Below are 72,089 nucleotides of genomic sequence, written 5' to 3'. Positions count from 1 at the left end.
TCCACTAGCTTTGTTCGTAGTGATGCTTTCTAAGACCCACTTGACGTCACCTTCCAGAATGTCTGGCTCTAGATGAGTGATCACACCATCGTGATTATCTGGGTCATGAAGGTCTTTTTTGTACAGTTCTTCTGTGTATTCTTGCCACCTCTTCTTAATATCTTCTGCTTCTGTTAGGTCCATACCATTTCTGTCCTTTATTGAGCCCATCTTTGCATGAAATGTTCCCTTGATATCTCCAATTTTCTTGAAGAGATCTCTAGTCTTTCACATTCTGTTGTTTTCCTCTGTTTCTTTGCATTGATCACGGAGGAAGGCTTTCTTATCTCTCCTGGCTATTCTTTGGAACTCTGCATTCACATGGGTATATCTTTCCTTTTCTCCTTTGCTTTTCGCTTCTCTTCTTTTCACAGCTATTTGTAAGGCCTCTTTAGACAATCATTTTGCCTTTTTGCATTTCTTTTTCTCGGAGATGGTCTTGATTCCCGTCTCCTGTACAATGTCATGAACCTCCATCCATAGTTCACCAGGCACTCTGTCTATCAGATCTAGTCCCTTAAATCTACTTCTCACTTCCACTGTATAGTCATAAGGGATTTGATTTAGGTCATACCTGAATGGTCTAGTGGTTTGTTAGTTTTACATAAATATGTGCATGACTTTCCACCACAGAGGTTTTCAATGAAATCTTAAAATAAGGCACGGCTCAGGTGTTGCCTGTAGGGTTAACCCAGGACGTGTGGCCACGTGGGGACAGCAGTCAGCCCTCTGGCCCCTAGGATCATACCCCTGGGTGCATCTTCCAGGGCTCACAGAGCAGACAGACACACCCTTGTTCACACAGCCTCATCGAGAGCCTGGAAGACATTTACGTGATTCTGCTTGGTGTTTTCTGGCTCAATGAGGAAAATTGCAGGTAAGCGGCTCCCATCAGCAGATGTCACAGTTAATTAATCTTCAATTATTGGGCAAAACCAGTGAAAGATGGCCTCCACCAGGAGGACCGCATGCAGCATTTATCAGCTTGCTCATCTCTGTGACCCATGCACACGGTAAATGAAATGCTCATGCCCAGAGCAAATAATTAAACTGTCCATAAAGGCAGGGGAGCCATAACAGGGTTAATGTGTGTGTGGATCGGGAAGGGGGGATCCGTGGGGCCTGTGAGAAAGTCCCGCCTTAACCACCCACCCACCCTGCCGGACAGCGCCAGGCAGAGGCCGAGCCCCCAGAGGTGGACCCCATGCAGACGGTCAGCCTAAGGCCACCCGTGAGCTTGAGCTTGTGGACACAGGAAGAGAATCAAGGCGACTGTGATTACTGCCCAACCATGCCCCCCAACCTCCACGACGAATCTTGACCTTTTCCCCCGGTCCCTGGTCCCCCCATCCCAGGGAGCCTGCGGGTCGGGCCCCTCTTTGTCCCTCCACACCCTGGGGCACTGCGGCTCCTCACGAAATGCCAGGATTGCAAGCCACCCACTGGGAGGTGACCTCTAACCCCTCAGACTCTGGGCTCCCTGAGAGGGGCAGACGGGGGCCCGGGGGAGCGTGGACCACCTCTCCATCCGTTTGTGCTGGGGCAGCTGTCCTGGTCAGGAGCTCGGGGAGGGTGGGGATGAGAGGCCTGCAGCTGCTGTAACAGGTCACCCCCGACTCAGTGGCTTAGACAGCTCCCCTTATTGTCCACTCTGCGGGTCACAGGTCATGGGAGCAGCCTTGGGGCGGAGAACAGCGTCGGCCCCCACACCAGAATTTCAGTAGAAGAGGGGAACCAGCACGTCAGGGCGGTGGTGGAAGGAGATTTTGTTTTTCTATGAAATTATTCCTGTAATTTTATGAAGTGATAGCCATGCCCTCCTCCAGGGGACCTTCCTGACCCAGGGATCAAAACCAGCCTCCCACACTACAGAGTCTTTACCGTCTGAGCCACCAGGGAAGCCGAATCGGTTGCAGAGCACATCATCACATCATTACAATGTCCTGGCTGTGCCGAACCCAAGCGTGGGCCGGCGTTCACATACGACTTGGGTTTTCTTGCTCTGTTTCCCATAAAACTATGGCACTGGGGAAACTCCTAATGATATTTTCAAAAAATCATGTTTCATCCAAGCACTGAGTTCGTGGTCGAAGCTGGATGAAGATGTGGGTGAAAATGATGGGTAGACAAGTGGCAGTCAGACTAGCAGTCCCAGAGCCGTTCCCTGCCCGCCCTGGACCCTGAGGGTCACGTGGCAGAGGGCAGGAGGCTGCTAACGCCACCAGCCAACATTAAGACCAGGGGTTGTACTGGGTCACCTTCAGGGCCGCGGTCAGGGGGCGTCCTTCTGGGTCACCTTCAGGGCTGCAGTCACAGGACGTTCTGGGTCATCTTCAGGGCCGCGGTCATGGGACGTCCTCCTGGGTCATCTTCAGGGCTGCAGTCACAGGACGTTCTGGGTCATCTTCAGGGCCACGGTCACGGGACGTCCTCCTGGGTCACCTTCAGGGCCGCGGTCATGGGACGTCCTCCTGGGTCATTTTCAGGGCTGCAGTCACAGGACGTTCTGGGTCATCTTCAGGGCCACGGTCACGGGATGTCCTTCTGGGTCACCTTCAGGGCTGCAGTCATGGGACGTCCTGGGTCATCTTCAGGGCCGCGGTCACGGGATGTCCTGGGTCATCTTTAGAGCCGCAGTCACCATGGGAGATGAGAGAGGCCTCAGGCAGCGAGCGGTGGGAGGTGCCAGCCTGCATCTTTCCTTCTGGAAGCGCAGGGGCATTGGAGTAGGGGGTGCGAGAGGGACACCAGCCTGAGGAGGCCTGAGCTGAACTTCATCACAGGCTGAAGAAGAGGGGCCAGTGGACCTCAGGGGAGAAGATTCTGGAAAGAGAAGCACAGGTGGGCGTCCAGGACCCAGAAGGAGGGCGGGGAGACCAGGTGAGGAGAAGATCACACGGTGGAGGGGTTGGGAAACTTACAAACCCCGGGGGGCTCCACGAGAAGGCACAGGGGTCCAGCCCATATGGATGATGACCCTCGGCAGCCGCCATCACACTCTCCCAGCCTCTTTGCCTCTGAAGGTGCTGGAGCCCACCCATCCCTCCCGCCCCTGCCCTGGGGTGACGGATAACTGGTTGAATAATGTGCTTTGACTTTATATTCATGAGCCCTGGGGTTTCGTGCCTTTGATCAAAGCACTCAAGGATATTTCAGGTGGATTGGTTTCAACAGAAGCGTCACACCCACCCAGTGAGCCAGGGCGCCCAGATGCTCTGGTGAGGACCTGCCATCTGCCGCCCTGGAGCTCCTTTCAGCTTGTGATTGGCTGGACACGGCCCTGCAGGTGCCAGGCACGCGGCTGTGTCCCGGGAGCCGGCCCGCCTGTCCGGGCAGGGAGGGTGGCATCTCGGGGTGATTGAGTGTGACGCGCCCTGCATCCACGCAGGTACAGACGGGCAGTGGAGACTGGAGGCTCCCAGTCATCTGTCAGGGATACAGCCAGAGCCCGTTCCTGAGTGACAGATTCAAAAGAATCATCATAACAGCTTGAACAGGGCTAAACCCACACACGGGAACTCAGGCCCTGTAGCACGTAGCTTTGTTATTGTGATGAGATACACGGAGTGCAAAACGGAGCGTCAGGACGCCCGGTGCACTCATGGTGTTGTGTGACCACAGCCGCATCTGATGTCACTGCAGAGGGAGCCCCACACATGCCAGCCGTCACCCCCATCCCCCACTGCCCCCCACGAGGCCACCAAGGCGCCTTCTGTCCTCGGAGCTGACCTGTCCTGGACATTTCGTGCAGCTGGACTCCACGACATGTGTTCGCTGTGACTGTCTGCGCTGAGCTTGGCGCTCTCTGGGTTCAGCCGTGTTCCAGCCGGTGTCTGGGCGTTCCTCCTAGTTATGGCTGAATCGTGTTCCATCGAGTTCAAACACTAACCACGACAGTCAAACGGTGGAAACAGCCCAGGTGTCCATCAACAGGTGAAGGGTCAATAAGATGGGTCAGAGCAGGGCTGAGGTCAGAGCAGGTCAGGGGTCAGAGCAGGGCTGAGGTCAGAGCAGGTCAGGGGTCAGAGCAGGGCAGGGGTCAGAGCAGGGCTGAGGTCAGAGCAGGTCAGGGGTCAGAGCAGGGCAGGGGTCAGACCAGGTCAGGGGTCAGAGCAGAGCAGGGCAGGGCTCAGATCAGGGCTGGGGGTGATCCAGTGTCTGTCTCCTGGACACTCGGGGAAGTCCATGGGTCAAGAGAGTGGCAGGAACAGCAGGGCGGGAGCAGGACAGGCATCGAACGCAGGAAGAGTGGGGGTGTGGCTGCAGCTGCCCCCACGGGGATCCCCACTTCCAGAAAGTAGGGGGGGCCCTGCCCCTGGCTCTGGCACAGTGACCCGGGGCTGCCCTGGGCTGGGTGTGGGCATGGGCGGGAGAGTCGGGCCGAGCTGGTGCCGTCTGCTCAGGAGGCCCCGAGGGAGCAGTGCCCAGGCACACGCTTCGGGCATCTGTCTCCAGCTCCTCCCCACTGACCACACTGCCTCATAATTCAAGTCAACTGGACGTCCACCTCCCTCTAAACTCAAGCTCAATAGCACTTCATTATTGTGCTGGGGATGGAGCCCTTTCTTCTTTGTGGCAAGTTTATTTCGGCCTAAATTATTAAGCAGACTGTTCAATAATGCAAGCCTCACATTGTGGATGGAGAAGCAGATGCCGTGTTTCAAAGCATATTGTTTCCAGAGAGCAGCGGGCGACCCGGGTGCCTCCCTCTGATCTGGCAGCACAGGATCAGCTGCTCCTCCGGACAGAGCGGCTTCTTCTCGGTTCATGAACGAGGCTGGGCCCTGTCACTCGCCCCAAGATGGCAACGGGCGCCTGGCCATTCATTCTAATTCACTGATGGCTTTTGCATGTGACGAGGCCCCTGGGCTAAATCCTGGCCATCAGGGTGACTTCTGTGCTATCACTCACCTGTCCAGAAGCGGTGCTGACCCTCACCTGTCCAGAGGTGGTCCTGTCCCCACCTGTCCAGAGGCGGTGCTGACCCTCACCTGTCCAGAGGCGGTGCTGACCCTCACCTGTCCAGAGGCGGTGCTGACCCTCACCTGTCCAGAGGTGGTCCTGTCCCTCAGCTGAGCCCAGCAGCTTCCTCTCCCTGGGGCCTGGTGGGGCCTCTCAGAAGACAGACTCAGGGCTGATTAGTGAGTTTCTCTGGGTGCACCGCTTGGTCTGGGCTGGATCAGCTGCTGCAGGGGACTCACCCGGGGAGCTGACGGCGGCTGGACGGGGACGGGGACAGGACTGTCCCCTCTGCCCCAGGAAGGGCCAGCCCGTGGAGGCCCCGGGTAAACCTGTCTGCTGATTTCCAGTTTCCTTCTGGATCTGGATGCACTAAGAGCTTCCCCGCAGCTCTGAAGCAGGCATGGCCCGTGTCACCAGCTGCTGCGGTAGGGGTTAAGGTGGTGAGGGCAGCCCCGGCAAGGAGCGCTCACGCTCCCCTGCAGCAGGGAGCCGAGAGACTTGGGGCTAGAATGTCATCAGCTCTTCCCGGTGCAGGGGACCGAGCAGCCTGGGAGGCCAGTGAGCCTGGATGGGTCCACCCCACGACCTTCTGGCGCTGTTCGTTACCACAGCTTAACACACACTGACCAGACAAACGGAAAGCGAGAAAACGCAAGGAAAGGGGGAAAATCCCAAGTGCTTCTCTAAACTGAGTCAACAACTATTCACTAAAAAACAAGAGAACGGAACCCGCCGAGGGGTGTGCCTGAGCACCGTTTAACCTTCACAGGGACACGGGCAGCTGCGAGGGGTCACAGGCTGGGGCCACGGGGTCTGTGACGCCCCGGAGTCTCAGGGGTCATCCGAGTGCACCTTCAATTCGGTCTTTATTTGACATTTCATTCACTCCTTTGCTCTTATTGATTTATTTTTAAATTGTAGATCATTGTCATTCATTTTGATCCACTCAGCAAGTAACAGCATAAAGAACTACTGTTATCAGCCTCATAATAACAACAGAAGCTAGCATCTGTGCCACCTAGACCTTGTCAGGTCTTGCTACAAGTGCAGTAAGTACACTAACTAATTTAATTACCAACAACTCAACGCCCCATTTAAGAAAAACAATTCATTGCAACTTAACATATCAAGCATGTTCCATTCCATTTTCTCAATTTGGTGAATATAAAATGAGATTTCATATTACTCTGATTCAATAATTGTCATGAAATTACATATCTTTTCTTACAAATTCATTGTTATTGACATTAAGAGCAGTAAAAGAAGTGCAATCAGTGAAAAAAAGCAGAAGAGAAAACGATGCAGAGAAGGTGTCCAGCTTCACGCGTGAGTGTGCCCACTTCCAGAATGAGATGCTATTTAACAATTCTTTCCTGAGAGATGGAATTATTTTGGACTTTTACTTCCATCTGGGACCTGACCTGGCACCTCCCCCACACAGCAGACCCATATTCCCACATTCCCATATTCCACAATTAGTGCCTGTGAATTGTTTTTACAAAATGTGCACACAATGAATAACTTTAAATCTCTTCAGTGCAAAGTAAAGTTTACATAATTCGAACTGTAAAACGTAGAATTCTCCCCTCCCTTGTCCCCTCTACTCCTTCCGAAGCCCAAGAAGATGAAGCATCAGAAGTAGCCGCGGGGCCCAGCGGCCTGGAGGTCACCCCGAAACAGAAGTCCCCGGGGGGTGGTGGGGGGACGGAATGAGGTCAGTCAGGCAGACACGGGGTGGCTCAGAGGCGTGAGAAGAGCAAAGACAGCTCCCAGACACCCGGGGAGAGACGCCTGGCGGTGCCCACTGCGGCAGAGGAGGGCTCCTCACCCTTTATCTCCTGATCTGGTTTTCACTACCGTGGTGGGGAAACGGTGTGGTGACAAATACCAGGGAGACGAGGAGGGGATGGAGAGTGTCCCAGAGGACAGAGGGAACGTGCAGACGTGCCCCAGGACTGGGGGCACGGGAGGGCAGAGGGTGCCCACCAGGGCGGCAGATGGTGGGGAAGGGACCAGAGAAGCGGCGAAGGCTCGGAGTCCCATCGTGGGAAGCGGAGAAGGCAGATCTGAGAGGCACCTGCTGCGGGGGAGACCCTGCTCATCACTGTCCTGCCAGCACTGGGTCTTTGTGTGTGTTTAGTCGCTAAGTCGTGTCCGGCTCTTTGTGACCCCATAGACTGTAGTCCACCAGACTCCTCTGTCCATGGAATTTCCAGGCAAGAATACTGGAGTGGGTTATTGTTTCCTTCTCCAGAGGAGACTGAACCTGGGTCCCCTGCTTGGCAGGGGGCTTCCTCACCGCTGAACCACCTGAGAAGCCCTTCACACTGGATAACGTTGTCGTTTCTTCAGCAGCTTCAGAAGATGACCCAGTAACACCCAACGTGAAGATACAACTGGGGGAGCATGTCATAGCCCACGACCTCGGGGGAGGCACACCAGTGCAGGCGTGGGCGTGGGCTCCACGGGGAGAGGACCCGGATGGGGAGATGCAGAGGCCATTGGAGGGGACATTCTGGGAATGACAGAGATGTCCCTAAAGCCAGGAGGGAAAGGCTTCTAAGATTTCCCTTTGGGGCGGGAGGTGGCAGCTGATACACAAGATGCAGGAAAAGACGGTGGATGCCATGAGGATGATGACACTTGAGTCCTGTGTGCCACCTCCAGACGCCATCAGACAGAGAGTTCCAGAGAGTGGTCCAGCCTGGATGCCGCCCTCTGACTTGCCAACACCAGGACTGAAGCCAGTGAACGTGAGACCACAGGGTGTGAGGGCCACCGTGCCCCCCACCCTTCAGCCACACCCTCCTTCCAGAAACATAAACCCAGCGGCCTTCCTTGCAGATGATCTGGAACTCAATTACAGAAGTCAGTGTGTGCAGACCCTGTTCCTACTCAGACTTTCCACATCCATGTGACTTTTCCTGAGAGCAGCAGAGACAGAAAGGAGAACAGAGTGGACACTCTGGAAGCAGAGGGCTTGGGAGATGGGCAGAGTCAAAGCAGGAAAACACTCCAAGGGACAAGCAGCGGGAAGAGGGAGACAGAGAAGAGGCGGCAAAGGATCATTGCACAGAAGCAGCCGGAGCAGAGCGCTTACAGAGGGAGCCTGGGATTTGACCGCAGGACAAGGGGGTTGGTGTCTCCAGCACAATCCCAGTGATGCCATCCAGCTTCCGAGGGGCTGAAGCGAGATTGATGGGGATGGAGCAGATGTTTGGCTGAGAAAGGAGGGACCCGGCAGCTCCTGAAGTCTTCAGCTTGGTTGACCAGTTGGATGAGCAAAATCTCAGGGAACACTATCCTTGAAAAGTGTCATCCACTTTAAGTCTGATCAGAGAAAAACGCCAGGTGCTGGATGGGTTCCCTCGACACCTAAAAGAAACGAAGTGGAAACACGTGTCTGATGGCTGAATTCAGTACTGTTTGGGCATCTTATTGGGTATTACCAGGTGTGTCTCTCCCTGGTCTTCCCCCAGTTACAGGACAGGATTCCAGCTCCAGGCCAGGTACTTGGGGAATGATGCCAGGTCCCGCGTCCTCCTCTCCTCTCTCATGGTTAGTTCACGCATCCACCACAGCTTCAGAGACCCCAGTCTGAGCCGCGCACGGGGGTGGGGTCTCCACGGGGGAGGATCCAGCCCAATTTGTTGATGAGTTGGTGCACCACGTCCTCGGTCTCTACCAACCACCAACACGAGTCTTGCAATTTGCTCCCGCTCTGCCTACCCATCTCAGAGTAGGAGGCCTTGAAATATTTAAAAGCATCGGTTCTGTATCCCCCCAACATTATTAACAGGGAACAAAAACTTATTTCACACCCTCATTGTGTCAGCTGCCAAAAGGCCTCGGGGGACCTAGAGAATTTCATAGTAGGGCATTTGCAATATAACAGACTGCAAATCCTTTCAACACTTTCAGCTAAACAATCTGCTAAATAATTGAGTACGTGTAATAGCAACCACTTAAAAGCCAGTCTCGAGCCTGGGGAGCAGAGACGCTCCCGCCGACACATGTCCCCACCAAAGTACCACACGGAGTACGGATGTGGCCCCCGACAGAGCTGTTGGCTGATTCTCTGAGACTATGAGGAGCAGAATGAGGCTGAAAGTGAAGGGGTCAGGCACTGGGAAGGCAGGACAGTTCTCAAAATCACAACTTTGATCTCCTTGAAGACCAGGACCTTTGGGGTTTCAACAGTCCAAATTCTCAGTTACAACAGCAGAATGCAGTCTCAGATCACAGACACAAAAGCAGAGAGATCTGACCAAGGACCACTCCTCTTGAGTCACCTCCACTTGGGGTGTGTGACTGATGCACCTCCCAACACAAAGTGGCTGCCATCCTCCACACATCAATACTCCTCCTGAGTTTCCCACCCAGGGACAGGGACAACCAGCTCTGCCGGCCCCACGCTGCACCCAGATCCAGGCCCCACCTCACTGCATGCTGGTCACACCTCCACCTGGCGTGTCATGCAGACCTCCAGCTCCACAGGCACAGGGTGCAATCCGCTCTCATCCCTCTCAAATATGCCGCTCATCTTCTCAACCTCTGTGAAAGCCCATTGCGTGTTGAGGAGTCTGTGAGTCATCCTCGACCCCCATCACCCCTACTCCCTCCTGCCTGGAGTCAGGCCGGGACCCACCAGCCCGCCCGGAATGCTCGTAGCCACTTCAGTTCAGTTCAGTTCAGTGGCTCAGTCATGTCCAACTGTTTGCAACCCCCTGCAGCACGCCAGGCCTCCCAGTCCATCAACCACTCCCAGAGTTTACCCAAACTCATGGCCATTGAGTCGGTGATGCCATCCAACCATCTCATCTTCTGTTGTCCCCTTCTCCTCCTGACTTCAATCTTTCCCAACATCAGAGTCTTTTCAAATGAGTCAGCTCTTCGCATCAGGTGGCCAAAGGATTGGAGTTTCAGCTTCAGCATCAGTCCCCCAGTGAACACCCAGGACTGATCTTCTTTAGCATAGACTGGTTGGATATCCTTGCAGCCCAAGGGACTCTCAAGAATCTTCTCCAACACCACAGTTCAAAAACATCAATTCTCCAGCACTCAGCTTTCTTTATAGTCCAACTCTCATATCCATGCATGACCACTGGAAAAACCATAGCCTTGACTAGACAGATCTTTGTTGACAAAGTAATTTCTCTGCTTTTTAATATCCTGCCTAGATTGGTCATAACTTTCCTTCCAAGGAGTAAGTGTCTTTTAATTTCATGGCTGCAATCACCATCTGCAGTGATTTTGGAGCCCAAAAATAAAGTCAGCCACCATTTCCACTGTTTGCCCATCTATTTGCCATGAGGTGATGGGACCAGATGCCATGATCTTAGTTTTCTGAATGTTGAGCTTTAAGCCAACTTTTTTACTCTCCTCTTTCACCTTCATCAAGAGGCTCTTTAGTTCTTCTTCACTTTCTGCCATAAGGGTGGTGTCATCTGCATATCTGAGGTTATTGATATTTCTCCCGGCAATCTTGATTCCAGCTTGTGCTTCATCCAGCCCAGCGTTTCTCATGATTTACTCTGCATATAAATTACCACTACTGTTTGCCAGGTCCGGGGAGGGCCTGGGTCAAGACCAAAGACATTGGACATCTGTTGGAGCTTGGTGGTGGAGCTGTCACAGAAGAGAAGGGCCACATTCTGCTCCACAGACGGGATTCTCAGCAGGATTCAGAGCCGCTCAGCTCAGAGGCAGCTCTGATGCGTCGGAGTGGTGTGCTATCTTCCTGAAGGCCAAGACAGGGTGTGGGGTTGGCCTCCTCATCTCCTGGTGCCTGCATGTCAGAGCCCGCAGGGTGTCTCCTTACCTCCAGCCCCAAGATCTCTCCCCCTCTGCCCCCAAGCCCCCAAGTGAGCGCCAGGCTGGCCCCCTTGCCGTGTGCTGCCCCCCCCGCACCGCTTCAGATGACCTCTAACTTCTCTCAGAGGGATTCTTTATTCTGAGGTCATGCATACTCCTCATTAATTTTATTCCTCTGTGTTTAATATTTTTGATCATATTTATATAACCTCTTTTAAAATTCCATCTCTAATTGTTGGCTTTTATGTAAAAACAAACTTGATATTTACTTTGTCTCAGCAACCATGATAAATGTAGCTTATTAATTCTGATAATAATTCTCTGACCTTTCCAAAGTTTTGCATGATCAATTATGTTGTATTCAAGAAACTTTGATCTCTTACACTGCGATTCTTGGACTTTCATTTTTTCCCTTTGCCGGAATGTAACATTGAAAAACCTCCGGTTCTGTGTTGAGAACACGGGCATAAGCATACTTACCTTGTCCCCAATTCCAGGTAAAAGACCTCACTTTTTCAGCATTAAGTTGTTTCTTTAGCAGATTAAGGAAGTGCAATCAATTTCCACTTTGCTAAGAGTTTTCATAATGAACAAATATTGATGTTTTTCAAATCTCTCATTTGCACATATTGAGGTGACCTCTTTTTTCTGAGCTTATTCTAGTAATGTGGTGAATTACATTAATTTTTGTTTTTTCTGATTAAGATATAATCAACATACAAAATTGAGAAGTCTTCAGTCTTCAGCTGGACGAGCTTTAGCCTGGCGTTCCCTGGCGTGGCCGTCACCCACACAGTGCCTCAGGCTCCTCGTGTTTTCTCTCTTTCCCACCCCCTAGCGGGAACTGTTTTCTCTCACCATCGGCTAGTTTGCCTGTATGTGGTTTATCCCAGGGGGAACGCACCGTTGTATATTAATATTTTTGTCCCGCTGCTTTGCTGTACGTGACGTGAGTTTGAGATTCGCCCGTGGGCTGCACATCAGGCCATGAACTGGGAGACGGGCTCCCCCCGCATAGCGCCGTGCTCCCCAGGTTTATCCTGTGGTCTGCTTGCCCACTGTCACCCCAGACAGCCCCCGTGGGTCCTCCACCCCGTGTCTCACGCTCGGCAGTGAGGGCAGGCGTGGGTCCTCCACTCCATGTCTCACACCCTCTAGTGAGTGTGTCACGTGATGGACACACGTCTCAGGAGTTCTTCCCGCAGTCCACCACGTGCCGGTCAGCAGCTCCAGGGAGAGCTGAGAAGTGGGCAGTGGTCTGGAGGAGGGCACCGACAGGCCCCGCCCCTGAGCATCCGGCCACAGAGAGCGTACACGTGCTTCGGTAACAGACGCAAAGCCGGCACGACTGTCAGAAATCATTCCTGAAACAAAAGCAAATGCCAGTTACACAGATTTAGAACAACCAAGTGCAAAAGGCTAGATTTTACCTGTGATTCCAGCACATGGGAGGGGAGGTTAGAATGAGGCACATCCGCCTGGTCCAGTGGACGGTGCCGCCCAGCAGCTACACTAGGGCGCCTTAGTCACTGCAGAATCATCAGTGCAGGGGTATGCTTGTTTTACTAAGGATGGCCACAAGAAGAATTAAAGAATAAGATACTTTCAAGTAAACAGGGAGTTCTTAGTCACATAAAGTACAGTACAGAGCGCAGAAGATGGAAAATCCACGAAACAGCATGGAGACAAAAAAAAAACAGGAAGAAGCATTTTTTTAATTTAAAAGAGTTAAAGAAGAAAGCTTCAGGATGTCAAGACCCAGGACACCAGAGCTCATCAGTCACGTCACCATTGCAGGTGCGGGACCACACTGCACACAGAACGCACACCTCCCCCTTCCTGAGAATCCGTGGCCACTGAGATGCAAAGTGGGCCGTGTGGACGGGACTGCAGGGTGTGACTCGGTTCAGACGGAGCTCCTCTGCCGCGCGGGGACCTGGCATGGCCGTGTGACCTCCCACCTCCTCTCTGCCCCCATCCCCTGGGAACACTGGCTGGTTTTCCTCTTTTGAGCAAGAGGGGAGAAAAAAAGAAAGAAAGAAAGGGAGGGAGAGATGGAGGAAGAAAGAATTGGTCAAAGTAGAATTCTACTGACATCACATCAAGAGAGTGATTTTATTTTATAACATGCAAAACCCAAAAAATATATGGACTCAATGCCTAAACATGGAAGAAAAGGTCTTGACCTTGCGCTGCCAGGCGCGGAGTCTGCCTGTGATGCCAGAGATTCAGGTCGCTCTATAAAGTGCCTCAGTGCTGGAAGGAGGTGGGGGGCGGGTTCCCAACTTCCTGAACACACCCGAGCCCAGCAGGGTCTCGGCCTCTATGAGCTCACCCCCTGGGGGTGTCACAGAGCCCCCTGTGGCTGTCACGGAGGGCCCTGGGGTGTCACAGAGGGCCCCGGGGGTGTCACGGAGGGCCCCGGGGGTGTCACAGAGGCCCCGTGGGGGCGTCACAGAGGGCCCTGGGGGTGTCACGGAGGCCCCCTGGGGGTGTCACGGAGGCCCCGGGGGTGTCACGGAGGGCCCCGGGGGCGTCACGGAGGCCCCGTGGGGGCGTCACGGAGGGCCCCGGGGGTGTCACGGAGGCCCCGTGGGGGCGTCACGGAGGGCCCCTGGGGGTGTCACGGAGGGCCCTGGGGACATGGGTGATGGGCCTTGTCCTGATGGTGTATAAAGGAAGAGCTCGTCACAAGATCACCAACGTCCAATAACGGATGACTTAATGTTACACGGCTCTTACAAACCTTGTTTCAATGTGAAACTTGTGTTCTCATCACAAAATATTATCCATGTAGCTTTTAATCAGTTTTACAGAAGCCCGCAGTGGTCAGCGGGGTTGGGAGGTCCAGGAGAATGTCCCAAGGCTGTCACTGGTCTCTGACCACTCAGAAGGTCAAGCGTCTCCCCAGTGCTTCTTGTCCACACTCCTGTCTCCTTTTCGGGGTGTGGACTGCCCATCTTTCTGTCGGGTTCTCTAAGAGCAGGGAATTTGACTACACTGTCGCTGTTTATCTTCACTGACACCCACGTGCCAGGAGAGCCTCTGTCCGCTCAGATAACCAGCAATCACGCCCATCACCCTCCAGGGCTGCTCTGCCGTGAGGTGAGCCTTGAAGGAGCCTCTGTGTCCGGCAGCCAGAGCCAGATGCCAAGCCCTGGTGTTCTGTGCGCGGTTTGTCTGGCAACAGGCACATTATTTTAATTGAACTTGTGGTGTTATCTATAAAACATTTAGCCATCCAAGTCATGAGTGCCACATGCAAGGCTTTCACCCGGCCGGCTGCAGGGTCCAAGGTCACCGCATCCTCACATCCATATGAACAAATATCCGTGTCCCTCTGGCCCTTCAGTGTTGGACTTTACAGTCTGAATCAGAGACTGTTGGAACTCTTCATTTTGTGTGATTTCAGAAATATATTTTAACATTTATTAGCTCAGCTTTCCCTCCAATTCAAAGAGAACTTTTTTGAAATTCTTTGTGCAGAGCAGGAAAATTGAACATTTGACTGATTTATGGGCGCATTTATAGCTGAAGAAACGCAGGGGATACTCACCCAGAATATTCAACATCAAAGTGAAAACCTCTGCATTCGAAATGGAAACGGGATCCTTGAAAATCTCCCAACGCATTATGTTTTCCTGATATTTTAAATAACCTATTGTCTAACTAAAAAATAATTTGCAGTTGATAAAGATATCAAATTCCTGGTCATCACCAGGCAAACTTACCTCCAGTCCTCCGGGGAGTGGGCAGAAAGGCCCGAGGACGGAGGTGAAAGGGGACATTTTCAGGGAGCATGACTGCCCCCTGCTCCAGATGCAAAGCAATAGTGGAAGATACAAGCCAAAAGGGAAAGCCATGGCTAAGCTCTAACCCAAGAAAGCTAATTCTAAAGACAAATATCACATGATATGCTTATACGGCTTCCCAGGTGGCTCAGTGGTAAAGTACCCACCTGGCAATGCAGGAGACATGAGAGATGCTGTTTCAATCCCTGGGTTGGGAAGATCCCCTGGAGAAGGAAATGGCAACCCACTCCAGTGTTCTTGCCTGGAGAATCCCATGGACAGAGGAGCCTGGTGGGCTACAGTCCATGAGTGGCAAAGAGTTAGACACGACTGAGCAGCTAACACTTTCACTTTCATTTCATTTAACACTTTCACTTTCATTTATAAAGTGAAATCACAGGCAACTACATGCACCGTCTTGTGATAACCTATAATGGAAGAGAATGTAAAAAAAAAGAGTATCTATATGTATGTATAACTAAATCACTTTGATCTATACCTGAAATCAACACAACATTGTAAATCAACTGTATTTCAGTAATTTTTTTTAATTTAATAGGACAAGTCTACTCAGCATTTAAAACATGTTTATATAATACTCTCATTCATTCAAGATAAACATCTAGAATCAGCTCATACACAGAAAAGAAAGCCAAGTCCCAGTGCCAGAAGTAGAGAGGGAAGGGCGGCAGGGGAGGAGGCCCAGAGGAAGGGCCACAGCGCCCGGGCTGGGCGGGTGAGTGACCAAGTGTCCACTGCTGCCCGTCCACTGGCCTGGCTGCCCTCCTCCTCACAGGCCCCGAATGTGAAGCTTAAGCCAGGCCCGCAGGCAGCAGCCCATCCCCAGCAGGTGCCCCAGACGAGGTCTGCTCCCTGGCACGCTGGCCACTGCCGAGCCCCGAGCCTTCCCCGTGAGGACGGGGGGCCAGCTCCCCTCACGGAACATGGGTGCCCCGCGACGGCCCAGCCTCAGCAGGCAGGAAGCACGGGCACAGCTGCCGTGGGAGGCCAGCAGGCTGCCCTGTGCCGGGGACCACGTGCGCACAGCCGTCCACCATCAAGCTCACCCTGCACACGCGCTGGGGGTGCAGGGCGGGAGCCCGGAGCAGGGGAGGCTGCGTGGCCTGGATGAATCGCACGCCCTCGTCAGCACAGAGGGACTGAGCGGTGTTTGCTGTGTTTGCCCGCTGGGGCGGCACGTGCTCGAAGACCAGCGTGTCTCAGCTGCACAGAGAACCTGAATGTCCGGCAAGGACGTCTCAGTCACATGCGGAAACTCACGGGGTGAGTCTGCCCACGTGACCTCCAGGAGGACTTCGGCTCCGGGACATGCTGTGTGGAGTGCTGGTTGTGAAAGGTTCTGGTCTCGAGACACCTTGACAGACTGGAACATCACGGCCAACACCACAGAGCTTCTTAACAAGGACTACGTCTATCGATGTTTATTAGAAATTAAAGCAGGAGGCCGAACATATTTTTATGACTTTGTTTTAAAGTAGCAGCACTAAATGTGCTAAAGGTTGGTACAGACAGCATAGTTCAGTGGACAAAGACTATCCTCTCCCAAGCCTTTAGCCGTCAGAGAAGCACCAAGCGCCATGTTCGCCCTCTCTCAGGTACCTAGCTTCCTGGATTTCTGGACACTCACAGCTGCTTCTGCATCCAGTGTGCTGTGACATCACACCTCACAGAACTTCTGAAAACACCACGGGTACTTCTCATGGGAGAACGAGAGTGATGAAACCTCAAGGACCCCCGAGTCCCCGGGACGTGCTTTAAAACATACCCCTGTGCTGCAAAGGTGTCGAGAAGAGCAGCCAAAGGAAACGGTGTGGACCATGAGGCCGGGAAACCCATCTTATCACGAGAATACACAGACACACACATGCACACACATGCACAAGGGCACACACATGCACACACATGCACATGCACACATGGGCACACACATGCACACATGGGTGCACACACGGACACACATGCACACAGACACACACACAGGCACACACACACAGGCACACTTGGGCACACATGCACACACACCCACACACCCAATGCCTCAGGCACACACGGGCACACACATGCACACACGGGCACACACATGCACACACGGGCACACACATGCACACACGCACACACGCCCGCACACTCAGTGCCTCAGGCACACACAGGCACACGGGCACACACACACACACACACGGGCACACACCCACACACTCATGCACACACATGCACACACACAGGCACACACATACACACACGGGCACACACATGCACACACAGGTGCGCACATGCACACGCACGCACATGCACACACACACACATGGGCACACACATGCACACACACACACAGGCACACTTGGGCACACATGCACACACACCTGCACACCCAGTGCCTCAGGCACACACATGCACACACGGGCAGGCACACGCGTGCACACACACATGCACACGCCCGCACACTCAGTGCCTCAGGCACACACAGGCACGCACGGACACACACACACGCACACGCACACACACGCACACGCCCGCACACTCAGTGCTTCAGGCCCCGGGGCACTGCTTTAGGGAAAACAAACAGCAGGATGCTGCTGCTTAGTCCCTCAGTCGTGTCTGACCTTGTTGGTTCTCTATTTTATAAATGAAAGTGAAAGCATTAGTTGCTCAGTCATGTCTGACCCTGTGTGACCCCGTGGACTGCACCCTGCCAGGCTCCTCTGTCCATGGGATTCTCTAGGCACGAATACTGGAGTGGGTTGCCATGCCCTCCTCTAGGGGATCTACCCAACCCAGGGATCCAGCCCAGGTCTTCTGAACTGCAGACAGATTCTTGGCCCCTGAGCCACCAGGGAAGCCCCAAACAAGGTACCAGAGCACAAAGAAGGGAGAGCTGACTTTCACACTGGAGCCGGGATTCACAGGCGAAGGCAGCTCTGGGTCTACGTGCCAGGTGGTCGGAGGAGCAGGGCTGTGGGAGGAGTGGACAGAGACTCGGGAGAGTGGGGACAGTGTTGTGACTGAGGGGCCGTCGCAGACCAGCAGGAGAGGCGGAACCACTGGTGCTTAGGGGCCCCTGCAGCAGATGGGTGGTGCCCCGAGCTGGCGCCCACAGCAGAGGGAGTGTGGCCTCTCGGCCTCTGGGGCTGAGGGCACCTCCAAGGGCCACGTGCAGGAAGGGGCAGGGCTGCCTCCCGGACATCCATGCAGCCGCGTCCCCACCAACTGCATGCTGTGTCCTACAGACTCGTTTTATTCCCCAGGTAACAAGATTCCTTCAAAGCCAAGTTTACCATGGTCACAAATATTCTCAAACTTTGTTCAAAATGGACTTTCCTGGAGCTCCATGCTGGCCCTAGGTTTCTTATAAATAATGCAGAGAGAGAGAGGAAATAATGGTTAAAGCGGATTCCGATCGCCCAGCTCCAGAAACAATCTTGTTCCTTTTCTCATGAATCAAGAGTCAGCCCCACAGGTGAACACTTCATACGGCAGAGTCAGCAGCCTCCCACCTGAATTTTTGATGAGTTCAACTGTAAAATATTCACAACCTGCAAATCTATAATATGACTCATATTTTTTACTTTTTTTTTTTCTATTTGGTCCTGTAAAGGCGACAGAAAACATTAGTCATATAAAGAGACCAACAGGAAGAGACTCTCCTCCGGAGTCAATTAAATCGTCCTCCAAAGGCCCAGGGGAGCCGTAGGTATCAATCTTAGAAGATCGCGAGATGAGTAAGGGTGCTCCGGGGTGGGGCCAGGGTGGCCATCAGGCCCCTCCCCTGCCCCCCTTTGCAGCACGGATGCTGCCAGATGAACTCATAACAGAAGGTGAAGTTTGGAAATGGAGCTCGTAACTCATTTTGTCAAGCAGATGAGAAATGCGCCTTTTAATGGAAAGAAACAGAAATGGATGATTACTTTTTTGATTGATGGTTGTGTTCTGTTGCTCAGATACAAAGGGGTGTAAATATACTGAAGTGTGGTGCCCTCCCTGCAGGACGGTCCAGTCACGGAGCCCTAACGGGGGCGGGGTGTCTGTGCCGGGCGACCACCACATTCACCCACGTTCCAGCCCCGGAGCCCCGCTCAGGGGTTCAGACCCCTTGGGGGTGACCGCGGGGGCCTCTGCGGGGTCCCAGCGTGAGCGCCTCATTCTACAGCAGGGGACGCTGAGGCCAGTGGGGGGGCCGCCATGCCTGAGCTTGTGCTGTGACAGACGCGGGATCCAGACCTGGTCCTCCCGGGATCCAGAACGTTCTGTCCTCCGTATCAGTCTGTCGTTCTGCAGGAGATCATTGGAAACTGAAGTGTTTTTGTCAAAATTACAGTGAATGCCATGGTACCTCCATTTAGAGGAGGAAATTCTGGTCTCTGACTTCAGGGCACGGCCCCTCCCGTGCACCCAGCTCTAGCTGGTGCCCGGCGTCCCCAGTGTCTCCCCTCTGTGGACAGTCCCGGGTCTGGGGTCACTAGTCTTGTGGGGCCAGCGACGGACTTTGAGGGGCTCTGGATCCGGAAGCACCTTAGGAGTGAAGGTAGGGGGTTCCTGCTCACAGGCGCCTTCACCCCAGACACCCAACCCCCCAACCCCCGGTGTCCCGGAGACCTCGGCACTGAGGCAGGAATAGAAACAGACCGCACTTTCCGCACACACGGGGCCTGGTGACAAAACGGGGCTGAGCCGTACTTTCGAATCGAATGTCAGAGGCGGTTCCTCGTCGATAGCGGCGCCTCCAGCGGAGGGCCCCATGCTGCCCGTGGGCAGTGCTGCGAGCTCTGGCCTCGTGGACGCCCGGCCCTGCTCTCCAAGTGAGACCTTGGATTCTCACGGGAGGTGACGGCAGGGGAAGTTTCCCACCTTCCATCCCTACCAAGAGGTCATGAGGTTTTCCTGCATTAAACACACATTCTTCCCAAACTGGCTGGGGACCCGTGAGGACCAGGAGCTCGCAGTCAGGGACCCTTGACCCCCAGCAGAGCGGAACCGTGATGAGAGGGTGGTGCCCCAGCCGCCTATGTGGGCACGACCTTGGTTGGACCTCAGCTCCAGGTAGCTGGAAGCGGAGCCAGAGGATCCAAGCGGAGCGCTGGCCCAGCCTCACTCACCCACCCGGGAATTGTGTGCAGTTTTCTAAGGAGTTTGAAAGATGCTCAACACAGAGCCCAGCGGGGCAATCTCTCAACCCAGGCTTGCTTAAAATCTTCTGGACGCCGACCCTGCACCGTGCATTTTTTGCAGCTAATTGTGTGTTACAGTTGGGACGGTCATTACCTTGATCTCGACGTGGTCCTGGCGGCCCTGGGCCTTCCAGGACTGCCCACCACTCCGGGTGTGAGAGCCTGCCTCCCACCACAGCATCCCAGGACAGTGATTAGGAATCGCACAGTGATGGAGACAGAGGTGGGGGGATGGATGACCAGAAGCTCCGGGAGGGCCATGGCTCCATGTAGACGCAGAACCAGAAAGACACGCGGGGACTGAGCACCCGCGGGCCTGGGTCACAGCCGGCCGTCAGGACCCCCGGGGCCCCAGCCCCCAGATCCATGATTTCCCCTGAAACAGGGGGCTGCGGGCAGGTGTGCACAGTGGGGTCTTCTAGGTGAGCATAATGTGTCCAGTGACCGACCTCTGCGTCCGAGCTGGAAACGGTGGAGAATCAAACACGGGCCTGGGTGGAACCTTCTGAGGACCGTAAGGGCGACAGCTGATGTCTGCGCTGCACTGAATTTCTCTGCCAGCAGTGCTTTCTGCACTTGACGTTACCCACGCACTCACACCTCGTAACAATCTGATTAACTGGAGGCCACCTTCTGGAGGTTTCACAAGCGCGGAGGCCAGGAAGTCAAAACCCCACGAACCCAGGGTCACGTGCTAGCGAGTGGCCGCCCCGCCACCACCTCTACAGCACAAACCATCCCCCTGAGGACCTGTTACTTGCTGCACATCGGTGGGTCAGCCAGGCGGGTCTGACCTCTGCCGCCCGTGACGGCCAGGCCCTGCCGGCACAGCCTCTCCTGCTCCAGTGGGGCGGCTTCCCAGGAAGGCAGAGAGCAGGAGAGAGCTTGGCTGGCCTTGCAGGACCCCCAGGGACCCGGGCTCTGACCTGGCTCAACGCCACTTCCCTGCCCAGAGCCCCAGCGCCGAGAGGGGATCAGTGCCCAGGACACAGGGCCTGGTGAACAGTCAAGGAGGCGGTGAGAGCCAGTGAGGCGGGGGTGGTGTCATCGGTGGGACATGTCCATGTTGTTTGGATGTCAGGTAGAGATACATGTGACGTTCAAGGAGAGCATTAAACGTTTTCTTTATTTTAAGACAAAGAGCAGGTTTAAAGCCCCACGTATATTATACCCTCAATGATGGAAAATACGTGAATGAAGACTGATTGTGATTATTTAGCCTCGATTTGTCTGCAGGGGAGAGAAACGTGCAAGACAGCAATTCACATCTTTCTATTCGTGTGCGTTTCCAAGGTTCCGCAGGGAGAATGCCCTCATTATATGTTGCAAGAAGATGACTTTAGAGCAGTAACTGGGCTTTGCTTCCTGGTGTGGAAATGTTTGGACTGTGAACACCCCGGACACGGCACGTTCTGGACAAGTCCGTGGGCCAGGGCACATGTGGCCCCAAGCTGCCCACAACGGCTCCTGGTTGGAGTCTGGGCCTCTGGAAGTTGGGGGGGCGGGTCTCTGTTCAAAGAGCCTGAGTCTCCACGAGGCCCCCTGGCCTGCTGACAGATTCAAGGCCAAGCATCACGGCCCCATCCGAGTGCTCGGTCCAGGTGCGGGAATCATAATCACGAACGTTCTTCATTCACTCATTCATCCGTTCGTTTGTCTGCCTCAGGCCTCAGCTGTGTTGTCGGCTCTGTGGCCCTGGGGTGTGTGGAACCTCACTTTCCCAACAAGGGATCAGACTCGTGTCCCCTGCATTGGCAGGCTGATTCTTAACCATTGGACCTCCAGCAAAGCCCCCAGAGGTCTTTAATCAGGAGATAGGAGATGTATTATCTTGAATACAAATTATATACAACTTTACAAAAAGGAGTGAGTAGTGGGATTTATTCTCATTATCTAAGGGCCCTCGCGGCGCCTCTGACACCATGTTTGGCCCTTTAATGCCCCACCTGCCCCGAGCACCACCGGTCACAACAGCCTGTGATGAACGGCAATCGCGATGGTGGCTGACGCCCGCTTCCCGGTTGTTACCTGCCACGTGCTGCTTTGGGTCCTCCCCACATTTCAGCTCCCTCCCCCTCGAGGTAGATGCCCCACCTGCCTCCACTTCCTGGGGAGGAGACTGTGGACGACGTTGCGCACAGGATCTGTGAGTTCTGGGCTGAAACTCCAACCCGTCATCTCTGGTGTGACATCTAGACCAGCACGGGGATGGGTGGTCAGCTGTGGAGGAGCCTAAATAAAATGAAGTCTGTGCTCAGCACCAGGGTGGGGGTGGGGAGGGAGAGACAACGGGGCTTGGAAGGGGTGAGGCTTATACTGGATGGAGATGAGCAGGCCCAAGACGGTGGCAACAGCGTCCACAACACCCCCGCCCCGCCAGGCGGTGTGTTTACATGCCTCCATGCACGAACTCAGACCTCCCGACGATCCTTCAATCCTCAAGGCATGAGAAGATGTCCTTGGTGAAACAAGGGTGGAAATATTCAGGAAACACTAAAAGGACCGAAGATCCACCTTGTGTGTGAGTGGAGTCTCAGGAGGAGGGGAGCAGAGATCAGAGCTGAAAACTCACAGAGAAGATGCCCAGGCTAAATGTGCAGAAAGACAGCTCTTCCCGAAATAGAACATGCAAAGGGCGAGAACCATACCATGTGCCAATCACCAAAACCCGGGCAAGAACAGCGCAGGGGCAGACTGACGCCCGGGTGCCTGCTGACCCACCGCAGGGGGCCCAACCTTCGGGGAAAGGATGAAAGAGCCTGCGGGGCAAGGGGAGGGGGCAGGGAACAGCGCGGGGAGTGGGGGGCCCGGGTCGCAGACCTTCCTGACCACCCCCAGCAGGGGAGAGCCTGCAGGAGGGGAGCTGAGCAGCCTGTGAAGGACGCCAGCATCTTCAGCGTCGCCTCAGACACCGAAGACGTCCTGCGGTTTCCTTCGTGACTCCTTTAACCCAAGAGCTAAAGAGCAGGGTTTGCTTAATGTTCAGGTGCTGTGCAGAATTTCTGATTTCCTGGTATTGATTTCCCATTTACGTCCCCACTGATCTGACAATGCGACCTGAATTCTAGACTTTGACCTCTATCCGCCCTTGAGTGCCTCTGCCCCTCAGACTTGAAACAGCTTTCCAGGTTCAAGGTGCCTGGGACACAGGACAAGTGTACCAGGACGGGACACGTGTACCAGGACGGGACATGTGTACCAGGATTGGACACGTGTACCAGGACTCACTGCATCGTGGAGGCCATGCAGCCTGCTTTTGTTGTTGTGTGAGCGTTGGGAAGAATTTAAACACTTCCTGATTTGAACATTTTAAATCTTGTTTAACAAAAAGCTTAGGTATGATGATACTGTTTCCCTTTTGTTGTAGAACTAGTTTATAAACTTCTTTCCTTAAAAAAAAATAGGAAAATTGAATTAAATCTAACTTAATTCAAAATGCTTTTTACTATTAACCACAGCATTTATCCCTGGGTTGTGAATACCCCCTGGAGGAGGAAATGGCAACCCACTCCAGTATCTTGCCTGGAGAATCCCATGGACCGAGGAGCCTGGCGGGCTATACAGTCCATGGGGTCGCAAAGAGTTAGACACGATTGAACAACCAAGCACGCACGCACGCACACACACACACACAGCATTCACACTGCATTCACACGCTTTATGACCAGCAATACACCTTCCATTTGGCCGTGAGAAGAATACATATTCTGCATTACTTGTGTACCGCGTTCCCATAAATCTATTAGGTGACATGGGTGAACCATGTTCAGCTTTTCTATATCCTACTATTTTTTCCTCCATTTAGGAGTTACTGAGAGGGAAGTAAGGAAATCCCCACGTATAAACGTCAATCCTTCACTCTTCTCTGCCAGTTTACAAGCCTGTAAATGCTCATAAGTGTATGACTGTCACACTTCCTGCCGAATTGGCCCTTTGATCATAAACAAACATTCTTTTTCTCTCTAAAAATATGTTCAACCTCAAAGTCTAATCGACCCGGTATTTGTAAAGCTTCTGTTTTCCTTTGGTCTGGGCTAATGTGATATATATTTGTTTTTATTGGTATTCAGTTCATTTCAGTTGCTCAGTCATGTCTGAATCTTTGCAACCCCATCAACTGCCCATCAGGCCTCCCTGTCCATCACCAACTCCTGGAGCTTGCTTAAGCTCATGTCCATCGAGTTGGTGATGCCATCCAACCATCTCATCCTCTGTCGTCCCCTTCTCCTCCTGCCTTCAATGATATCAATTCTCAAATTTCTTCTATGCTTATTTAACATACATCCCTTGTAAATAGTTGTTGTTTTAATACAACCTGACTTTTTTTTCCTAATTGCTGTCTTTATACCATTTGCAAATAATGTAAATACTGGTAATGTTTTTAGTGGAATATTTTCATTATTTGCTTTCTATTTGTCTTCTCTATAACTTAATTCTTTACTCTTTTTTGCTTATTTAAGATTTTTATGGTTCCCTTTTTCCTCAATGTTTCTCTTTTTAAAAATTTATATACTCTTATTTTTCTCTTCTTGCATTTTTAAGTCTGAAATTATTTTAAAATACAATTTTAAATAATGAAGTTTAAATCTCCCCTCTAATTTTAGCATTCATTCATCACTCTTAACCAAACCACCAACTTCTATGGTAACTGTGCTGCCACGTCCGAGCTTGTCCTGCCAACCATTGCCGCCACAGCCCTGGAACCAGCAGTTTCACCCAAAAAGATATTTTAATCCAAATATTTTCATTGAAATTATGCCAACTCTGACAAGCATCCCCTGAATCCGAATTTTCGAAATTCTTTTGAACCAATTTAATTCTTTCTTCAAATGTCAATACTTGGGCAGATAAGGTACTCCCCACATACTTTGTTTGATTTTATTGAAATACTTTCATTGGGGTCACATTTTACATTTTTTGAAAGGGTATGATTAATAGTTTTACCACCACGTCAATTTTGCTAATTAGTTTTTGCCTTTAGGGATTTTTGAGGGAACTGTATCAGTAAGGTTCCCCTGAAGGCATTAAAGCGTGCGTGTCCTACTCCGCTTTCCAGCATAACTCACTCCTCCTCCTTAACTGAAGGGTCACTGCCAGTTTACTCAGGTTTGGCTGCTTGCTCTGATCTTAACAAAACCGACAGCCAGCATGTATTAATTCCCCCAGGGCTTCTGGTCACCCCACAATGCAGGTCTCCCTGCTACAGATGAACTGTGCCCCACCCCCCAACAATTCATATGTTGGAGTCCTGACCCAACAGAGTGTGACCCAGGGTCCTTACAGAGGCTGTTAGATGAAGTGAGCTCCCCGGGGTAGGGCCCTGGTCCAGCGGGCCTGGTGTCCTGTAGGGAGAGGAGATGACCCAGGGTCTTTACAGAGGCTGTTAGATGAAGTGAGGTCCCTGGGGTGGGGCCCTGGTCCAGCGGGCCTGGTGTCCTGTAGGGAGAGGTGATCAGGACACAGATACACATTCCACAGTCCTGGGGGTAGGACTGCAACACATGGATTGTGGGGAACGCAGTTCACCTGTGGCTGGAAGACCAGGTTCACAGGGTGACCAGGAGGCCCAGGGGAGCTGGTATTTGCCGGCTGCATGGTGAACAGCTGGGAGGCGCTGCAGGGCCCTGACCTGGCGCCAGGCTCAGCCGCCCGGCCTCCACCAGTCCTCCTGGTGGGCAGGTATTACAGTCATTATGGGAGGTTTGATGATCATAACAATAACAGGGATCTGCTCAGATGTATCCAATCCACGTTCAGGCCTGCACCTGCTCCCAACACGTCTCTGAACCGCCTTCCAAACTAAAACATCACAGAATTGTTGAGGCTTTCATGAGCATCTCATCTAAACATGTAACAGCAAGACAAGCTGGTGTTTCAGGCTGGGAAGAATGGGGACAACGTGGTCCCCAGGGAGAGCTGTCTGGCTCCTCAGCAAACCCAGTGCCTCAGCTGGTACCTGGAGCCGGGAGCTGGGCGGAGGGGTCTGGGGGTCCTCAGGGCTCCATGTCCCCCGCCCTCTGGAGCAGCACCAACGTGGGGCTCTGCTCTGACGGCTGTGCTTCTAGGGACTGAGGGACTCGAGAGCCCTCACCTGCCGTCCTTGTGTGTTTCACCCGCGAGTCAGGAATGGAGTCAGCAGAACCGCGGAAAGCCCTCTGCAGCCCCCCTCCCGCCTGGGTCACAGTAATTGCTGTTGAGCCTCAAAGCCTGGAAATCGCTTTGATCTCATGCTTGAGGAGCTCCTGGCTGATGGATGGCAGCCGCGGACCCACCCCGTACCCACGGAGCTGCACTAATTTGCAAACTAAAACAATATTAGCGAACCGTTAATGGTCCATGAAACTGCAGCGTGGCCGTGATGGCACCCAGAGTGACAGCCGCGTACCTGTGTTCCCGCGTGGCTGTGAGCGCCAGGGTGCTGAGCCCCGGCCCTTGTGGGGCTGGCGGCAGGGTGGCAGCCAAGGCCCTGAGGACGTGCGAGGCTGGCTGGGACGGGGGCCTGGGCGGAGGCCGGGGTTGGGCCTGCACACGGGGCCACGCCAGGCCACCAGCAGCCACCTCCGCTCACAGCCAAAGCACGGCCTGTGCTGGCTCCTGCTGGAAACGGCCCTGGGCCCCGGCCGCCCTGCGCGTCCTGGGCGAGTGGTTCCCCTGGGCAGATGGAGCCTGGGATGCCAAACAGGCCTCGGGGTCTGCAAGGACCACCCACCACCAAGCCGGCACAAGATTCTAAGTGCTGTCTCATCAGGGCGCCGTGCAGTGGGTCAGCAGAGGGCGTCATGGCAAGGCCCACAAAACCTTGAATATGGAGCCCTTGCACCCATGGGAGCAGGATTTGGGTTGAGAGAAAGCTGATGACTTGCATGGGAAGGTCAGCGAAGCTGCGAGGCGTGGCAGTAACGTCCAGGCACAGTTGCTGTAACCAATGACGGGACAGTGTCTGGGGACACGCGTGTCTGCCTGTCCGAGCAGCACGGCTTCCGTACAAACTCTAATGTTGCCCCAGGAGCACGGAGGACTCCAGCAAGGGCTAGCTTCAGACTCATCACTTCGCAGGCAAACCACCCCGGGTCCCACGGGGAGGCTACCCACTCAGCATCAGGAGGGCAGCTCGTCCTAAACACCCGCCCGAAGGGCCACCTCTTCCCACCCGCAACATTCCTACTCACCCAGAGGGACCTGCAAACACACACCAGCACCAGGTCGCAGTCCATCCAGGCAGGCTTAGACTGCGACACGTCCCCGGAGACCCTGTCGGCTACTGCCTTCCGCGTGCGCGTGGATATGTGGTGTGCGTGCTCGCGTAGGCAGGGGAGGGGTTGGAGAAGAAAGAGTATGCTGATTTTTAAGAATGCATCGTTAACTTCATCCTAGGAGCTCAGAATCAGCCAGGCTCCCAGCCACGTGGAGAAATCCCACGCTCCGTCTCTAACTCTGTAACGAACGCACCTCGTGGAAGCTCCCTGGAGCGAGCGGCCCCCCGCAAGGCCCCTGCCCAGCACAGGGGCTCCCCAGCTGTGAGCTGTTCTTCCTCCCACGGCTCAGGAATCTGCTGACCAGTAACTTCTGAAGGACCTCATTCCAGAGCTTTCTCTGAAAGCCTTTATCCAGAGCTGCTCCAGGCCACCTTTGTTGGGGTTGGCTCTGGGCAAGGTAGAGAACTGCCCCCGAAGGGCTTCACCCCACAAGGATGAGGCCGGCCCCCTCCCAGGACCTACCCCAGGCCTCAGTGACCGGAGTCCCCCTGCCCCCACCCAGGGTCCTGCACGCCACCCAAGCCTCAGCTTTCGGCACCTTGACCCTCCAGACGGGCCGTGATCATGTCCCCCTGAGATCAGGGCCCCGGGCTCAGAGCCGTCGCCCACTCTGGGGGTGCACCACCCTCCTGGTTCAGACGAATTCTCCCCAAACCTCATATCGACGCCCCCAAAGGGGGGTGTGGTTATCATTGTTGCCACGATCATAGCGTCTGTCCTGGGTTTATGATCCTAAAGGCAAAGTTCAGATGTTTGCTCATTGTTGCCTGAGGCCCCCACGGGCTTAAAGCTGCACCGCTTCGGCATCACTGTCTAACCTGTCGGTCACAGACAAGCTGGGGACGCAGCCCCACTGCCTCCAACCTGCTCCAGCTCAGAGAGCGGGGTGCAGGGAGGCAGCGGCCAGGGCCACGCGGCGACGCTGGGCCCAGCCTCCGCCGCCCCACGAAGCCGGCTTCTCCCCAGAGACATGGTTCGTCTCTGAACAATCAAAGCCACAGAAGCATGAACGGTCACGGTGTCGTCTGGGGTCAGGGCTGGAATTGCTCTGACCGTCCTCCTCCTAATGACAGCCTCGCCGGGCGGCCGGCAGGGAGGTCAGCGCAGCGGGTCCCGCCCCCGTGAACTTCCCGGGGCTGCGGTAACGAGGCACCCCACGTGCGCAGCCCTCACATCCGGAAGCCGGAAGACCAAGGTCTCGGTGTCGACAGGGCCGTGCATCCTCGGCAGCCTGCGGGGCTCCTTCTTTGCCCTCCTCGTAGCTCCTGGGGGCCCCTCGGCTCGCAGACGCGCACCCTGCCTCTGCCTCCTCCTCGCGGCCTCCAGCCTGTGTGTCCCTGCGTCAGCATCAGATCCCTCCTTAGGACCCCAGCCATGAGACAGGCCCACCCACATCCGCATGCTCTCATCTAAACATGGTTGCATTTGTAAAGACCTTATTTCTGAATAAAGTCTTGTTCAAAATATTAGGAAAGACTTAGGATTTCAAACTGTTCTTGAAGGAGCGCAATTCACACCCTCAAACCACTGCACACACAGCTGAGGATGAGAACTGGGCCACGGGAAATAACACTGACCCATGCTATTAAATCATTGTCATTTAGTCGCTCAGTCGTGTCCAACTCTCTGTGGCCCCGTGGACTGTAGCCCACCAGGCTCCTCTGTCCATGGGTTTTTCCAGGCAAGAACACTGGAGTAGGTTGCCATTTCCTTCTCCAGGGGATTAAATCAAAGAGGGGATAAGCTCATTAACATGTTACATCATCCTGTTTTTAATAAAAAGCCTGATCGTTGCATTATAATAACTTTTCCAAAAGAACAGTCAGCAAGAATTCGTTTCAGGATCGATATCCTCAGAAGGACATGTTATTCAAATGAAAGCTTAATTCTCCTGATTTAGAATTTAGTTAATTTAGACAATGGTGGAGCCATTACAATTTGATGCATAAAGACATGATACACGTTTATGATGTAAAACAGATGCAGAAATGGCCAAAATCACAAGAGGTCGTCTTTGCTGACAGGAGACTTCACAGGTCACTGTCGCTTATTGTCAGGTACTAAGACCCCACACCGCCGTGCTGAGCAGGCTCTCAGCGTCCGAAGTTCACAATTCCCTCACTCATGGACTCAGCCGAGTGTCACGTGACGGCCTGACTGACCGGCAAGTGCAGGGTTTGGGGATGAAGGCACTGATGATGCTGCTGCAAAACCGGCCCCAGGGGTGAGCTCAGAGCTTGGTGACCCGAAGCCGGACAGAAATGCAGGTGTCCACACAGCCTTGCCCCCCACATCCTCCTGGAGCAAGAAGCCCCATCAACACAAGCAAGACAGCTTTACACAGGAAAATTCTAGCTTACGCCAGCCCAGGGAGAATATTTGTTTCCTTTTTAGGGCTCAGGTAAGTCAGAATTCCCAAGGAAGGGGGACTCAGAAAGCTGGGCTGGGCAGAGCAGGGCAGTGACCCCACGGGGCGGCCACCGAGGGCCGCACCGCGGCCAGGAGGCTTCTCGGGTCAGCCGCGTCCAGAAGTGGACGGGACACAGACCTCTTTGGAGAAAGTCGCTCTCCATGTAACCTCCATGATTCTCTAACAGTCGGGGATTAAAATCTCCCCAAAAGGAGCTCACATCGGAAAATCACCAAACACACGAGGGAAACGCCTTCACGAATAAGTCGGCAGGACTGTAACACACAATAGCTTTGTCCCCATCTGAACGTAACATGCGAAAACATCAACTGCAGAACATAAACCAAGCATTTGTTAAATGTTAAAAACATAAAACTGAAATTATGAAAAAATGAACAAGAAGCAAGAGGTAGTGATGAATTGGCAGAAATGGGGAAAAATGACCCCCTCGAAATGGAAATTGTAATTGTGGACATAAAATTCAGTGCATGGGCAAACAGCTGAAGAGAGAAAAACCTACACGCTTTAGATAGATCTGAAGAAATTACCTAAGTGCATCACGTGAGTAGCATAAGAGATGGATGTTCTGGAAGTGGGGGTAAGCCCTGCGAGTCAGAGCATCCCTCGCGTGAAGGTACAAAGGCCGGGCAGAAAGCAAATACCAGCCAAGGTCACAGAACATGCGTGATGGACAATCGGATGTCAGCAAGAAACACGAATACTTTACACTCACAAGTTTGGCAGCTGATGGACACATTCCTAAATGATAATTAGAAGGTACTTTAAAGTGAAGGATGGTGAAGATACCGCAGAGCAAAGCAGGTGAGATTCTGGAAAAGAAGAACTTTGAGAAAAGGTACAGTATTTAAACCTAGGATGTGAGGGGCTTCGACTGGTGGTCCAGTGGTTAAGACTCCACGCTCCCAATGCAGGGGGCCTGGGTTCAATCCCTGGTCAGGGAACTGGGTCACACATGCCACAGCTAAGACGGTGCAGCTAAATAAACAAATAAGTAAATATTTTAAAAACCTAGGATGTAGAAACAGCATATTAAAAAGCAGAGACATTATTTTGCCAACAAAGGTCTGTCTAGTCAAGGCTACAGTTTTTCCACTAGTCATGTATGGATGTGAGAGTTGGACTATAAGGAAAGCTGAGCGCCAAAGAATTGATGCTTTTGAACTGTGGTGTTGGAGAAGACTCTTGAGAGTCCCTTGGACTGCAAGGAGATCCAACCAGTCCATCCTAAAGGAGATCAGTCCTGAGTGTTCATTGGACCGACTGATGTTGAAGCTGAAACTCCAATACTTTGGCCACCTCATGCCAAAACTGACTCATTTGAAAAGACCCTAATGCTGGGAAAGATTGAGGGCAGGAGGAGAAGGGGACGACAGAGGATGAGATGGTTGGATGGCATCACTGACTCAATGGACATGGGTCTGAGTAAACTCCGGGAGTTGGTGATAGACAGGGAGGCCTGATGTGCTGCAGTCCATGGGGTCACAAAGAGTCGGACACGACTAAGCGACTGAACTGAACTGAACTGAGGATGTAGAACCCTGCAATATAGAAAATAAAAAGGTAGAGGCCACAAGAAACACTAAATATAAGTGAACTAATTATCTAAAGGCTTCAGAGAAAGAACAGCATGGAGAAAGAAAGAGCATCGTTGGTCCTGTGAAAAAACTAATCAAATAAACCAAGTCTCTACTGAGACAGATGAACAGGAGGAAAGGAGGTAATAAACCCTCAGCATTGTTAAAAAGGAAGGGCTGGGCAGGGGCTAGCCAGAGCTGTAGCAGAGGGTGAAGGGGTAAAAACATACATTTCTGTGTTTGATGATTTACTAATTTTACTTTTTTATCAGAGTATAATTGATTTGCAATGTAGTTTTAGTTTCAGGTATAGGAAAGTGATTCAGACACATAGATATACACTCTTTTTCAGATTATTTTCACATATAGGTTATTTACAAAACAGAAACAGACTCACAGATGTAGGGAAAAAAACGTATGTTTCCCAAGGGGACGCGTTGGCAGGAAGGATGGTTAGGGAGTTTGGGACGGACACACACACACCGCTACATTTAGAACGGATAACGAGCAAGCACCTGCTGTTTAGTACAGGGAACTCTGTTCAGCAGTTTGTGTGTGTGTGTTTATATACGGGCTTCCCCGGTAGCTCAGCGGTAAAGAATTCGCCTGCAATGCAGGGGATGCAGGAGATGTGGGTTCAGTCCCTGAGTCGGGAAGATCTCATGGAGGAGGGCACGGCAACCCACTCCAGTATCCTTGCCTGGAGAATCCCGTGGACAGACGAGCCTGGCGGCTACAGTCCACGGGGTTGCAAAGAGTCAGACATGACTGAAGCCGCTCAGCACACATATACATATATACACACACATATGTGCACATACATGCAAATATAAATCCTTTTTCAGATTCTCTTCCCTTGTAGGTTAATACAAAATACCGAGTACAGTTTCCTGTGTTAGAGAGAATACTTTGAATAAATGTATCAAGCACTTGAAAACTTAAATAAAATACACAATTTCCAAAAAAAAAAAAAAAACTTCAGAAAAAAACAGAAATTCTGATAGTCCCACAAACATTAAACAAATGTCATGTATACTAGACATTTGATCCAAACACTAGATCCAAATGATTTTAAAGATATATTTTTTCAACCTTCCAAGGATAGACCATCCACATTTATAAAGATTCTTGTAAAGACTAGAAAAGGAATAAATATTATCCAAATCCTTCAAGGAGCTGAATAAAATCTTGATAACAAAATAGAATATAGATACTAAATTCCTATGCAAAATGTTAGTAAAATTATCTAGTAATCTATAAAAAAAATAATTATTATGTTTGTTTCATTCAAGGCATGAAAGAGTGGGTTTACATAAGAAAAATGTAATATCGTAGATCACCAAGTTAACTTATTAAAGGAGAATAACCCTATAATTATCTTAAAATATGCAAAAAACATTTCATAAAATCCAACACTTTGATGATTTTTTTTAAACTCAGTGTAAAATATCAACAGACAAACTTTCTTAACCCACAATGGTTACCTACCTAAACACAATTCTTAAAGGTGAGGTGCAATGGATTCCATATCTGACATCACATGCAAAATTCCATACAAATTAACTGAAATGCAAAATCTTATAATTTTGAGAATACCACCTCCAGGGTAGAGAACAATTGTTTAAAGCAAATTAGCAAACAAATATAAAACACTAACCATAAAACTAGACATTGATTAATTTAATCACATTAAAATATGAACATCTGTTCATCAAAAGACAACATAAAAACTGGAAGAAAATGTCATAAATTGAGGATCATTAGTAACACACAGCTAACAAAAGACAGCGTGAAGGATATACAGAATATCAATAATAAAAAGACATGTAACTGAACCAAAAACAAATATTTCAAGAACATTCTTGTCCTTTTGTTGGATGATAGTTTCAGGGGGTTTTTCAGATTTTTTTTTTTATCACAATGTTTTATAACTTATGCTTATATTACATGTTCTTTTTATAGGTATCAAACCTAGAAGATGTCTCTTAATTCGTATAAATTAAAATTCCAGAGTTCATGCAAGCCTCAGGTTTGGTGTGATCCAGAAGATTATTGATGCCCCCAGAGAGACGCTTCTTCACTGTGCCTTCCCCTGGGCGTCTTCATTCAGCCTGGCTTCCTTCTTGGTCGCCAGGCGGTGTCCAGAGGCTCTCAACTCCGCTTCGCCATCCTTAGCGAATGAGAAGGGGCTCAAGGACCCAGCAGTCCTGGTGGGATTAGCAGGGTCCCTGACGGGGTCCCCTGGGGCAGTCCCTCTCTGCCCGGATCAGACCTGTGCCCAGGAGGTGGACCGCGCTCACTGCCCGGCACAGACCTTCGCCCTCCGTCTGAGGCCGGCAGAGCTGCTTCCCCGCAGACGTGGATCTCCAGGAGCAGACACCGGGATGGGGACGCGGCCCCCAGTGTGAAGCCCCCTCCCGCCCCCCGGGAGCAGGAGTCAGGACGGAGGGGTCGGGCCGCCGGGAACCGCTAGAGACCCAGCCGGGCCCGCCGGCTGCAGGAGGCGGCCTCTGGAGGGCGGCAGAGAGCACACGGAAGCCGCATGCTCCCGCCACAGTTCAGACGGTCCTCCCCGAGGGCCCGGTCGGTCACTCGAGGGGCGGCCGTGCCGGCTCGAGGGGCGGCGGCGCCCACGCTCTGCCCACCGCTGGCTCCGGGAGGAGCACGGGGCACCTCTGAAGCGGGCACACTCTCAGGGCAAGGGCACCCGGCGGTTCTCAAACTGCAGAACTTCACTTCCGCCCGGGAAAGCGGCGAAGGGGAAACGCCGCCTTGGGCTCCAGGGAGCAGGTCGCCTCCCGGGACCACCCCCCGCGGCTCGGGCCCACGCCCACCCGGTCACGGCGGCCAGGAGATCAGCCCCCTCGTTTCTCTGGGGAAGCACCAGACACCGGCCTGCCCCCGTGGTGGGCCCGCTGACCAGCCCGGCTGGACCCCCCTCCTCGCTGCACGAAGGTCAGGGCCCTCTGCGCCGAGCCCAGCTGGACCCGGGGCTGGGACGTGCCCTGCTGGGGCGTGCGGTTCAGAGACGAGCCAGGAGCAGAGAAGGAACGAGCAGCCCCTGGGACGCCCCAGCAGGGTCGGCGCTCAGGACGACACGCAGCCTGCTCTGGGGTCTCCCTCGGGATGCGCTGTTACAGGGACCCCAGCGGGCACCCGGGTTTCAGTCGCCGTCGGGCTTGGATGTTGATGGGTGGTGACCCAGGCAGGCTCACAGGCTTTCGTCACAACTGCTGGCTACGGCAGAAACAGTCTGCTGTCCCCACAGTCCCTAACGCACCCCCGGGATCAAATGATATCAAAGACCCCTGAGTACTTGGGCTGGGGGTTCTAGATCCGCTGGTGCTTCCCCGGTGGCTCAGATGGTAAAGAATCTGCCCACAGTGAGGGAGACCTGGGTTCCACCCCTGGGTCAGGAAGATCCCCTGGAGGAGGGCATGGCAACCCGCCCCAGTGCTCTTGCCTGGAGAACCCCATGGACAGAGGAGCCTGGCGGATACAGTCCTTGGGTCACAAAGAGTCAGACACGACTGAGCGGCGACGCTACTGCTGCTATTAGATCCACTGAAATGAACGAGCCAATTCCAAACGTGAATTATCCTAAAAGAGTACTATTTTTAGCCTTTAATTCATTTGTTTTTTAAACAAATCTTTAGAAGTGTGTTCCGTTGTATGAAAGTGAGAGTGTTTGTCCTTCATCTGTGTCTGAGTCTCTGCGACCCCCTGGACTGTAGCCCGCAGGCTCCTCTGTCCCTGGGGTTCTCCAGGCAAGAACACTGGCGTGGGTGCCCTTTCCTCCTCCAGAGGGCCTTCCCTTGTGTCAGTCCCAATCTCCCGATTTCTCTCACCCCCTTGCTTTTTTCCTCCACGAAAAAAAAAAAAAAAACAAGTGTGCTCCAGTTGACATTCCTACACATGGTGTTTAAATATATTTCTCCCAACTTGCTGACATTAGGAAAAGGATATTTTTAATCTTCGTGTAGCATAAGCACAAGAAAAAAAATGTAGAAGCTGGCTTTTTGATTAATAACACCCTGATGATATAAAACACATATTAGAAGTGCTTCATCCTCTTGTGTTTTCTACTTTGTACAGTGGGACTATTTTCCTAATGGTCTCGAGAAAAAGACAAAATAATCAGAAACATTGAAAAACGCCTTCTGAGACTCTGGAGGTAGGACTTGCCAGCTTCTGAACTAACGGAAGGCCCCCAAGACCCACTTTATCCCGAGGACGAGCGGCTCGCCCACAGAAGCAGAACGAGCGCCTTTTCTCTCGTCTTCTTGGGAACAATAGATGCAGTCCAAGCTTTGCTTCAGTCCCCTCTGGGGAGAGGGCGTGAGATCACAGTCTCTGGGCTCCTGCTCTCCTCTCTTCCTGAGCCCTGGGTATTTGTCGTTTGTCTGTTTTACACAGGGTAGTTTACAGCTTCTAATCCCAAACTCCTGACGTACCCCTCCCCACTCCCTTTCCCCTTTGGTAACCATAAATTCATTTCCTGTGTCTGTGATCTCTTTCTGTTTTGTAAATAAATTCAGTTATATCATTTTTTAAGCAACACTATTTACAATAGCTAGGAAGCAACCTAGATGTCCATCAACAGATGAATGGATTGTGGTACATACATACTGTGGACTATTACTCAGCTATAAAAAAAGAATGCATCTGAGGCAGTCCTAATGAGATGCATGAACCTAGGGCCTATTGCACAGGGTAAGGTAAGTCAGAAAGAGAAAGACGAATGTCGTGTATTAAGGCGTGTGTATGTGGAATCGAGAAAGACAGTGCTAATGAACCTATTTGCAGGCAGCCACGGAGACACAGACTGAGGGAACAGAGCTGTGGGCCCAGCGAGGGAGGAGAGGCTGGGGCGAGCTGAGAGAGGAGCAAGGACGCGTGTCCCTCACCAGTGGGGACCCGCAGGACGATGCAGGGAGCCCAGCCCCTTTCCATCGTGCTTTAGACGTCACATGTAAGGGATATTATATGGTCTTTGTCTTTCTTTAACATACTTCACTTCATATGATCACGTCTAGGTCCACCCATGTTACTTCAAATGGCATTATTTCATTCTTCTTATGACTGAGTAATATTTCACTGTGTATTTGCACCACATCTTCTTTATCTGTCTTGTCAATAGACATTTAGGTTGCTTCCATGTCTTAGCTATTGTGAACAGGGCTTCAGTGAACACTGGGGACACATGCATGTTTTCAAATTAGAGCTTCTGTCTTTTCTGGACACACCCAGGAGTGGGACTGCAGGGTCACACGGCAGCTGTTTTCAGTTTCCTGAGGACGCCCGCTCTGCTCTCCACAGGGGCTGCACCAAGTTGTTTTCCCACCAGCGATGTTGCTGAGCTCCCTTTTCTCCACACCCACAGAGAGGTTTTCGTAACAATCTGTAATGGATGCTGGATTTTGTCAGATGATCTTTCTGTATCTAATGAGAGAGCATGCCATTTTTCTTTCTTAGTTATGGTAAATTTCATTATTTGATTTGTTTTTTTACAATTCACCAGTAAAATTTTGCAAACCCAGCGTTTACTTGGGGAAGGTTTCTCATTTGTTTCTGAGACAGGTCTAGAGCCTCTCAGATCTGGAAATTCTTCTGGAGTCATGTTTTCCCTTGTTAGACATTTATCATTTTCAGCAACACTATCACAGACTCTTTTTCTGTTTTTCTGTTGGTTCCTTTCTTTGTCACCAACTCACAGCTCTTATTTGACTATTTCTTTCTGCTCTGGTTAGGTTTCAGTTCCTTTCTTTTCAGACCTGCTTGTGGTTAGAACCTAGATTACAGAAAATGTTTCTCATTTTCCAACGTGAGCAGTTAAGGCCGCCAGATTGCCTTTAATCCAGTTTATCTCCATTGTGAAGGAAAGTTAGATGGCTCAAACTAGCCTGGAGTTAAAACTCCTCTCCAGGTCCTCCCCACCATTGTATGCAAAACAAAGAACTCTCTCACCGGAAGAAAGAAAATGGACATTAATGTTGATTACGCCCAGCTCCCGGCCGGTCCAGCCTCTGGCTGATCTCCAGAATTCTTTGTCCCACCCGTAACCCGAACGACCTTGGAGAAGAACAGGCCCCCTTAAGACAGACGGTTTCCACAAACGTTCTTGGGTCCCTGCCGCAGCTCACTAGTCTGACTGATGCCCCTTCTCGCCTCATTAGAGGGGATCTATTCCTTAAAGTGCCGGTCTCCTTCTTCCTCCGAACCTCGCCTTCTCTAACTCCCTCACCCTACATGTCGCACACATTTCCACCTTGTTTTCATTTTCAGACACTTCCGTTCTTCTCAGTCTCCCGGGTGATTCTGCTCACTTTCCCTCAATCCCCGTTTCCCTCTGTTCTTCGGCGAGGTCATCCCCGTTGATGCAGAGCTCACTGGCCCTTCTGCCCCCCCAAACCTCCCCTGGAGCCCAAACTTTGAGCGTTCTCTCTGCAGTTTTGGTTCGTGCTCATCCCCACTCGGTTATTTTTCAGTGTGCTTTGCTGAAGCTCCCGGTGGGGTTACTCTTCAAGAGAGGGGATCAGTCCACGAATCACACCGGATAACTGCCCGCGGGCAGGACGGCGGCCCACCAGGCAGACGGAGCCGGGCGCTCACTGCCGGCGGCCTCGGTTGAAAGGTTAAGTGACGGCAGGAAGGAGAGAGTGAGAGAGCGGACGGGGAGGTGGAGGGTGGACACAGGGGACACGGGCCTCCCCTTCTCCCCCCGCATGGTTTCGGGGTCCAGCCTGGTCCAAGCCCAGGACAGCAAGAGGAACTGCATCTAGGGGACCACCCGGTCCAGGCCTGGGCCCTGTGGGTGTGAAAAGAGCTGATGAGTCTCCGGAGGAAGTGAGGACAGCAGGCAGGGGTGGGGGTCTGGACTCAGAGCCACACGGGGGCAACCCCCACTTACCAGGAGGAGAGCCCCCACTGAACAGATTCTATACGAGGGTGTTTATCAAAGGTGGAAAAAAGAAGCTAATTATATGACATGAAAGATGGCCCCTTCCCTCCGCTAGATGGAGGTTCTCTGGAGCAGCTGTTAGGCATAAACCTTCGTCTTGTTTATTACGGATGACAGCTCGACGCGCTCGCCAGAGTTTGCACACCAGATAACAAGCGCCCAGCTCACAGCTCAGCCTGTCCCATGGCCTGAGTCTCATGACAGGAGGTGGCTTCTGTTTTTAATCAGCTTTCTTCAAAGCAGTTGGCTAATTCGGGGACAAAGAGAAAGGAATCAACAACCTGGGAGTCCGGGACTAGGTGGACTCGAAGCCTGATGGGAAGAGCGGGTGGTGGGCGGCCAGGTGTCCACACCACTCCGGCCTCTGGACCACAGACCCCCAGGGAACGTCCGCAACAAGGGGAGCGCCCAGCAGCTGGAACCATCCGGCTCCCTGGGCCTGCATTTCAGTTTGGCCGTGGATGCCCAGAGCTGTCAGCGCAGGGGCCATGCGAGCCCCCCAACCCTGACTGGCCCTGGGGGTGTGGAGTGTGGCCCTGCGGTCACAGTGACCCTCAGACCCTGGTCTCCTGCAGCCGGCGGTACCCACCCCTCGGAGAGGTTTCGTAAAACCCTGATTCAAGGAGTTGGCTGAGCACCTGCCCGGCGTGATGAAAGCCGCCTGTCCTGCCCCAAGCCTCCTTCCGTGAGTGGGTGGACAGGGCAGCCACAAGGCGAGGCCTCCTGCCTCAGTCACTCGGGCCAAGGGCTCGCATCCCTTTGAAATGATAATTCTCTGGCTCATTACACTTCCCACTGCTCAGTGGGTTTCCAGGGATCTCAAGCTCCAACTTCAGGAGGTTTCGCTCTGATAGAAAGCTACCAGTCCCGCAGCCCTGACCAAACTCACCCCGGAGGGCAAGGAGGCCGCACAGATGACCCCCAGTCCACGCCCACAGTCACGCTGTCCCGGGAAAGGGCCCACAAGGAGGGGTGGGGGTCAGCTCCCCACGGGGGACGCACCAGGCAGGCAGTGTGGAGGGGCGGGGAGGACAGAGCCCAGACCGGCCCGGGGATGCCCGACCCAGGGCTTCTCCCTCCCGTTTCAGTCAAGGAATCGGGGCCTGCTTTTCCTCCTCTCCTGCCCCCCAGCAGCCAGGAACCCCCAGGTCACTATTTCACAGGCTTACAAAGAGGCCCAAGCCGCGGACCCATGCGTCTCCACGCCTGCCTCGGAAATAGGGTCCTTGCCACATTCTAGGAGGAAAAAGGCAACCCTGAACCCCACTTGAAGAGTACATCCAGGGCCACCCTCCAGCCCAGGACCCAGATGCAGACGGGGACCCTCTGTGCACGGAGCAGGCCACCCCGAGGGCTCCTGGGGAGCGTGGGGTCTGGCGCCCAGCCCAGGGGCCCAGACGACGCCAAGGGCCGCTCTGCTCTCAGGGACGCCGCGCTCGACCGCGGGCAGGGCAGCTCTGTGCTGACCCCGAGCCCAGGGAGGGCTGACCTGGCCCTCTTCCTCGGGACCCGCCCCCCAGCACGTGGCGTGTGAGCCCAGGCTTGAGGCCACGCCCTGCAGCCGTGAGAACAGACGTGCCGTCCCGGGCTCGGACGGTCCCGGGATGCGCTTGTGATGTTTTCGTCCTCAGGGGGAGCGAGGACCCAGACCCGGATCCCAGGAGACCAACAGAGCCCAGTCCTGGGCCCCGAGCCTGGCTGGCACCGCTGCCCGGCGTCCTCGAGGAAGCCGGGAGACAAAACCCACGGTGTCTCGCACCTTCCCCAGCCTGTCCGGGGAACAACTCAAATTCAAGGACCACCCTGGTCCTCAGACCCACGCCTCCTCGCAGACATTCTGATCCACTGACATCCAGCCTGAAAGTCCGAGTCATCACCAGCGCCCCGGCCCCTGGCACACCCCCCGGCAGGTGCCCTCAGGTGCCATCCGTCCTGGGAGGAAACTGCTGAGGATGCAGGAGGGGGCCCATCCCTCTCTGCGGCTTGAGGGGCCGCCCTCTGCTCTGCAGACTCGAGTCCAGCCCGGGGCTCCACCGGTCCCACAGATAAAGACCAGCGCAGACAGGCAGACCCCGGCGCTGTGAGAGCCAGCCCGCGGGGAGCCCCCGCAAGCCCAGCACCACCACCCCTGTGAGCCGATGTCCCCTGAGGCCCAGACCCAGGGCCAAGGCCGGGACCGCCGGCAGGAGGCCAGCGCATGTAGTCCAGTGGGCCTGAGTCTCCTTCCTGGGACAGAAGCCACCTGTCTCTGCAGGGCTCTCGGCAAACAAGCCCCACTTTCAAGGGGCCGGTTGGTGACGACTTGACTGACACGGTCGTCGGGATGCCCGCGCTCCCCTCTCTGTCCCTCGGGTCCCCGCCGGGGCCGCAGGACCTTGGTGCTCCCTCCACTCCTGTTACCTCCCGCAAAAAGTCCTGCTTCGGACGCTGAGTTTCCTCATCTAGTAAAATAAAAAAGCCCTTAACATGCTTTAATTTTAAAGTTACAAATCAAAATAGCATTAAGACTTTGTAAAGAAAACCAGGCGCTGGCTCTGGACAAACGTGGGGTTCCTGGTCTTGTGGGAGCATCCAGGTGAGGCCGCCCTGCCTCAGCCCCTAAGCCGGCTCCGCTGGTTCAAGTTCAGCATGTCACCTTGACCTCACCCACCCGTCTGCCGTTCTCCGCCAAGGAGAAACATGAGACATTCGACATGAGAATTTGGCCTGGGAATTTACAGCTCTGCTTTAGAAAAGAAAAAAAGCTTATTTTATAAGCATCATAAAAATGCAAATTAAATTATAAATGAATCAGAAAAAAGATCCCATCTTTCTAAAGCATCATCAGGTGACACGTTCCCCGAAAACCTCCAAAGATCTCCCCGAAAAGTGTCATCAGATCCAAGAAGGCCCTGGGCTGTTGATGGGCTTTCCTTCCCCATCAAGTGAAATAGCAGCCTGCTATCGGTCAACAAAAAGACGTTTGTGCCTTTTGGCTACAATTAAGATCGAGGTTGGATTTGCACTTCACTTTAATTACTATTAGATTAATCCAAGTCTAAAAGACCATCCGTAATTAGCATTGTGTTGATTGATTTGTTGCAAAGAAACGACCCGATTATGTTCTTAGTAATCAGTTTATAGCTAAGTGGCTTCCTTTCATTAAAATATAAAGAGACATCTATAAAAAGTGGCCAAGGTGTGTGGGATCGTAAATGTCAAAGTCTCCGTGACTTGTCACGGATGGCTCTCTTTGATTTTCATGGAAATCTAATTATTCGGTGAATTAAGGGATTTGACCTCCACGGGAAGGCTGGGGGCGACTCCCAGGCATTGATCTGGCTGGAGGAGGCCATCGGCCAGGAGGTAGGTTGCGGGGCGGGGGCGGGCTGATGCATTGTTGGCAAAAGCAGCCGTGTCAGTAGACAGTAATTACAGACTCCCCACACGGCTCAGAAAAGGCAAAATATTCAGAGATTGCAATTAAATCCCTGGCAGTGACAATGCCTAATTAGGTGTAATCCTTCTTACTCCAGATCAAAACAAAACAAAACAAAACAATCCCCAGAGATGCAAGGACTGAAAGAGGAGACTGTATTCTTCGGGCAGGTCAGCTGTGGCTGGAGCACCGGCCTCGGCGTCCACTGGAGCACCGCGTGTGTGCTGACTGACGGTGCTCACTGGTGCTCTCCCCAAGGGCTTCAAGCCGCCCCGCCGCCCCTCAGATCCAGGACAAGTGTGCCTACGTCCCCAGGAGGGCTTTCTTGGAGAGCTCCCCTCCGCCAGCGCCGCCCCCGGGGACTGCCCGCTCAGCACACCAGGCTCGGGTCCGTGACTCGTGCGCTCGAGGACCTGGGCGTCCCCACCCAACCTCCCCGCGATGCTCCGACATCCCGTGTTTCCAGGAGGGGCTCCTGTCACCCCTCCCGGCTGCTCCGCTTTCTTAAAACGTTGGGGTTACGGCAATAAAAGTCCCTTCTGTGATACAAGAAATGCCAGCAGACAGTGAGGGGGATCATGCATCCTTCTTCCCGGGCGGGAGGGACCAGCCTCGCCCTCCGTCTCCAGACGGTAAACCCCTGGGGCTCAGCACCCACCGGACCCCCTTGCACGTCCTCCTCCCTCCCTGGACAACCCACAGCAACAGACCCTCAGCTGACCCATCCCCTTCCCTAATTCAATTTTCACTTTTATCCTAATAGCATTTGTACATATTTGAAAAGGTAAACACCACTTAATAAACCTTTTCTCTCACTAAAGTCACTGTCAGTTTGAGATTTCTGTAATTTGCAGCAGGGTTAATGCAAAGCAAGGCAGAAATCTCATGGAAATGATAGTAAATTTACATACTCATTTAAGAGAAGGAACACTTTTGTAATATGGTACATTCTTACTCCCCAGAGCAGAGGGTTTATTCATTTCCTAGATATTCTTTTTGTTGTTAAGTGATGTATTAAACTTTTCTTATACAGGACCTCCTTGTGAGCAGTGTCAGTGTGTGTGTCTTTGTCTATGTGTGTGTGAAGTAGAGTATTTTTTAACTGAAGTATAGCTGATTCAAAATGTTGTGTTAATTTCTGCTACACGAGAAAGGGATTCAGTGGCACACACATATACACACCCATCTTCGTGGTTTATCACGGGATGTGACCAGAGTTTCCTGTGCTCCACGGGAAGACCTGCTGTTTACCCACCTATGTCAGACTGCATCTGCGGACCTCACGCCCCCACTCCTTCCCTCCCGACTCCCCTCTCCCTGGGCAAACTCACATCCGTTCTCTACGTCTGCGAGTCTGTTTCCGTCTCATAGATTACTTCGTCTGTGTCCTACTTTAGATCCCACGTGGAAGGCATTTCTGCCTCTCTGTCTGACTCACTTCACTTGTCGTTGTTGTTGTTCCGTTGCTAAGTCGTGTCCCACTCTTTGCGACCCCGTGGACTGCAGCACGCTAGGCTTTGCTGCCCTTCACTGTCTCCCGGAGTTTGCTCAAACTCATGTCCACTGAATCAGTGACGCCATCCAACCATCTCATCCTCTGTCGTCCCTTCTCCTCCTGCCCTCAATCTTTCCCAGCATCAGGGTCTTTTCCAATGAGTCAGCTCTTCGCATCAGGTGACCAAAGTATCGGAGCTTCAGTTTTGGCATCAGTCCTTCCAACAAATATTCAGAGTCGATTTCCTTTAGGATGGACTGGTTTGATCTCCTTGCAGTCCAAGGGACTCTCAAGTGCAAATGGCACTATTTCATTCTTTTCTGTGTCTCAGTGGTTCTCCATTCTATATACGTACCATCAACAGATGAATGAAATAGAGTATTTTTCTCCTTTGACATCTGGGTACTGGTTGCTACAAGAGAGAAAGTGTGTCTCTGCCGGATCCAGCCACATCATCGCAGTTTCTTCTTCGTGAGAGTTCAGTTTTACTCTGGAGCTGAGTGTGGCAGGTGCAGAAACATCACATGAACAAAAGGAGGGAAGGTTGTATCTTTGTACGTAGGTTTCCGTTCATTTTTCCTGTCACTGACTTTGCTAAACCCTTTAAGGTGTAGAAGGTCTCACAGGTCCCTGATTCTAGCTTTTAATGTTTCACAATTTAAGTAAATGTATGAAGCTGTTTCCTTCTTCTGTTTGGTTTAAAATCTTCCTTAGGAAAAGTTGCTAATGCATAAGATGCAATTTTCAGAATCCATTCATGTTAAGTTTACTCCTTTGGTTTACGGGGCTTATATGGATCATGTTAATAGATTTTCTAGCCCTTTCGTTGCTATTAGAGCTGGGTTTTCTGCTCTACAGTTGAATCCATCTGCTGATGGTCTGTTTAGAATTTTTGCAACATCCTCACAAGTGAGACTGGGCTTCACTTTACTTTGCTGTTTTGAGTTTTGTTTGCATTCCATCCAAGTCTGGTAATGAAATCCGGCTCAGTTGGTATCAATAAGATAAACTGGGGGCCTTTGTCTTTTTCTACAGACGTAAATCCCTTCCCCAACATCACCCTGAGCTTTCCTTAAAGGGAGATGCATAGTGAGGCTGCCTCCCCACAGGGCCCCCACCCTCCTCCGGCCGCCCTGTGTCATCCCCCGCCTCCACCCCTACCCCCGTCCTGGTGGACAAAGGCCACGGGCCAAACTCCATGCTTCACACGCTGCTGCTAATAAAGCTTTATTGACACACAGCAGCATCCATCTGTGTACACATCCACATTTTGTGTGCTGCTTTTGCACTGGGACAGCGGAGTTGAGTAGTGCAGCAGAGACAGTCAGCAGTTTAAAATATTCATTTTCTGTTACAGAAAAAGAGCCAGTGCTGGTAAGTGACCCACTCCAGGACTCTTGCCTGGAAAACCCCATGGACAGAGGAGCCTGGTCGGCGACTCTATGGGGTCTCACAGAGTCGAACTGAAGCGACTTAGCAGCAGAAGCAGCTGATACGTGAAAGAAAGTGAAGTCGCTCAGCTGTGTCCGACTCTTTGTGACCCCATGGACTGTAGCCCACCAGGCTCCTCCATTCGTGTGATTTTCCAGGCAAGAATACTGGAGTGGGTTGCCATTTCCTCCTCCAGGAGATCTTCCTGACCAGGGATTAAACCTGCATCTCCTGCATTGTAGGCAGACGCTTAACCATCTGAGCCAGCAGGGAAGCCCACTGATAAAACCCAAAAATACAAATACAGCCTCTACAGATATGAATGGGACACTGGGCCAAAACAGACCATGCTTTTTTCAAAAGCATATTGAATGTTTACTAAAACTGCCCATATGTTTGACTGTAGCGAACTCTCAATAAATTTAAGACAGTTCAATCATTTCAAGTTTATTCTCTGACCCTAGCAGAACTAAGCTAGAAGTCAGTAAGTTAAAGATATCTAGAAAATGTTTAAATGTTTGAAAGTTACGGCATACTACACAACTAAATCATCCATAACACAGGGAAGAAGTTATAAAGTAATTAGAAAATATTTTAAACGGATGATTATAAGATGTGTTCAAATAAAGTTCAGTTGAGTAAACTTTAAAAGCTTTATTGGACGTTTAGGTATGGCTGAGTCCCTTCGCTGGCCGCCTGAAACTGCCACAGCATTATCCATCGGTTACACCCCAATACAAAACAAAAAGTTTGGTGAAAATATTAAAAAATAGAAATAATCACAGCAAAAAACCCCAAAACATCTTATTGGCTTCATTCACCCATTCCCGAATCAGGCAGCATTCCATCCGGCAGACAGAGAGGTGTTGTGAAGGGCTATTCAAAGCGGAAGACTGATTACAGGCAGAAGGGAGCTGGCCGAGAAGGAGGTTCAAGCAGCAAAGCAGGTTGGCTGTGGCCAGGCCGCTCTCCTTTAGCGGACAGCCTCCCCAGTGCTGGTCAGGAGGTTCCTGGTTGACTGGTTCACGATTCCATTTCTGGCAGAATTGAGGTTGTACCTCAGCTAACTCTCAGTTTTCTAACACGCGGCTTGGTACAACAAGCCAATTTATTTTGGTCCTGCTCTTGTCTTGTTTTTAGCAAATGCAACTTATTTGCAGCTAAACTAGTAATTAGAAGGAAATTTATATTCTTAAGTCCTCATATTACCAAAGATTAGAAGCTGAACGTCAGTAATCTAGCTCTATATCTCCAAAAATGAGAAAACATGCAGCAAATCAGACTCAAAGATCGCAGAAGGAAGACAGTCAGAAGGAAAAGAATTGGAGTCATGCAACGGAAAACATCAGACCACAGGAGCACCAGGCAGCAAACATCGGTGCTTTTAGAAGCCTTGTCATGAGGATTAACCCCTGACAAGCTTGGCAAAAATGTAAGGTAAAAGATTCAAAGCAGTGCAGAGAAACGGACGTCTCTGCAGATCCCAAGGAAATAAAGGAGACACGGAGGGGGACCCTGTGGTCCTTACCACACCCCCACGTCCTCACCTGCCTGTTGTCTGCGGAACGACTTCAGCCAAACAAGTTTAATCAGAGCAGAGAGACCGTACAGAAACCAAGGAAAACCGTCAAAGGAGACCAAGTAACAGCAGTTTAGTCATTAAACAAAGCCAAGGGCCTTTAGTTCCTCCTCAAGGGCTGCAGACAATGTTCTGAGCCACGTCCTTGAGCTGTCCTGTCGATACGAAACCCCACCAGGAGGAGACGTGACTACGCGGCAGTCAGACGCAGCCACGACGTGAGCTGCCTCAGGTCCGAGAACTGGCCTCAAAGAAACAGAGACAGACCAAGCCTGGAACTGAAGACTAACGGTGCTTAGTAAAAACGACACTGACCAGACCACGGAGGACCAACTTCAAGAAGACTGTCCAGGCTGACCGTGCCGTTTCCACACGTAGCCCCCTCCATCCACCCTGTCTATAAAAGTTCTTCCCCCTGCTTGTCCGGGATTAGGAGGGGTGGTCAGCCTTTGGACAGACGTCTGCCCTCCCTGCCCTGCAGTTGATGACATCCAAAATAAAGCAAACTTTCCTCTCCACCCACCTGGCCTCCTTACGGGCTTTTGAGAGGCAAGCAGCCTGACCACTCTTTCAGTTACAAAAGGAAGTTACAGGCAACTTTATGCCAGTCACTTTGATAACTTGGATGAAATGTACCCCCAAAAAAAGGCACAGCTCACCAAAGCTGAGACAGGAAGAAACAGAAGATAAGCTCTAAAGTCAGCAAATAAATTCAATCATGATAAAGAAAAACTTGAGGCCCAGACAACTTTGTTAACAAATTCTTCTAATCATTGAGATATGAGCACTGCACAAGCTCTTCCCGAATCGAGAAAGAGGCGGGGCCTCCCGGGGAGCCAGGAGGCAAGTGTGGCCTTGACCCCAGCCCTGACAGTTAATTTACAAAGCAGAAGTACAGCAGAGCACTGGCTCCTGAGGGTGAGAGTTAGAATCCTAAACAAAATATTAGTAAATTGAATTCTGCAATTTGTAAAATGCAGTTTATATCAGAATCAAGGGCATTTAATTCTAGTGAATAGGAGTAGCGCATGAGAAGAATTAATTAACTGACATCACCCTGTTGACAACAAAGGGTAAGTCACGCAATCAACAGACAAGGCAAAAACTACCCGATAAAATTCAACGTCTAGTCTTGTTCAAAGCCCTTAGCAATCAACAGACAAGGCAAAAACTACCCGATAAAATTCAACGTCTAGTCTTGTTCAAAGCCCTTAGCAATCAACAGACAAGGCAAAAACTACCCGATAAAATTCAACGTCTAGTCTTGTTCAAAGCCCTTAGCAGACTCGAAACGAGAGGTAACTTGCTGTGTGTGTGTGCCCAGCTGCTTGAGTTGTATCCAACTCTTTGCAACCACATAGACTGCGTAGCCTGCCAAACTCTTTGTCCATGGGATTTCCTAGGCAGGAATACTGGAGTGTTTTGCCATTTCCTCGCCAAGCAGTGAGAGGCATGGTGTTCAGAAATTTAGAACTTAGGTGTGCATCCTTTTCTAAATTGACATATGGTTTTCTTGGGCCATTTTCAAATATTTTCACCATTTTATATTGATAGGCAGAATCACTTTCTATGTAGAGTATATTTATTTTTTGTCATATAAATCTCAAGTATTTTCCTTTTTACTGGTCAGTTAACTCTATTTTGGTCTACAGAAGTTATAAATACGTATCTGTTTCAGCATCGAATATTTTTGCATGTGCCTTTCGGCCTTGTTGAAGCATTCTGGAATGCCATTCCCAGCCTGCTAATGTTTAAGACTTAAATATCTTGCAAGAAAGTTTTTCTCATTTACTGTCTTTATGAGGTTTTCAGAAATATCGTTTATACTATTAAATGCAGAAAATAACATTACAATTGCATTGTGAGCCAACTGTCTTTATAAGGCCTAGCCTGGGAACACAGTATACAGGAGATACTCTGCATTTCAAAACGACGTGTAAACTGACTCCTGAACCACAGTCTCCTGTAAGTTTTCAAGCCCTCTGTCCCGGCCGCTAGGGACCTGGGGTGTGACCTCCCCTCCTTGGGTTTTACGTCATCTGGCTCACCCTAGGAACGCAGGAAGTCAGGACAACGCTCCTCGCAAAGCTTCCCCAGAGGATGAGGCCACGATGCCATCCCAGCTTGTGATGCTCTTGAGTGAGAACTCCCGCCAGGAGGGCCCACGGAGGGTCCCAGGAACATCTCCGTCTTTCTCCCATCCTCCGAGCTTCGGCTTGGGTTCTCTGTCTTCCTGTGATCCCGGCCAATCCCAGACTCCATGAGCTGCCGAAGGAGACCCGCAACCTGGACCAGGTTTAGCGGGAGGGGTGGGAGGTGAAAGGCCAACCCCGCCTCCTTCCAGCTGGACCACCAGCCTCAGCCATCCTGGTCTGAGGACCACAGGCCACCTGCTCTTCGCAGCCCCTTCTCCCCTCACACCCTCTCCCCGGTGAAATCAATTATGTCATTGCTACAGCCAGTTAAAAGTGAAATTAAATGGATTCTGAACATTAATAACAGGCTGTAATAAGACCAACTACCTCTTAATGACGCATAGAATCCTGATGGAGGTGAGTTTCCTCGGAGGGGGAGGTGTGTGTGAGTCAGGCGGGAGTACACAAGAGGGAGTTGCATCTGCTGAATTAAAATGAATATTGATTGCACAGCTGATAATTAATGATAGCAATTTTTGATTAAAAATGAGCTCATTTAGCAAACAAGTGGAGTGTGGCTGCATATTACATCTAAAAATAGCACCAAGAATAAAGGACCCTGGTCACACGGCAGGATTGCAGTGAGTGTTTTCACCCTCGGGTCAGTGCCTCCAGGTTTGAAATGAGCGTCTCCATTCAGACGCCCCTGGAACACTGGTGTCCAGGAAGGAGGAGGCACCTGCCCCTTCCCGCCGAGGATTCATTGTGAGGAAGGATGAGCCGTGAGCCCCCAGCGGGACGGAGCAGTGAGTGACCAGGCATTTCTCTCTAGAAACCCCATCTCAGGGGAGCCAGCAAAAACAGGACAAGATAGAGTCTTAGTCTTGGAAGTGCTGACCTAAGAAACCCCACCACCACCCCTGGGCAGGCTTATTCACATCTGGGTACACAAACATACACACACATCGCGTGCACACACACACATGAGTTATAAATGGCCGTGTTTATGTGGCTAAGTTTAGGGGAAATGAGACAGCCTCCTGGTTCAGAAGAGCTAAAAGCCGAGATCAAATGCTCACAGCCCTTTGGGTGTAAATTTTTTTAAAAAACTCCCCTCACCTCTCACTGCCAGGGTGCCCTCACCTTAACCCAACACACACTTCAGTTGGTTTGCATTTGGAATTCACTTTTTATCTTGTCCCCCCACACAACAAAAGATAATAATAACAATAATAGAGGATGGATAAAAAGCCAAATATTTAAAGAGGGCTGGATCGGCAGAACCACCAAGCAATTAGCATGATGCTTACCTAGAGGGTTACGCTTCACACGTTATCCAGGAGAGCGTGAGATTATAATTAAAAATCCCCGACCTCATAAAGGAAAACCCACCCTCAGTGTGAGACGAGGGAAGCAGGGAGATGCAGAATTGGGCCAGCAAAGCCTGAGGATGTTGGCGGTCTCCAATTCGGAACTGAAACCAGCATCTTTGACAAGTTTAGAGGAAAAGAGGGAATTGAAAGCACGTTGGGGGAAAATTGAAAAGGCCTTTTGTAAAAGGATGGAATAGAACTTCTAGCACTTCAGAACATAATTATCCAAATATAAAACTCACTGCCAATTCAACACCGCTGTGAGGAAAGAGGTGTCACTCAAAAGTTTCTCAAAGAGGCAGAGACTGAAAACACAGGGGAGAAACTAGAAGAACAGATTAAGAAGCTCTGACATGTCTTCAAGAGTCACAGAGGAGGGGCTTTCCTGGTGGTCCAGCGGTAAAGAATCCGCCTTCCAATGGGGACTCAAGTTCCGCCCCTGGTCAGGGAACTAAGATCCCATATGCCATGGGATAACTAAGCCCCCAAACTGCAGCCCGAGAAAAGCTGAGTCCATGTGCTCTAGAATCTCCCTCGAGCTGAAGGGGAGACCCAGCACAGTGAAAAAAAAGATGAAAAAGAGTCACAGAGGAACAAAAGGAGACAGGAAGAAGGATAGCACCTGTTTGAACAGATACGGTGAAAGGAAACACATCCAGACAAAAATGAAGGACAAGGGGACTCACTGTCACATCCAAGAAGCACAATCAACTCCAAAGAGGATGAACTCAGGGGAGTCCACACCCAGCACCACGTTGTGGAAACACAAATCACCAAGTCAACACGACCTGAAAAGCTCCACGCAGGAAGGACAGACCCCATGCAAAGGGAGGCCCCAGACAACCCCGCAGAAGCCCTGCCTGGAGGTCAGAAGACAGAGGGTGGGGCCTTCCAAGAGCTGAAAGAAAAGAGCTGTCCAGCTGGAGTGGACAGCCCGCCGCAGCATCTGTGTTCGGAGAGAGAGGTGGAGTGTTTCCAGGCGAGCAAGGCTGCGAGTGTGCACGCGAGAATCACGTCACTAGTGAATACCAAAGCCGTGAATTTCAGGGGAGGATTCAGTAAGAGAGGTGTGCTAGCCGCTGGCTTCTTGTTGCTTGGTCACTAGGTTGTGCCTGACTCTTTGTGACCCTGGCAGCACGCCAGGCCTCCCTGTCCATCACCAACTCCCAGAGCTTGCTCAAACTCATGGCCATGGAGTCAGTGATGCCATCCAACCATCTCACCCTCTGTCGTCCCCTTCTCCCCCTGCCCTCAATCTTTCCCAGCATCAGCGTCTTTTCCAATGTGTCAGCTCTTCGCATCAGGTGGCCAAAAACTGCTAGCTGGCACTCATCTTTTCTGTCTTTTCGAATATTTCTTTAAGATTTTTTTTTTTTGATGTGGACCATTTTTTAAATCTTTATTGAATTTGTTACAATATTGCTTCTGTTTTGTGTTTTGGTTTTTTTTGGCCCTGAAGCATGTAGGATCTGAACTCCCCAATCAGGGGTCGAACTGACACGCCCTCAATTGAAAGGCAAAATCCTAAGCCCTGAAGCCCCAGGAAGTCCGAGTCTTTTCCTGTTTTATTTCGTTTTTCAGCCCACAACAGAGCGGCTGATGGTGGTCAGTCATCCACATACTGGCTGGTGGCAGCACGTCCATTTTGTTCACCCTCCTCTCTGCCTGGTGGACGCATGGTCTGCGGCTCAACCCCTCATTCCATTCAAGGGTACTTGCAGAGATGACTGCATCCAGCTTGCCATCAGCCTCCAGCTTCTTACCTACGAACTCCTCTCAGTGGCTTTGTCGTCCCCAGAGCTGGCACAGCTGTGCCTCTGGCCAGCGGAGTCTGAGCTTCACCACATCGGTCCACGGCCGTCTCGTCACTCAGGTCAGAGCCCGACACACTTAGGTTGTGACGAATCCTTACAGGTGAATTACCTCCTTACATCTTCAAAGGGACCTTGGAGTAGGAACTCCGCATGTGCAACTGGTGAAGGTGAGAAAACCAAAGCCTGAAAGATGTGGTCGCCTCTTCAGAGGTAGACAAATTGCAGGACCCTTGACTTCAAAAACATCTATTTCTGCTTTATTGACTATGCCAAAGCCTTTGACTGTGTGGATCACAACAAACTGTGGAAAGGTCTGAAAGAGATGGGAATACCAGACCACCTGACCTGCCTCTTGAGAAATCTGTATGCAGGTCAGGAAGCAACAGTTAGAATTTGACATGGAACAACAGACTGGTTCCAAATAGGAAAAGGAGTACGTCAAGGCTGTATATTGTCACCCTGCTTATTTAACTTATATGCAGAGTACATCATGAGAAACGCTGAACTGGATGAAGCACAAGCTGGAATCAAGATTGCCGGGAGAAATATCAATAACCTCAGATATACAGATGACACCACCCTTATGGCAGAGAGTGAAGAAGAACTAAAGAGCCTCTTGATGAAAGTGAAAGAGGAGAGTGAAAAAGTTGGCTTAAAGCTCAACATTCGGAAAACCAAGATCATGGCATCTGGTCCCATTACTTCATGGCAAATAGATGGGGAACAGGGGCTTTGACTTAGTTTTCTGGCTCCAAAAATACTGCAGATGGTGACGCAAGCCATGAATACAAAGACAATGATCTCTGGAAAAAGTTATGGCCAACGCTATGAGCAGCCATTAAAAAGCAGAGACAATTACTTTGTCAACAAAGGTCCGTCTAGTCAAGGCTATGGTTTTTCCAGTAGTCATGTATGGATGTGAGAGTTGGACTATAAAGAAAGCTGAGTGCTAAAGAATTGATGCTTTTGAACTGTGGTGTTGGAGAAGACTCTTGAGAGTCCTTTGGACTGCAAGGAGATCCAACCAGTCCATCCTGAAGGAGATCAGTCTTGGGTGTTCATTGGAAGCACTGACGCTGAAGCTGAAACCCCAATCCTTTGGCCACCTGATGCGAAGAGCTGACTCATTTGAAAAGACCCTGATGCTGGGAAAGACTGAGGGCAGGAGGAGAAGGGGACGACAGAGGATGAGATGGTTGGATGGCATCACCGACTCAATGGACATGGGTTTGGGTAAACACCGGGAGTTGATGACAGAGGGGGAGGCCTGGCGTGCTGTAGTTCATGGGGTTGCAAAGAGTCAGACACGACTGAGCGACTGAACTGAACTGAACTGAACTTGACTTGAACCCAGACCGTGCGACTAAAGAACGTGACCATGAAGGCCGATAGAGGAGCTGGCCCGTGAGGCCCTGAGGCAGACGCAGGGGTCCCTCCTCCTGCTTCTCCTGTAGCACCTCTCGTCCCCGCCCCCCACCCTCCCCTCACTGGGCTCCAGCCAGTGGTCCCCAACCCTTCCTTTGTTCAGGCCGGCGCCCCCCCTTCCCCAAGGAGTGGGGTCAGACACAGCCTCCCCCGACCACCCCCCAACAGCGACTTCAAGTCTAAACAACACCCAGCAGGACTCCCAGCTTCCATGTGGGCCAGGCACATAGGGAACATCTCTCATCTAACTGAATTCCCCCAGCTGCTCTGTGAGGAGTCAAAACCACAAAGGATGAAATACTTGTGCAAAGACACAACTGGTGTGTCACAGAGGCTGAAGTGAGACCCAGACAACCCTACCCAGAACCAACACCCTCCAAGATGATGTCTGAGATGGGTGAGTGGGTGGTCAGAGAGATGGAAAGATGGATGGATGGATGGATGGGTGGATGGATGGATGGATGGATGGATGGGTGGAAGGATGGATGGATGGATGGGTGGATGGATGGAAGGATGGGTGGGTGGATGGATGGAAGGATGGATGGATGGGTGGATGGAAAGATGGGTGGAAGGATGGATGGATGGGTGGATGGATGGGTGGGTGGATAGATGGAAAGAAGGATGGATGGGTGGATGGATGGGTGGATGGAGGGATGAATGGGTGGATGGATGGGTGGGTGGATGGATGGATGGATGGATAGATGGAAGAATGGATGGATAGAGGGGTAGATGGACGGAGGGAAGGATGAGTGGATGGATGGATGGAAGGATGGATGGGTGGAAGGATGGATGGGTGGATGGAAGGATGGGTGGGTGGATGGATGGAAGGATGGATGGATGGGTGGATGGATGGAAGAATGGATGGATAGAGGGGTAGATGGACGGAGGGAAGGATGAGTGGATGGATGGATAGAAGGATGGATGGAGGGAGTTGGGAGGGAGGAGAGACAGCTGGATGGTTGGGTGACACATGACCTCACTGAACGGGGCTGACAATGCGGCACCAGCCCCCCTGGGAGAGATGTTGCCCTCTGTGTGTCTCGGGGTGCCTTGCCTGGTCAGGGCTCGGGCTGGAGGAGGACACCAACCTGCTGGCTTCGCTCACTGAGCCCCCAGCCCCACCTCCCAGCTCTCCTCAGCACTTTCTGTCCTCGCCCTGGTCTTACCTCCCGTTTCCTCTGGGCCGTGTCTCTGGCCCTGGTGGTTGGCATGGCCTTCGTCTTCCTCCCTCTCCTCTCCTTCCTCCCGAAGGACCTTGGTGGACACTGCGCTCCATCCTGGAGAAGAGACTGAAGCTCCTCTGTGTCTGGTGACCCATCGAGCGGCTCAGGGCTCCTCCTTGAAGCCACCCCTGGGCATCCACAGCCGCCTTCGGAGAAGACAAAGCTCTTCTGCTGGTGAATAAAGCAGTGGGGAGAGAAGGGTGTCAGTGCAATTAGCCTGGACCCTGGACTCTGGACCCCACAGCCCCTCATCCCCCACCCCCGCGGATCTTTTCAGGGGACACCCTTGGCCCTGGGTGTCTGGGAGATAGAACTGCCCACTGAATGTGTTTTTGTGCAAATGTGCTTTTAAAATTCCTCCCTTTCTATTGTTCACCCTGCAATTCAATTGCTGTCATATGGAAGGAAAGGAAAGGGAAGCATAAAGACACATAATTGGTTGCATCTAAAAGAAATGCTAATGAGAGCACAGCAGGTGGAGACGCAGATGGCCGGGGGTCTGGGAGGCGCAGGTCTCCGCGTCCACGAGGGTCCCTATTAACATGCGGAGGGGAACCCGTCATTCAGCAGATACTTAATAAACACTCAGAATCGGTCTGTGCTTGGCCCACGATGGAAGCAGCTCTCGGATGTCTGGGAAGGTTTTATACGAGAAAGAGCTTGAGGTTTGGCGTCTGTAGGTGGTGAAGAATCGAGAGTTTGCACTCGTCCTGGGTGGGGAGTCTCCCCACTAGGTCCCCTCTCTCTGCTCGATACCAGGGTCACCCCAACTTCCGCCCTGTTCTCCTGGAGACTCCACCAGGGGGAGGGGCCCCGCCCCCACCACAGCACTCCTGTGAAAACGGCGCACAGCAGGACCAGTGAGGCTGGGGATGAGGCTCGGGCAGGGAAGGGCGAGGGGCCCTCCAGTCTCCTGCTTTCTGCAGAGACGGCAAACAGAGGAAGGTCTCCCGTCCGTCTCCACCCTGGGGGCTCCACGAAGGACCCGAGAACAGACTGTCAGGCAAGGATGCGGTGAGCACGCGGCCTGTGGACCCACAGCTGGAGGATAACTGCTGAGAGGCCCAGCAGGTAGACGCCACAGAGCCCCCCAGGGCAGGAATGTGACCCCCCAGCTCCACATGCAGACGACAGCCCGAGGGTTGCACGGAATCAGCATGAAGAGTTACTGCCAAGGGTTGCACGTACTTTGGTAACAGGCGCTGAAACCCACCAAACTTTCACTCAATGTTTTGGCGCCTGCTTGAGAATAAGAATGATGTGGACTTAGTATCTTAACCTTTTCTTAGTTTCCTGAGGGTGCTCCTGAGGCTTCAACAAACACCACAAGGGGCTGAAGTTCATCAGCTTGTGTGCAAATAAGGAGCCACCCTGAGACCCTTCTGCATGTGACACCAGGCCCCCGGGGGACCTGAAGACAAGGCATCCCCCAGTAATCCCCCAGCGAGCCGCGGCTGAGGAGGGCAGAGACACATGCACTGCCTGCCCCTGGTCCAGCACCCACTCATCCGGGCGACCACCTTGACCCACGTGGAGACACAAGCTCAGGCAAGAGGCTCCGGAAGTGGGAGTTCTGGCTACGAAGGTCTCTTTTGCTCCCATTGTGTGAGAGGCACGTCCTCGGAGGTGGGGCCACAGGAGTGAATGAAACAGGCAAAAACGAGACCCCTCACAAAACCTAGCTGGGGAGGCAGCCCCCGAACAAAGAGATGAGATGGAGGCCTTCCCCGCTGGCCCACCGGTTAAGAATCTGCCTGCCACGGCCGGGGACACGGGCTCAGTCCCTGGGCCGGGCAGCTTTCATGGGCCGCGCAGCCACTGGGCCTGTGTACCACTGCTATTGAGGCCACACCCCAGAGCCTGCGCTCCCCAACAAGAGAAGCACCGCAGTGAGACGCCCGTGTGCGGCCAGGAAGACCCAGCGTGGCCAAAAATAGCTAAAAAGAAAAGTTAAGTGAGGCGGCTGTGACAGCAGGTGATGAGAGCTCTGTGAAGAGGACCCAGGAAGGGGCGGGGGTGCCGTGCGCCTGTGAGTGTGCAGCGTTGCCTGCGCAAGTGTGCGGTGAGTGCACACGCGTGTGTGGCGTGAGTGCACACGCGTGTGCGGCGTGCGTGCATACAGGGGGACAGGAGGGTGTTCCTAGCAGGGCGCCCACTGGGCAGAGTCCTGCAGGAGGAGGGGTGGTCGTCAGGGGGCCGGTGGACAGGTACCTGCCGGGACACCTTCCCCGTCGGGGAGAGGCCGGGCAGCAGGCGCCTGGAGCGTTCAGGGAAGGAGGAGGTCTGGGCGGGCGGGAGGCGGAGGGCCCCCCAGCAGCTGCCGAGGGCAGAGCCATGAGGAAAATCCAGCATCAGGATTGAAGGACGCAAAGCGGAGACTTGGGGGAGCTGGCTGGGAAAACTCGCTCCGTAAAGACCCAAGTACCCTCCGAGCCCGGAGAGGCTCTGGGGACGCCTGGGAGCCAGACGGCTGAGTCTCTGTGGCCAGGAGGACTTCTGGTCATCCAGGCTCCCGAGTGCCCGCTGTGGACTCAATGGAAACTCACGCAGGAGGTGGGGAAGCGTCACCGCCCGTCCCGGGCGAGTGAATCCCCACGAGACAGAGAGCAGATGGAATTCAGCCCTGCTGTGGAATTTCAGCTTCTGGAGTGACCGTCCAGCCCAGCCTTGAGGGCCCTCAGGCCAGTGCAGGGCCCCAGAGCCCCTCCCATCCTCTCTGGTCCCCTCCCGTCCCCTCCCGTCCACTCTGGTCCCCTCCCGTCCCCTCCCGTCCGCTCTGGTCCCCTCCCGTCCCCTCCCGTCCCCTCTGGTCCCCTCCCGTCCCCTCTAACCCCTCCCGTCCCCTCCCGTCCCCTCTGGTCCCCTCCCGTCCCCTCCCGTCCACTCTGGTCCCCTCCCGTCCGCTCTGGTCCCTCCCGTCCCCTCCCGTCCGCTCTGGTCCCCTCCCATCCCCTCCCGTCCGCTCTGGTCCCCTCCCGTCCCCTCCCGTCCCCTCCCGTCCCCTCTGGTCCCCCAGGGTGGGAGCAGCCACGATCACACCCCCCGCCACCGCCCAGCCTCTGGGAGCGGCAGGCATGTGGCTGCAGAGCTTGCAGTTCCTTTTTAAATATGAACCTTGAGTGACCGGGGTCCGGGGCTGCAGCCCACAGCTTCTCTGCCATCTCAGCTCCCTCTCCACCATCACCCTGGACTCGCTGTACCCCCTGACTGGCTGCCGGACCCCGGGCCTCACCTGGTTGCAGCGCGAATCCCTGCGTCCTCATCTCCGCCCCCAGGAGGTGCCAACTTCCCAGGGTCTCCACCAATACGCCAGCTTGACCGGTGTGTTTACTGACCTAGAAGTGCTTCCCCTTGGTTACTTCTGTTTGAGAAAGTACAGGCTGTTCTCCCTTGAAGATACAAAAATAAATAGAATCATCGTTCACTGATACATTAGATAACTGACTATTGAGAACCTGCCTCTCATCTGGCGCTGCTATGCTGGAGGGCACAGCGGGGTCGGGGGTCGGCGGTGCTGGAGGCCCCGCACCCCGGTGACCTTGGCGGCCTCCTCACCCTCTAAGCCACGTCCGTGATGTGGTCCCAGCGAGCGTTTCTGCAGAGCGTTTGTGCAGCGAGTTTCTGCGTCTGTGCAGCCCCAGTGAGCTGCACGGAGCCTTCACCTAATGGTGAAGTTGGGTTTTTTCTCCCAACAGCCACAGGTCCACACAACCCAGCATCTCAGAGAACCCTCAACCCAGCAGCCAGCTTCCTGAGCTCAGAGAGCTCCCTGAGATGCTGGGGGGTCTGCACGCTCTGAACTCCCCGGCCCCGAGCATGAATTGCCTCCTGGGGGAGCCTACAAGCGAGGCTCCTTTTCATCATGCAAGGGACCCCCTTCCCAGAGCCGGTTATGCACTCCTCTTTGCTTCCGTTGAAACATTTTCCATCCAACTCTCTGTGCTTCCCCAGGGAGCTCATAATTTGTGGAAATAGGATGAGAGATGCGTATTTTGGTTGCTCTAAATAAAATTTACTGGTATATGCAGATTTCATGGCTAAGTGCCTTTTTTTACAAAGCTTCCATCACACAATTCCTTGCCTATTGACAGGCTGCCCCATATTATCTGGTGTAATTAGATTTAGACTTTCAGCCAATCTTGTGCCCCACTTCAGCTATTTCAGAAACATGAAGGAAACTTCCCAAATGTTTTCCACAGTGGAACGTGGTGCCCGGGGATTGTCGGGGCGGCGCTGGGCTTGGAGCATCCTCTTGTCTCTCCCTTGCTCTCTCAGGTGGGGAACCCCTCCAGCAGCTCCGAGCACCGGGGACCCCACTGCTCATAGCAGGCTGACCCCCGGCCCCAACGCCCACCCCACTTGGCTCACTCCTTCTGCGTCTCCGCAAGGACAGTCCTGCTTTTGTTTCAACTCTTCTGAATTCTGGCTGCGTCGCCCAAACAAGAAGGGGGTGGGGAGAGTGAGAGGCGAACCACCTCCAAGAGGACGGGGCTGCAGTGAGCTGGGGCCCAGCCAAGCCCTTTCTATGAGGAGCTGTGCTATCAGATTTCTCAGCAAGGAAGAAACAAGGAAATTAGTGTGCAGTTGAACCGGAGACTAAAATTAGCCATCTTGAAAAACAAATCTCTGATAAATACAACCAGGATTTATGGCGAAAATTACAAGCAGCACAGATGGCGTTCGCCAGCATTTTCTCTCAAGGGGAGAAATATTCCTTTTACGCTAGAGCATCATCATTATAGGATCAGGGATCACGGCACTGACTCTTACACCAATTTGTACATGCAACCTGCACAGGACAAGCTTGTTGGCTGTTTGGAAGGTGCCAGAATCACAGAGCCGGCATCCAGAAAGGTCACTGGGGCCAACTCCCTGCCTTCAGGCTGACCCATAGCTTCCCATGACATAAGTAAACCTCTTCTGGCTTCAGACGACCTCCCAGGAAAGCAAGCTTCATACCAGTGGACACCAGTGTCTGCACAATGCCCATCACCAGGTAGCAAGCTTGCTTGCTGATGATGCCTGTCCTGCCTTCCTCCCTTTAAACTTTCTGTTTTCCTCCCGACCGTCTCTGGGGTCTAGGATGGAAAACTCCAGAGGCACAGTGACAGACACGCCCTAACGTTTGGAGGGGGCATGGGCCTGATAGAGGTTTGGTTCCATTGCATCATTTTCTTCGGTGAAATGAAGATGCAGGGTGAGTCCCCCACGGAAGAACAAGGCAGCCTGTGTCTCCAGGGTAAGAGGGTCCTCCGGGTTGGGTGGTCCAGGAGCATCAGGCAACAGTAGCAAGAAAAGCTGAAGAGCTGGGCTGTGATGGAGGCTTTGTTTGCGGCTGAGTCCCAGTGGCCCAGACCCATCGCAGGGAAGGCAGCAACGTGGAAGGGACCCCACTGTGGACGCCGTCATGTGGAGCGCTTTCCATCCTGCAAATCCACCTACCAATGCCATTTTCTGTCGGCTCCCACACCCTCTGACCATGAAGGGGCGCCTCCAGTGAGCCCAGGCGGGTCTGACGTGGGTGACCATCCAGACAAATGCAGAGCAGGCAGGCGGGTGTGGTCTGGCAGTTCCCACGTCCACGGCTCCTCAGGATCTGAAGGAACATGTTCTCCCTGCAGAGCACCCTTGATTAGCTGGACTCTTCATTGTTTTTTTTTCAACTTGTTCATTAATGCTTCGAACATAGATCATTGACATCGAGTCTTGGAATGGCTAGTTTTTTGCTTCGTTGTTGTTGTTCAGTCAGTAAGCCACGTCTAACTCTTTGCAGCTCCATGGACTGCAAAGCCAGGCTTCCCTGTCCTTCACTATCTCCCAGAGTTTGCTCAAACTCACTTCCATTCAGTTCCATTTCTCCTGAAAACCTCCACTAATGTCGAAACCCACCAGAGGCTCCTTCCCGCAGCAACGAGCACTGCGGTGCTCTGACAATTTTCTGTTTCCCTCATCACTCTTCCTCTTATTATCTGGAGTTTTTCACAAGAAGTAATTGTCCATTCCATTTACTTATGGAGTCGTTTGCTGACATCAGGCTTCCCTGGTAGCTCAGATGGTAAAGAATCCGCCTGCAATGTGGGAGACCTGGATTCATTCCCTGGATTGGGAAGATCCCCTGGAGGAGGGCATAGCAATCCACTCTGGTATTTTTGCCTGGAGAATCCCCATGGACAGAGGAGCCCGGGGGGCTACAGTCCATGGGGTCGCACAGAATCGGGCACGACTAAACACAGCTTACAATTGTTGACATTATTGCTGCCTTGTGGGTGTTTATTTGGAAGGAGTGCTTATAAATCGATTATATCACCATGTATTTGGTTGTTCAAACTGGCCCGGCTGTAGCCTCAGAAGGTCTATCAAGCTGGCATCTGTGTCCTTTGACGTGCTCCCATCTTTCCTTAGAACTTCTTCAGATTCTGGGTGACTCCACAGAGCTCCTGGTCCTCGTGTGTTTCCCCTGCACCGGCCCTGGAGTCAGCCGCTCCTCCAAGGAGTCCTGGTCCCCTTTGCTGGGAATGGTGTTTAGAGACCAAGATCCTAACACCAGGTGTGCTCATTGCTACTGGTTGTCTCTGCTTCCAAGTCATCTCGTGGATGGAGCAAGATTTATATGTACAGTCTGGTGCCTGTGTGTGCTTGTGCATGTGTGTGTGCGTGTATGTTTGTGTGTGCATGTGTGTGCGCACGTGTGTGCGCACGTGTGTGCATGCGCGTGCATGTGTGTGCGTGCATGTGCGCGCGTGTGCACGCATGTGCATGCATGTGCGTGTGTGTGTAGCTTTCTCATGTCGGAATGAACGCAGCACCAGAGTCCATTCTGTCTTCCCCTTGCTTGACTGTCCCCCCTCCTCTGACGGTAAGACGTCCACATCACTTACTCACCTGTGCTTGCCCTGGTACGCGGTTACAGAACTGCTGATGGCCCCCCTGTGAGAAACAGTTTGCCACCTCGAAAGCAGGGCCAGTGCCCGTTCCTCTGTTTAGCTTCTTGGTTTCCAATCACAACACCCTTTCCAAAGTCATTTTGACCAGCTCCCTCCCCCCCACCCCTTCAGCAAGTCCATATCCCACAAGTTTAATACTAGAGTCCTTTGTCAAGGTCTGCATTTCATCCTGGGATCCCTCTCAACTCCTGGTTCATTACTGTATGTTTCACAAAGTACAATTCACCTTGTTCTGTGGGTTTTGACACTTGCATAGAATTATGTATCCACCACCTCAGTATCACACAGAGCAGTTCCACTGCCTTAAAATTACGTCTGTGGTGCCCTTTCGGCCCATCCTGCCCCCACCCCCAGACCTCGATAACCATCGGTGCATGTCCTGTTCCTACAGCTTTGCCTTTTCCAGAATGTGATGCAAATGGGGTCATGCAGGATGTAGCCTTGCAGGTCTCAGAAAAACGCACACAATGTCCACCCATGCTGGCGTGGACGTTCCTTTCTGTTGCTGAGTGAGGATGACCACAGCTGGCTCATCCAGTCTCCTGTTGAACGACATCTGGTTTGTTTAGTTTTGACTGTTATGAATAAAGCTGCTGCAAACATCCACATATGAGCTTTCGTGTGAACATAAGTTTCCAATTTGGGTAAATTCTTACGAGCTGAGTTTCTGTTTGTGGGATGTGCTCAGTCACTCAGTCCTGTCAGACTCTGTAGCCCACCAGCGTCCTCTGCCCGTGCAATTTTCCAGGCAATAATCCTGAAGTGGGTTGCCATTTCCTTCTCCATACTTATGGGTAACTGAAGTCAAATTCTGGAAGAGCCTGCCCAGCCATCTTCCTTAGAGATTGGACCGTTCTGTGCTCCCTCCATGCCCTCCATTGTGTGGCCTTGTCAGCACACCCGTGGGTACCACAGTGGGATGCTGTAGCCTCACTGTGTGTGGTCTTACACAGCAGTGACCTTGAGCATCCTTCCACATGCTTCTTTGACATCAATACACCTTCTTTTGAAAAGAGTCTGTTTAGATGCTTTGCCCATTTTTTAGTTATTGTGAGCAGCTCTGAAGCCTGGCTGGTTTATTAATTCAGGAGGGAGCTACAATCAACAATTTGGACCATTAGAGAGATCTTCCTGAAGAGGAATATTCTTTCCTTGATTCTGACCCAGGGGTTGGGCCTGGTGCCCACAGGATGACCCAAGGGGACTTCAACCTGAGGCTGCAGCTCCGGCCTTGGTGAGTGTCCACAGACAGCGGTCCACTGGGCCCCTCCTTGCAGCCTCAAGGGCCTCCCTCATTCCCTCCCTCTGCCTCCTCCATCTCCGTCTGGAGCTGAATTCCGTGCTGGTCTGAAGCAGGGGTTTCTTTTCCTTTTTCAGAAGCTAACCAGATCTTTAAGGGTCATTTCTCAGCTGGCCTTTTCTTCTCCCACTGGTTTAACCCAGCAAAATGGGAAGTGCTTCAGGTCAACTGTGTCTGTGATGTTGGTCTATGTATCTGATCCTGCATCATGTTAGCTGACAGTTAATTAGTCTGTACAATTCTTTGTTTACATATGACTTAGATTAAATCTTTCCTTTCTTAACTACCACATAGATGGGACAAGAGAGAAAAGCTGATGATTTTCTTCTGGCTTAAATGAGGAAAACTCCTGAGTATTTGTGCTTTCAGGAGAGAAATACAAATTTCAGGACCATGGCCAGGGGCACGTTTTTCAGCAGGCGGCTCTGCCTCAGCCTTGCTCTGATTCTTCCTGCCCTGCAGGGATCTGACCCAGGAGTCACAGTCCCCAGACTCCATGGGCAGAAGGGACTCCCATCCTGAGATGCTTTGAAGTCATTTGAAGGTAGGAATGAGGTCTTTTCGCTGACAGCATCGTGGGGTCGGCCCAGGTTTCCCGCAGCAGCGTGAAGAGATTCCAGGGTGGGGTGCCTGGCCTGGTGGGTGTCAGCGGCAGGGCACTTACACGTGGCTTTGCTGGCCTAGAGCCCGGGGATCTTGGCATCACAGCCTCATGGACCTTGAGCCACAAGTAAGAAAGCAAGTTCCTGGAGCAAGCAGCTTCCCTCAGGCCTTCCAGGTGGTGACCACATCTGAATTGTTCCAGAAATCATTAGAAAAGGGCTCAGCACGACTCTCTCAGACTTTCCCATGGTGTCGTAAGCACAGGGACCTCTATTTCTCCTTCTTTCCTCATCAAAATAACGGCAGTGGTTTCTGCTACCCACCACCGAACCCCCACTGGGGCCATGCCTGGGGACGCAGACTCGCAGCAGCTACGGGCACTTTCTCAGTGACCCCAACCACCCCCTACCACGGGCCTCCTCAGGGCTGTTCTCTTCCAGGGCGATTGAAAGAGATTGCGCATGTGTGCATGTGCTTGTGGGCACACACATACATAAACGCCCCCCACATCCACACACAGGCACACATGTACATGGAAACAGGATGGGCCCCTCTTTCTCAGGTAGCTGAGATGCACGTAAAAGAAATGAATTCAGGGAGCCCAGAGGCTTGCATCTTCCCATACAGAGAATGCTAAATTCCTTAACTTGATACCTGATCTTTGATGTTCAGACTGCCTGGTCCCTTTGTTGCAAACTTGTATATAGCCTGACTTCCCCTCATGCCTCTTTGGAGCAGTTTTCTCAGAGCTACTGAGACGCTGTCTCCCAGGCTTGTCTCTCCTAAACCTTCCCATCAAATAAAATAACTCTCTGCTTTTGAGTTGTGACTATATTTTTTAGTTGACACTTGGTTTCTCCTCTGCCAGCTTTCTAATAATATTATGTGCTTCTCAGATATTATGAATAATCATCTTACATCTGTCATTTGCACTTAAAATCCTTTAGCTGTATTTTCATATCGGCTTTATTTAAAACATCGTTTTGCCATCAAAAGATGTTCATGGCTACTTAGGGAAGAAAATCTTTCTTTAACAGATTTTAAATTTCTTATTAAGAATCATTCCCTCATTTGTAGATTCTGCATGAAATCTGTGAGGTTTACTTCTGGGTATCTTTATCATCATCATCATCGCTGCTGTTATTATCAGCCGCATAAGCCTTGTAAGCCATGAAATTAAAAGACGCTCACTCCGTGGAAGGAAAACCATGACAAACTTAGACAGCATATTAAAAAGCAGAGACATCACTTTGCTGACAAAAGTCCTATAGTCAAGGCTATGGTTTTCCCAGTAATCATGTATGGATGTGAGAGTTGGGCTGTGAAGAAAGCTGAGCGCTGAAGAATTGATGCTTTTGAACTGTGGTGTTGGAGAAGACTCTTGAGAGTCCCTTGGACTGCCAGGAGATCCAACCAGTCCATCCTAAAGGAAATCAGTTCTGGGTGTTCATTGGAAGGACTGATGTTGAAGCTGAAGCTCCAATACTTTGACCACCTGATGCGAAGAGCTGACTCATTGGAAAAGACTGTGATTCTGGGAAAGGTTGAGGGCAGAAGAAGGGGGTGACAGAGGATGAGATGGTTGGATGGCATCACCGACTCGATGGACGTGAAACTGAGCAAACTCCGGAAGCCTGGTGTGCTGCAGCTCGCAAAGACTCAGACATTACTTAGTGACTGAAGAACAACAACGAAGGTTCTTTCCTCAGTTCCCTATTTCCCTCTGACGTGCCTTTTCATTCCTGGACCAGCGCCATGTTGATTTGATTAAAGAGGCTTAGAGATAAGTTACCTTCTGCATCAGGCATATTACAATTACTATTCTTTTTGTTCCCTGGACTGTTCACGGGATGTTATTACTGCATACAAACTGCGAGATCATTAAACAAGGTGCCTGGTGGTCTAACTAGAACTGCATTTCACTTTTACGTCACGACTGGAAGGGTCAAACTTTTAGGTGTTCAGCGTTCCCTGCAAGGACAGGCTGTCTTCACGTCACTTCACATCTTGCTTTACGTACCTGAGTAAGACTTTCCTCCCATTTAGGAGCTGTACCTTCACTTTCAAGATAATTCCTATGCAATTTACAGTGCTTGCCAATGTTGTGAACATAGTATTTCCCTCATTTCCATTTCTAGGTATTTTATTGCTAGCATAGGAGAGACTATTGATTTTTGTAAGCTTGTCTTCTGCCAAGCTATCTTACCAAAGTGGGGCACCATTTCCTTTACTACCGGTGATCTGTGTTTTCCTGAACTATCAGCCGTTTCATCCAGATTTCGAAGCTGTTATGCACAGTTGTGCACAGAACCCTCCACTAAAATGCCCTTCTTTAGTCCTCCAGACCTTTGTTGAATATCCAGTTTATACAGTTCTAACGTGTTTAAGCTCCATAAAATGTATGTGCTCTCACTCTTATTTTGATTAGATTTGCTAGACATTTGTCTATTTTATTAGTCTTTTAAAGGAAATAGTTCTTTTATTTATTTATAAAACCTACTTAATACATCTCTTCTCTTATTTTCTGCTTTCACTCGGGCATCCTGATACCTTTGCTTTTACTTTGTCGCTCCATTTCTATCTTCCTGAGATGAGTTCCTAGTTCTCTTGATTTTGCTTTCCACCCAAGAACACAGACGTGCTGAAGACTGGCCTGCACTGAGAGCAGATGTGCCCACAGCGGCGCCTCCTGCTCTCGCCGTCTGATCACAGACGCTGGTGACGTGAGCACCTGGACGGTGAGCGCTGGGGCCCACACGGGGCTCTCCCGGGGGCAAGGGCTGGGCACACAGTTCCCAGAGTGGACACAAGGGGCCGTCACGTGACCAGAGCTGCCTCCGGGAACTGACCCCCCTGCGGAGCTCCTGCCCTGAACGCTGGGATTTCGGGCCCCAAGGCTGCTGCGTTGGTGATGCTGAAGTTTCCGCTCCTCACGGCGTGAAGCAGCGTCAGGGCCAGAGGCCGGCTCTGCGGGGGGCCCTGCCCCACATGCCCACCTCGTTCTGGGAACCAAGTGGCTTGGCAACTGGCTGGGGTTGTCTTTCTGCCTCCAACAAGCGTTCTAAGATGAACTGTAACACAAAATTATGACCCTCTGTTCACAGTTTGACCAATAAGGCACTTCCCTGGTGGTCCAATGGCTGAGACTTTCCTCCCAAAGCAGGCAGTGCAGGTCCAATCCCTGGCCAGGTGGCTAGATCCCACACGCCTCATGGCCAAAAAAGCCAAAATATAAAACAGAAGCAATATTGCAACAAATTCAATAAAGGCTTTATAAGTGGTCCATATTAAAAAATTATTTTAAAAACTTTGATCGGTAAGAAAAGAAGATGCTTTGGGGGGGGAAACCTCCAAGAGTAGGCCTCCCCCCATTTTTTCATTATCATTAAGCTTCTGTCCATCATGGGAAGCAGTTGGTCCACAGAACACCTGGCTCACGGAACTGAGATTTGCCTGAGCCTTTGTAGCGTTCCTTTTCCTCCGAGATTCCGTGGAGCCTCAGGATGAAGTGCGTTGTTTCGCTTCGTAAGGGAAAGTTGCCTCTGACTTGCGTCACTGCTTCACGTGCCTCCTCCCATCTGCCTCCCCAGGCCCCGCACTATGACAGCGCTGACCACAGGAGGCGTGACCTGCTTTACCCACGACTATGTCCCCTGTTACCAGAACAGCATGTTACACAAAGTAAATGTCTCAAAGAATTGCGAAAAGACAGTAAAACTCATACCCATCAACAGAACTACCACAATTCTAGGCATCCCGTCCAAAATTAGCAAACATGCAGAATGCCACCACAACTCCGAGAAGAATCAGTCAATAGAAAAATGCCCAGAAATAAGAGATGTTGCAATTTGCAAAAAAGGACTTCAAAATAGCTATTATAAATGTGCTCAAGGATTTAATAAAACACACAGTCATAATGAGCAGAGAAATAGAAACTATAAAGGAAAAGCAAATGACTAAAAAAAAAAAAAAACACAACAACCCCAGTGACTAATATGCTGGATGGAATTATGAGTAATTTAAACACAATAGAAGCAAATAAACTTGAACCTGAAAATACAGCGGTAGCAATTATCCTAAAGAAAACAGAGATACTGAAAAAGTTTAACGAACTCTCCATACCCATCTGTCTAAAACACCCATAATTGGACTTTCACAAAACAGGATAAAGAAAAATATCTGAAGAAATAAGGTTTTCTTTCTAATTTGGTAAAAACTTTAAACTCTCATCTAAGATAATCATCGGGAAAGGTTCTCGCTGACTCAATATGGAACAATATGAATATCAGAAAAAAAAAATAACTGCAATTGACTGAGACTCATCAACATACAAAATTCATGCGTTCACAGTGATGTCCCAGAAGTACATCCTCATTGGTCAGAAGTGGAAGTCTGCTCTTCACCTTGAAATTAAAGAGAGGAAGGTCAAGTGTTTATCTTCCCATATGCAGTTCAAAATTGATGAGAGAAAATTCTTTATAAAAATCCCAGCCATTACTCAGAAGTAAAGTTAGAATAAGAACGTCTCCATTCGTCAGCTCCGAGTGATGTAACTGGTCTATTCAGTAGTCACAGGTGGCAGCCGATCACATTCAGCTCTTGAAGGCGACCAGGGGTCAGAGGCGTCGGCCGGACCCTGCCAGCCTGAGCACCACCAAGACAGGACCACCTCCCGACATGCTGGGCAGCAGGACCGGCTCCACTCATGAGGAGCTCCTGCAAGAAAGCCAAACTGGAATCAGATCAAGCCCCAGAGCCACTCGCCATTTACATGAAAGACAGGGAGACACAGACAAATCAAAAGACACCAGCTTGTCCAGCAAACCAATGGTTTGTGAAGGAAGATGAAGAGCTGTGTGAAATAAACACTTCAAACTACGTGGTCACAAACTCAGAGAGCAAACCCGCTGTGGAAAGACCCTTTGAGACAACAGGGAAATTCTGCATATGGTGGAAATTATAAAATGTCAGAGGATCTATTTCTGTTACTTTCCTTCGACGTGACAGTGGCATTGTGGCTTTTGTATGAGTTGGACGGATGAATAGATGAATGGATATGGATAAAGATACAGACTTTATGTATGTGTGCGCATCCTTCTAAGTAAAGGGGTGTAATGAAGCATTTATGCTTAAGATGTTATGATGTCTAGAATATGCTTTAAAATTTTTGGGAAAAGTCTTTGAAGAATAAAGGAATAACTGGCACAATGCTTTTATTTAAACTGGAGTGGCATATACAATGGTGTTTATAACATCAGTCTCTCTTGTCTTTGAAATCTCTCATAATAAAAGTTTAAACAGTTTGTTGAATGAAAGAACAGATTAATGAATGTGCCACAAGGCTGATCAGGGTACCCACTTTGAATATAAAGAATTCGGAGGGAGGGAATGTAATCAATCTGTAAAGTTATGCTATTCAGTTAAAAAATAAAGGAAAGAAGTTGTCTACAGAAAGGATAAAGGTATTGTGCAGAATGAATGAATGAACAACTACTATGTTTCCACATCTGGGTCAGTTTCCTCTTCCACAAAATGGGAGTCTGGGACCAGACGGAGTCTCTGGTCCCTTCCAGCTGTTGTCTTGCTCCCCCAACCCTAAACTGGAAGAGAACATGAAACGAACAGAAACTTGAAAGCGTCTTCATGCATTGTCCTTCAGATCAACGAATAAACCTTTAAAGTGCCCCAAAAGGCCAAGAAGGCTTTGTGAGGTTGTGCGGGTGAGTATTTATCTTCACTCATGGGCTGCGTCAGGGCTTAGTTGCAGCATGCGGGATCTGAGTTTCTTGTGTGGGTCTCTGCGCTGTGCATGGACTCTCTCTGGCTGTGGACACAGGCTCAGTAGTATAGCACACAGGCCCCAGAGCTCCCTGGCTTCAGTGGTTGCAGCGAGCAGACTCAGATGCTCAACAGCATGTGGGGTCTTAGCTCCCTGGCCAGAGAGCAAACCTGCAACCTCTGCCTTACAAGGCAGATTCTTAACCACTGGACCACCAGGGTGGTCCCCAAAAGCTAAGCGGTTTACCCTGGCTGTAGATGGATGCCCAGAGGACCCGACATGACATAGAAACATTCAGGCCAACCTGAGCTGTATGATTAAATCTACAAGTTAAAAATTAGGCAAGGGGTGACACTGCCTACCGGGGGTCCTGATGCAATACTTGGAGATCCGGGTCTGTCTGGGGTGGGCCGCTGCGGGCGGCTCAAGTGGGAGCCCCGGCAGAGGCTCCCTAGAAGAGGCGATGCTCCTGGATGTTTGCTCAGCTCAAGGTGGACTCGAGGTGTTTGCCAAAGTGTTGAGTGAGAACAGCACTCTTTGCTCCGCAGGAATCTATTGATGGGGCTGGGTTTGCCCTGCTCAGAGAAGATTAAGAGGACGCAGGGAAAACCCTCCAAATATTTGAAGAGTTTTCAAGCAGAAGAAACAGTTTCCTCGGAGGCGTGTGTGTGTGTGTTTGTCCTCCAGGGGCTGAGCTGAAATCCGCGTCAAGAAGAGAAAGATCACAGCTCAGCGGACGGAAGACATTTTTTTGTGCTTATATGTGTGTTGTTATAGGTTGTTCCTGATGATTCCATGCACGTGATGGTAATAGGAGCTGCTTCTGTGTTAGACACAGTCCTCCCAGGGCCCAAGAAGAGGCAGAAAAACCTGGACAAAGAATTTGTGAGGGGAGATTCCAGGACCGGCTAGAACCTCTCAGTTGAGATTCTGGGGTTCTCTCCAGAAAACTAGGGACCATCAGGTGTAGGGGCGTGAGAGACAGACAGACAGAGACAGATGTGGGGACAGAGAGATCGGGAAGATCAGGGAGCGGGGACTGGTCCGCAGTCCCAGCCCCGGGCATGTTAACACAGCCCCTTCCCTGCCTCATCAAGAGGAGCACGGGACGTGTACAAAACACCCAGGAAAACATCAGTCAATACAGAAGGAAAGAGGACATTTGTTTCTTTACACACTTAAGGAAGAGTCCAAGCAACAGCCCCTGGGGTGCCTCCTATTTTTCTGCCTGGAAGTGATGTACCACAGGGTAGCACCCTCTCCCCATCTCTGGGTGGCAAACGCTGGGTGCGCCGGCTCACTTCCCGTCTGCTTCATGAATAATTGATCGAAGGTGGCGTGTTGGCCTCGGCTCTGGAATCTCTCACATGAAGGATCATAAGTAAATGGAGTCACGTCGACGCATCATTACTGGCAGCTCCCGTCTCGTCATCTGCCAACAAGCACAGAACTGCGTGCCTCAATCTTGCCCACTTTCTTTGTTCTTCCATTTTTCAAGATCTCTTGATGAATTCCCAGCAGTGACGCCCAGCAGCCTTTCAGAGAAGCGCACGGCAGCCTCTGCCCTCCCGTCCTCTTCCAGGTTCCCCCGCCCTCCCCGGGCTCAGCATGCTCTGCAAACCACAGACCGTGCCTCTGGGGGGACCGGGGAGGGGGCTTCCTCATGGCACCCCTGCTGCCGGGCCTGGCCTCGGGGGAAGGGCATCGTCCTGGAGGCTGGTAACGTCACAGGCGTCTCAGAGGTTAGGGGCCCCCGCATTTTAAGGACACATGGGCACCACCTTCCAGGGCTGCCACCCCTAACTGCTGAGAGGGCCCCTCAGTGGGTCCTGACGTCACCCCGTCCTTGTCCTGGGCTTGCTGGTCCAGGGGCTTCCCCCGGGGTCAGGGGCTGGGGGACCCAGAGCTGTCAGCTTAGTGCCTGCGGAACAGAGCGAGTCCCGAGATAAGAGGAGTCGTTTGGCGGGAGCCGCCTGTGCTGGCCAGGGGCCCAAGGGGAGGGCACATCCCGGGCCCAGGAGGTCACCCATCAACTCCGCCCCACCCCAGAGCCCAGACATCAGTGGTGATCTGAGGCTGCACCTCGCTTCTGGACAGGAAGAAGGATTTTAAACACCTGTTGGGAAACATCGAGCTCAGAGTCTGCCGTTGTGTCTGCCATTGACCAGTCCTAACCCTAACTATTACAGGCTGGTTGTGGCCAGAAGCAGTGGAGCCAGACAGACCTGCTCTGAGCCGGGCTGGGCCGGGTGGGTGAGTCAGGGAAGCTGCCCAGGTGTCCGTCCCTGCTCCCATGATGGGACACATAACGTCTATCCATTAGAATAAGTAACCATGCATAAGGGTTTCATTTATTATGAAGCCTGTCACAAGCTCAAAACAGTCCATAAATAACCATGGACAGGGTTGACGGTATTCCCGTTATCTGTATCTGCCTCAAAAGCTACCTTCCAGGGGCTTCCCTGGCAGTCCAGTAGTGAGGTCCACTCTCATTACGGGGGGTTCAGTCCCTGGTTGGGGAGCTAAGATCCTGAGAGTTGCCCCACATGTCAGCCAGCCCAGGGACCCGCCGACGCTGTGCTGCTGCAGGGGGTGACCCTCCTCCCATCCATCCTGGGCCCCCACCCTGGCCGAAGCTCTCCATCGAAAGTGTAGGGACACCCACTGCTTGGGAGGGAGTTCCCTGGGCCACACCCCTCCCCGGGACAGGCCTTGCACTCTAAGCCTGGAGTTCCAGCTTCCAACTGGGTCTGGGGGCCTCAGTCTGTAGGTCAGGAGATAAGCTACTGATGACCTTGGCAGTCAGCACCCGTCCTAAGAGAAAGAGCTGAACCCTCAGGCACAGAGCACATGAAGTGGCTGGGTCAGCTCGGAAAGCAAGCCAGGCTGCTGAGTCCCCCACATCACAAGGCTCCCAGCAGCGTCCCCACTGTCCTGGGCATCCGCGCCCACCCACCTGGTGACCCACGACTCACCTCCTGGCTCCATGGACCCTCCCCAGCTCTTCTGACCCTGGAACACAGTTATCTCTCTCTCTCTGTCTGCCCTGGTTCCCTAAATGAGTGATTTGGGAACCAGGCCGTGTGGGTTTGGGTGGGAATAATTACTCATGTTCTCTGACCTTCTGCCATCTGAGTCCGGCTCCCACAGGATGAGCAGTCTGGGGGCGCTGGGGGCAAAGGAAAGGACCAGCGCATGGGTGGAACCAGGACCGCCTGGACCTCCCCTTCCTGCTCTTCCTGCATTTCCTCACCCAAATGTTAACTTTTTAAAATGTTTTATCGGAGTACCGTTGATTTGCAATGTTGCGCTAGTTTCAAGCATACAGCAAAGCACATTCTTTTCCACATCCTTTTCCCACACAGGTTTTTACAGGACATTGAGCAGAGCTCCTTGCGCTGTACGGCAGGTCCTTGTTAGCTACCTATTTTGTATATAGCAGTGTGTACGTCAGTCCCAATCTCCCAATTTATCGCTCTCCCCCACAGTTCCCCTTTGGTAACCAGAGGTTTGCTTTTGAGATCTGCGAGATTGTTTCTGTTTTATAAAAATGTTCATT

This window comes from Cervus canadensis, chromosome 21, assembly GCF_019320065.1.
Source record: "Cervus canadensis isolate Bull #8, Minnesota chromosome 21, ASM1932006v1, whole genome shotgun sequence".
In the NCBI taxonomy this organism is placed as follows: Eukaryota; Metazoa; Chordata; class Mammalia; order Artiodactyla; family Cervidae; genus Cervus; species Cervus canadensis.
This window is presented reverse-complemented; position numbering follows the sequence as displayed.